Genomic DNA, 72,089 nt, shown 5'->3' with positions numbered 1-72,089 from the left:
CCTCGGTGTATGCTCGAGCGTCTAGTCACGTTTGTGAGAAATGTTTTAGAAAACGCGAGCAAGTAAATACGTTAGAAAACAGTTTGAAAGAAAGCAATATTATAAGCTAAAAGTGACAAGACAACAACGACTTTGATAGCATATAACCTAGGTAGGAAGAAGTGACAACTAGTCATATCTCTCTATAGTATATTTTGGAGTATTCTAGCGCTGGTGGGTGTAGACATGATTTTGGTGAACGACTATACACCTTATATTGACACAACATGAAATAATAAAAGTCTATCTAAGATGAAGGCATGTAAATGGAGTTTGGAACGAGCATGCGACCATGGATAACACGTTCTGGATAAGTATGACCGGGACATATGACATGCAGCCATAGACAACACGCTTTGGACAAACATGACCGTGACACATAAGAACTATCTTACACGTCTGGACAAGAAAGTAAATATCCTATAGAGAAAATTAAGCAAAAGTACGAAAGAACATCGAGATGAAGTCGTTAAATGAACCAATTCTAATTTGTCCAAGTCAAGAGAGTTGCTTTCTTTCACTATTTGATATATTTCCTTCCAAAATTTTGATATGAGTAAGGAGAGAAGCTTAGCCTACAAGACTACGAGTGGTCGAGATTGCTCCATGAGATAAATAATAATACTCTCAACTTACAAAAATTTATAAAAAGAAATTAAGTAATAACTCACGGGTCAGTAGTGTATGGATAAGTTTGGGGTCTTGTCTGGTAACATTATTCATACCACTTGTCACAATCGCTCTTTTTTTGGCAGCGGACTTGCGATTATGTGACACTCACTTCTTAGCAACAAGTGAGTTAAGCCAATTCGTTTGCGCGTCGCCTACGACCAAACGTATGCTCGAACCTCTTGCCTGATTTAAGAAGAAGGTTTTAGAAAACGGGGACAGAGAGATTTTCGAAAGAGAGTTTGAAAGCAAGATTTAGTTAGAGATTGAAAACGGTGTTATATAGCATGCAAGCACAGGCAACAACAACAGCTTAACAGTATATAACTATTCGGGTAAAGAGAAGTTGACTAGACTCACTTTGTAATTGTTACAAATGCTTTGATCGAATTCGTTCATGTTGAGATGTGAGTCGGGGTATTTTATACAATGAATTTGTGTAAGACTGAATTATAAAATATTTAATCTTTATTTATAAATCCGTTAATTGGGAAGATAAATATTTTACAAAATGATTATATGCGACTCAATCTTAATCCTGAATGAGTGAACTCTCGTTGTCTGTGAGGGCTTGACGTCAGTAGATGAATATTCTAAGTGCTGATATCGGGACTTAACAATATGCCCCATCCTTGTGGCTCCTACATGTGCAATGTTTTATGATTGTTTGACGTGTATTATGCTATGTCATGGAACTATGTTATGTTATCGTTGTTATTTGATGCATGAATCTCCATGTAACACGTAATGTAAATTATGTTAATACGTACGTCCTATGTCTATGAGATATTAGAAAATCATGAATAATGTGACGAGTATCATGTACGTCTCATAGGAAAGCTATGTTAGGAAAGGAAGGGAGATATGACTAACGTCGTGAATTATGCAATGTTTTAATGTTATGGGATCTCATGCATTTTGTTTGACACGTGCATCTAGATACATTCCTGTTATATTAAGTACGAATCAGTACCATAAAATATTTATGCTCGTCATGATATTATGCAAGCATTTTTCCTCCGTGGTGTCGAGCAACATGATCGTGTGTCAACCTGATGAGCTAGGCCCATGGAGTATGTATACGAGCCACCTAGTGGGCCCATGTGCACGTGTGTGGACCGTGTGTAGAGAAGGAGTACACATCTAACCGCGACTCATATCCTTATCTTTTTTATCGAGAAACTCTCGAGTCAACAACTTAATCCAAATTAATTTTTTTTTTTTTTAACTAAAACCATTTTGATGACTTGATTTAGATAGTCAAAATGAATGAATTCTCGAATTATATAAACATCCTAACCCGTCTCTAACCCGTCTCATGAGCATCTCTACGCCGATCATGACGTAAAGAAAATGAAGCCGGGTTGCGTGTTGAGTGGTTTTGTAATGAGAGATCTCAAACGGTCCGCATCCAATTGAAACCACACATATCCATAATTAAAAGCAGTGTGGTTACGTTCAACAAATTGTCCTATCCATTTCTTTTCAACCCTAATAAATAATAAATAATTATAATTATCAACTAATATTTAGTTGAATTTAATGTATTATTAATTATTATTATAACATAAACGGTGTATAATTATTATTATACTTTATGAAATGAGTTTTTATCTAATTTGGCGTTTTAAAATTTCAAAGCACCACGTTGAATTCACTTAGAAATAAAGGTAAAAAGGAGTGAGTATAAAATTATACTAAGTAAGAATAAAAATCAAAGGTATAAACTCAACGTAGAATTTTGGCGATTGTCGGAATTCTCACGTCCTCAATTGAGACCACGCTCCCTCATTTCTCACACCGCTCCCACCTGCCCCTTCAATCACAGACACCTGCAAGGAGAACGTCAAGAGAGAAATGCGAGCTAGAGAGAAACCCGAAACATTTTCTGGCGAGTTTGAACTCATGCACCTGACGCCTAGAACGACCCACCCACGTCGTGAAAGAGATCATCGATGAATGTACGTTCACCTAAGGTATGTTTTTGCGTCTCACCAACGTTCATTGTCGTCGGTAACAAGAGATGATTTTTTATTTCAAGAAATTTTGTAGATCTCACGAGAATTAGAGGGGTCCAATAAAGAGCTAGAGGAGAAAAACGACAAGGAAGAACATCGAAAATAGCCGCGGAGAGGAGAGAAGAAAATTGGAAATTCGCGTTGAGTCGGAAAAAGAAGACGAATTCATCGGATCCGGATCTAGGTCGGACTCGAACCCACAACCCACTACAAATCCACTGATTCGGTCCAACACAGGCTTAGCGGCCCATCCGACTTGCAACTCCTACAGCCTAGAACCTGACAGCACACACTGAAGCCCAATTACCCGAGGCCCAAACCGAATGTTTGGCCCAACACACACAGCTAGCCAAGGTGACTGGCAGCAATCGTGACCCGCGACCCATGACCGCAACCCGTACGCCCGTGCCTCGACCCAAAGTTGCCTGCACACATGTCGGCCTCCTATTTTTCCACATGGCACACCTATAGCGAGCGACTACTTCGGCTCAGTCAACTTAGACGGCTCAGCTCGGCACCACAACTTTAATTCTTGGCTATTCAGCTTGGTAATCCTATTTTAGCCCCATTTCCATCGTTCTGACCCTCCCAAAGCCAATTTTGACCATAACTAAGGTAATTAAGGTCAATACGATGCTTTATTTCAGAATTTCAAGTTGAATTCAATTTAGAATTGTGAAATATTAACAAAAGGAACGAGACCACTTAATAGGAAACGAACTCCTCGATACTTGAAGCAGCTTTCAAGGAATGGGACTAACATATTTAAATTAGGGAGAAGATCGGCTAAGGCCAACCAAGTAAGTGGCCTTACTATAGGATATGTTAGGTAATTGCTTGATGTATGACGACACATGCCCAGTGGCACAGGCACACGCCCTTTATGCTTTATGATTATGATGTATGATAACATGTATGAGTTATATGATGACATTTGATGATGTGTTATGGTGATTATGATATGTTATGATAACGTTGTATGATGATGATGATGCATGATGATATGATGACGTAGATGATGTTATTTCCTTAATTTGACGTTATTTTCCATATTAATGTGAGAAGCACGTTGTCAATGTCATACTGCAGTATGACGATAACTTTGCCTAGGACACAACCCTAGATAACGTTTAAGATGATGATAAGATGGAAAGTAATGCACATATATTACTTATTGTAATATAAGGATGGAACTAGGGTTGTGTCATAAAGATGTTTTAGAGATGAGAAACTATAGGAACCTCATGCATTTCTATATGTACATAAGCATTGGGATACTTCCCCTTTCATGATGATGAGTTTGGATGCGTACACTAGGATGATGAGTATGGACGCGTACGCTAGGATGATGATGGTGATCATGTCGAGCATGACACTCAGGGGTATGCTGCCCTTCGGACTCACTATGGACAGCTAGCTCAACTATGATGAGTCTAGGGGGGTGCGAACCGCTTGGAGATTCACGCTCGCACATGTGGGTCGTGTGTAGGGAAGTACTGCACATCCAATATAGTCCAGACTAGAGGCCACTCCTAGGATGTTTTAATGATAGGTCCCTAGAGCATCATTGCATGTGTTTGCATTTTTACGGCCCCTATAGTGGGGTCACTTACTGATTATTTTTTTAGACACTCAGGTCGTGTGCTACATCATTTTTCAGGTTAAGGCAATACGCCTCTATACGGTTGACGATGACATTGCAATCAGAGACCATGACATGTGCATAGGCTAGTAGCATATTTAATTTCCTAGACTTGCGTTAGAATATGTTGTTATGCATTTCACGTTTTAAATTAATTTTCATTATTGTTTTTAGTTTCATTTCTAAATTATGTTTTGAACATGTAAAACCATGGTGGTGTTTTCAATGATGAAGTTGTTTATTAGAAAATTATGATTTTAATGATGATGTTTTAAGAGTTATATTCCGCATATGAGCTTAGGCTAAGATGACGGTAGCAACTTTAGGTAGCTAAAATCTAGCTTCGTTACAATTAGCATCAAAGCTCTAGGTTATAGATCTTATAGACTAGCCTATGATGTAGGCTTGACACGTTCTATGGTCCCATCGTCGATGCCCCTCACCATTAGGTATTCCTTGTATAAGATAACAAAAAGAAACGCTTTTAAATTGCATACATTTTATTATGTGATATTACTGAATATGATATGATATTTTATGTGTTTAATTAATAATATGATGTTATTGTAGCATGGTGATTGAATTATTACCATGTGCTATGTTGGAATATTGTATAAATTTGTATTATGCATTATATTTCTATTCATATTAACGAGCCTTAGACTTAAAAAATATTATCTTGATTTCTATAATCATGCTACCCAGAGAACGCGAAAGAGGAAGACGAGGAAGGGGATGACCCTCTATTAGAGGTAAGAAAGAGGTGAGGCTGTAGAGAGGCCACCGCGAGAAGGATCAGTAACTAGGATGGATGCAACTCCATCACCACAAGTTGCACTGCTACCACAACTTGCACCACCCCACAAGCCGCACCACCACCTGAAGCTGCATCAACGGCTGGAGTAGGCCCCACTACTAGACTAAAGAGGGAGTCATTCCAGGCCATGATGGTCACCCAACAAGCCAATAGTTCGCAAATTACCAGAGGAGCAAATTGGTTAAGGGACTTAAAATGGTAAGATCCCCGCCCATACCCCAGTATTATGAGAGATCCAATAGAAGTTCATATGTGGATTTCTTCTATGGAGACCATATTTGAGTCTGGGGTTTCTGGATGACCAGAAAGTCTCATGTGTGGCATTTGTATTGCAAAAGGACGCAGAGGTATCGTGGATGGATAATAAGGATAGTATCACCTAGGAGGGGGAGCTATGGAATGAGATCGGTTTAAGGAGACTTCCCTCAAGTAGTACTATCCCAAAGCAGAACGACTTAGGAAAAAACAGGATTTTGCCCATCTGACTTAGGGTGGACACTCGGTGGAAAGATAAGATAGAGATTTCATGAGATTAAAGAGGTTTGAACAGAAAATGACCAAGAAATTTTTCTTGGGTCTGGACCCAGAGATTTGCCGCACGGTGGAAGCTATAGACCCAAAAACTTATGAGGAGGCTTTGAGAACTGCCAAAACCTTAGAGAAACCTAGAGATGAGGTATGGCGAGAGCAGCCAATTATTATTGGACGCAAGTGGTCCTATGATCGAGAGACTCAGATTGTCAGCCACCAGCGCGTAGGTGCCGCTATGTCGACCGACCTGCCCAGCAACAAGCTAAGAGACACCCTCCCTGACGTACTGATCGACACCCTAGGAACCAAGATGGGCCAAAGGAAGGGGGGAAATAGGGTGCAGGATTTGTGGGAAGCTGGACGGGGAAAGGTACATGGCTGAGACAATAGCCTATTTTTGATGTGGTCAAGAAGGTCATATCACCATCAACTGCATGGCCAAGGACACCAAAAACTAACCTAACCCACCTACAACTGATCATTAAAAAAGGTGCACATCACAAACTAACACCTTTTCAAATTCTAAAACTTGGAACAAGGATAGTTTTGTGAATAGAAATGAATCAATGTCACCAAAAGAAAAGTTTGTGATTGCTAAAAGGGTGGAGGCTGAGAGTTCCAATTGTAAAAAGAATGAAGCTTCAAAGACGGTACAGGGGAAGTCTAGTTCTATTCAATGTTGGAAGTGCAAAGGGTTTGGACACATGAGCAAAGAGTGTGTTAATAAAAAAGTTATGGTGATAAGGAATGGTATACTTGATTCAGATGATGAATGTGAGGATCATGATTCACAGCTTGTGGAAGAAATCGCAGCATAGGATGATGAGTATGTTGAAGAAGATAATTCCATATCTTTGATCACAATAAGGGTACTCAATGTTCAAATCAAGGAAGAGAAATTTGAAGATCAAAGGGAAAACTTATTCCACACAAGATGTTTGATCAAAGGAAACCCATGCAGCTTGGTGATTGATAGTGGAAGTTGCACAAATGTGGTAAGCAACTTCCTTGTAAAAAGACTTTAACTTTCTGTTCATCCACATCTAAAACCGTACAAACTTCAATGGTTGACAAACAATGAAGGAATTAAGGTGAACTCCCAAGCTCTGATTTCTTTTACTCTTGGAAGATATAAAGATGAAGTCCTTTGTGATGTACCAATGCATGCGGGGGACATCTTGTTCGGCCGACCTTTGCAATATGATAGAAAGGTAACATTTGATGGTTTGATGAATAAGTATACTTTTACTTTGTGTGGGAAGAAATTTACTTCTGTTGTCTCCCTATGAAGTGCATTGTGACCAATTGAAATTAGAGAAGAAAAGAAAAGAATATGAAGAACAACAGTGGAGAGAAGAAACTAAGGTAAAAGAGAGATAAGTGTGAAAAAAAAGAGAAAAGTGAGGGGCAAAGGATGAGTGAAAGCCAAGAAAGAAAAAAGAAGGTGAGAAAAAAGTGAGAAAAAAAAAATATTAGTAGAGAAAAAAAAACAATATTCAGTTCTTGTTCGGAAATAATGAAGAATTTGATTTGAGGACAAATCCTTTTAAAGAAAAGGGGGATTGATATGAATCCAACGACTAATCACTTCCATATACCCGAACGAGCAATTACAAGAAGCAATACAAAGAAGATTCAAGTATCAAATCAAGAAAATAATAGAGTGGCTGACATTGGAAAGTGATTAGAAGACTTACCATTGGTAGTTGAATTACCCATTAAGACAATTTATGAATGCCTTATTTTCTTCGATTTGTATTTAATATCATTTATTAGTGATTTGTAGTTGGTGGTTGAACTTTATTATGTTAGGGTTATCTTGTGGGCCTATTTAAAGACATGTAATATTCAATGTTTGGGGATGAGAAGAATTGTTGAATACAGACAAAATCTTTGTGTTTTCTTGATACTTTTTTTGGTTTTATTATTTTTCAAACCTTGCTTTAGGTTTGATGTTTAAACCGATTCATTGAATTAGTTTTGATCAAGCTAATTCTGGAGTGAATTGTCTTGGTATCTAAGAGTGACCATCATAGATTCCAAGTTCGATCTAAGAGTCATTCATCTTCTAACCAGCTCTTGGTTGGAATCAATCCATTAAGTTAACTTTTTCTGTGAACGTTTTGCAAGGATTCTAGAAGGACCTGTAGCTTTGCAAATTCCAGCATTGTAGACGCTCAGCATTGTAGGTCATATCACCATCAACTGCACGGCCAAGGACACAAAAAACTAACCTAACCCACCTAGAGTAGTGGAAGAGGCAGACAAACCGTTGCAAATTCGTGCTCAAGCTAGGGCATATGCGTCCACCAACAGAGACACTTGGAGCTTCGACACCGTGGTGACCGGTACACTACCCATTTTAGGTCATTATGCTTTACAATATTTTATTTGGGCTCTACACACTCTTTTATATGTGTTCCTTTTGTTACAAAAATAAGGTTCGAATTAGAACCTTTATTGCATGTATTGTTTGTAAGTACCCCTACGGGGGTAGACTTAGTAGTTAAGGATAGAGTAGAAGATGGCCAAGTAACTGTAGCCGATTGAACCCTAAGCGTAGACCTGATATTAGTTAGCATGAAAGAATTCGATGTAATACTAGGCATGAATTGGTTAGTTGAAAACCACACTAGTATAGACTGCCGTAAAAAGGAAGTTATATTCTCACCACTGTCAGGACCCAACTTTAAGTTTAAGGGTACATGCATCGGACCTACTCCAAAATTAGTCTCAATGATGAAAGATAAGAGGCTAGTTCAACAAGGGGGTTGAGCTATATTAGCATGTGTCATAGATGTAAGAGGAAAGGAAAAGATCCTAGATACTGTACCAGTAGTGAACGAATTTTCAGACCTCTTTCTGGAAGACCTACCAGGAATACCCTCTTCCCGAGCTATAGACTTTGCTATAGAACTAGAACCGGAAATTGAGCCTATTTCCATGGCACCAGTAGAGTTGAAAGAACTCAAGGCACAGTTAAAAGACATACTGAACAAAGGCTTCATTTGACCTAGCATATCCCCTTGGGGTGCACCAATGTTGTTTGTCAAAAAGAAGGATGGATCAATTATAGAGAACTAAATAAGAGGACGATAAAGAACAAGTACCTCCTCCCCCTCGCATAGAACCTATTTGACCAACTTAGGGAGGCGAAGGTATTCTCCAAGATAGATCTTTGGTTAGGGTACTACCAAATCAAGATTAAAGAAGGGGATGTACCAAAACTAGTGTTTAGGACAAGATAAGGTCAATTACAAGTTTGTAGTGATGTTGTTTGGGCTCAACAACGCCCCAACTGTGTTTATGAAATTAATTAACCAAGTGTTCAAGAACTATCTAGACACGTTCATTATCGTGTTCATAGAAGACATCCTAGTATACTAAAAAAAGGACCAAGAATACTTCCGAAAAGTCCTGACAACCCTAAGAGTGAACAAGTTGTACGTCAAGTTCTCCAAGTGCGAATTTTCGCTGCGACAAGTCTTGTTCTTTAGACACGTGGTATCAAAAGACGGAATATTCGTAGACCCCACCAACAATCAAAGCGCTTACCAAGTGGGAACGCCTAATTACAGTTATAGAGGTGTGAAGTTTTCTAGGATTAACGGGGTACTATCAAAGATTCGTGCAAGACTTGGCTAAGATAGCATTGCCACTTACATAGCTAACGAGGAAGGACGTACCATTTACATGGAGTGATGCATGTGAGGCAAGCTTCCAAGACCTAAAACAAAGATTGGTAACAACCCCAGTTCTCACAGTCCCAAAGAGTTCAGAGGGGTACGTGATCTATAACGATGTTTCTAAGAAAGGACTAGGATGTGTGTTGATGCAACATGACAAAGTCATTGCATACACATCTCATCAACTAAATTAATACAAGAAGAACTATCCTATACATGACCTAGAGTTGACCGCAGTAGTGTTCGCATTAAAAAATTTGGCGACACTACCTATATGGAGAAAAATCCCAAATCTATGCCAACCACAAGAGTTTGAAATATTTCTTCACCAAGAAAGAGCTAAACATGAGGCAACGAAAGAACTGGTGAAAGACTACAATATAGACATCCATTACCACCCTTGAAAGACAAATGTGGTTGTTGATGCCCTAAGTCGAATGATGGCCCACTCGTTGGCCCTCAATATTAGCGAGGTACGAGTACAAAGAGATTTTGAGCGAGCTAACATAGTTATAGTGTCTGAAGGAATCATAGCACAGATGGCTCGACTAACAATACAACCCACAATTAGACAAAGAATTATAGATTTCTAACGAGAGGACTCTAGCCTACATAAGATTACGAGCCAACTAGCAGAGGGTCCAATGGAAGGATTCTCAAAATCCTCAGATGACGGACTGATGTGTCAAGGACGCCTATGTGTCTTAGCAATAGAGAAGTTAAGAAAAGAGATATTGATGGATGCTCATAACTCGCCATTTTCTATGCATACAGGCAGTACTAAGATGTACGAAGATTAGCAACAACACTTCTGGTGGCGAAATATGAAGAAAGACGTAGCAGAGTATGTGAGCAAGTGCTTAGTATGTCAACAAGTAAAAGCTCCTAGACAAAAAAATGGTGGGGATGTTGCAACCCCTGAGCATACCAAAGTGGAAGTGGGAAAATATAGCCATGGACTTCATAGTAAGACTACCCAAAACGCTAAAAGGCTACATAGTAATCTGGGTAATTACCGATAGATTGACAAAATCGGCACACTTCCTATTAGGATAAACAACATATACAATTGACACCTGGGTTCAATTGTATGTGAAAGAGATAATAAGATTGCATGGAGTCCCAGTGTCAATAGTATCCGATCGAGACCCACACTTTACGTCGGTAGTTGGTGGGACCTTAAGAAAGCGTTGAGTACTCGCCTCGACTTCATCACTGCCTTCCACCCTCAAACGGATGAGCAAATGAAGCATTTAAAAATCAAATTCTAGAGGACATGCCATGCACTTGCATACTAGACTTCAAGGGAAGCTAGGATTCCAAACTACACCTGATAGAATTTTTGTACAACAAAAACTTCTAGGCAACCATCAGGATGACACCGTTCGAGGCCTCATATGAAAAACGATGTAAATCCCCATTATGCTGGGATGAAATAGGCGATAGAGAATTTTTTGGACCCAAATTAGTTCAAGTCACCAATGAGTCCGTTCAAATAATCAGACGGAGGATGCATACCACTCAAAGTAGACAGAAAAGTTACGCTGGCGTAAGACGTAGGAGCTTAGAGTTTGAAAATAGGAGACCTAGTATTCCTGAAAGTGGCACCAATGAAAGGTGTCTTGAGGTTCGGGTGTAAGGAAAAATTGAGCCATCGATTCATTAGACCCTTCAAAATTCTTGAGCAAATTGGTCCAGTGGCATATAGACTAGCCCTGCCGCCCTCCCTCTCAGGCGTACACAATGTATTTGACGTGTCAATGCTGAGGAAATACATGATGGACCCTATCCACATAATAGACTACAAACCCCTTCAGCTTAATAAAGACTTCAGTTATGAAGAAAAGCCCATAAGAATCCTAGCTCGCGAAGTAAAAGCCCTACGCAATTGAGATATTGTCTCCGTTGAGGTGCTATGACAAAACCATCACACTGAGGAAGCTACGTGGGAGTGTGTGAACGAAATAACAGAAAAATATCCTGAATTAGTGCAGGAGTAAAAGAAAACTCAGCGTAGTCGCTAGAAAATTCGAGAATTCTGGCGACCATTGAAATTCTCGCGTCCTCAACCGAGATCATGCTCCCTAACTCCCCATACCGCTCCCACTTACCCCTTCTGCCACAGACATCTGCAAGGGGAATGTCAAGAGAGAAAAATTAGAGAGAAACACGAGCTAGAGAGAAACTAAAAGCATTTTTCAACGAGTTTGAACCCACGCACTTAATGCTTAGAACAACTAACCCACGCCGCAAAAGAGATCTTTGACGATTGTACGTTCACCTAAGGTACGTTTTCTCATCTCACCAACGTTCATTGTCATTGGTAAAAAGAGATGAGTTTCCGTTTTAGAAATTCATAGATATGTTATTTTAGGCATTTACTGTTGTAAACACACAAACTAAAGCTTTTAAATGAATTGCATTGACAAATAGATCAATTTAGTTGGCTTTTATAGCCCTACACACTAAAACTTTAGAAAGCATAAAATTAGTCAACTTTAAAAATAGGAAAAACAACCAGCCACTAATTAATTTAGCGGTTCTACCCATCCCAGAGAAGTGGACATCAACCCTATAGAAAAGGTCTAGTATGACCATCTTTAACAATTTCTCCCCTAAACTGATTGCAGTGATGCTTTCAGTTTACTCGTAGTACTACACACATACCCATTGACTCACGTAGTTTTATGAATGCATCCAACTTCAGTGGCTTTGTCATAATATCTACAACTTGTTCTTGTGTGACACAATGCTTCAACTCAATAACTCCATCTCTTGTCAAATCAAGCAAGAAATGAAACCTCAGATCAATGTGTTTGCTACGTCCATGCATGACTGGATTCTTGGGTAGCTTAATAGTGGAACTGTTATCACATAACATAGAGATACACTTGTCTTGAACATGACCAAGTTTTTCCAAAACTCTCCTCATCCACACCCCTTGATAAGCACAAGAGCGGCTGTTAAATAAAAGCCATGCCTTATTTAGTTAGGTTTGTAAAACATCTGAATTCAGGCGAATGGAGGAGCGTGATTCTAGGGGCCATTGTTTTGGCAATTTGGGCGAAGTCTTGGTCCAGTTCTTCTATTTTTGTATAATTGGTTTTTCTATTTTTGTAATTAGATTTGTTATTTAAACCGTTCAACAGAAGTAAAATAAGATATCGAGTCTTCAGCAAATGTGAGTGAATCTCTCTCCCTCTCTCCTTTTACTTCGGCTAATTTTTTCTTTTGAAGAAACCTTCGGCCTATTTTTCGTCGACATTGTTCTCCGAATTGCCAGAGTCAACAAGTGGTATCAGAGCCTCGTTGAAGCGATCGGTAGTATACCATCACAGGAGAGCCAACCTATCAACAATCAAGTTGAATAGCTCAATTGGTTAGAGTGTCGACCTAACAACACACAGGTCTTAGGTTCGAGTAGAAGAAAATGCAGAGTGCGAAAATAAACACATCGTGGGGTCCATCCCGAGCAGGCTCGCTCACTCCTCCACGCCGTCGTCAAGTGCCGGCATCTCCATCACCACCACGAAGAGGCAGATGCCGTGATGATGGGCGTCGAGTTGTCGTTGAGCGAGTGATCAGGGAGACAACAACAATTGTCTTCGTTCAGTACTCGATGTTGACAAAGGTCCAACTACAACGAGTGGGCCTTGTTGATGCGCGTCAACCTACAGGCCCAAGGGTTATGGGGCACGCTGTCGAGCCAGAGGAAGGAGAAACAATTGAGTACCGGGAGGATCGGCTGGCGGCTGGCGTTCGCCGCCATATTACAATCTGTGCCCCCAGAGATGCTGGCGTCTCTTTCCACCAAGCGCACCGCACACAAATTGGCCTTGGAGGGAATCAAATCCCGTTGGGTCAGTGTACAGCGAGTGCGAGAATCCAACATCGAGCAGCTGCGGAAGGAGCTCTCGGAGATCTGCTTTAAGGACGACAAATCTGTCAATGATTTTTCAATGCGGATCACGGGGCTTGCCAACGGCATCACCACCCTCGGTGGTGAGACAGAAATCGTGAAGAAGATGTTGCAGGTACGCCTAAAGCACGGGGCTTGCCAACGGCATCACCACCCTCGGTGGTGAGACAGAAATCGTGAAGAAGATGTTGCAGGTACGCCTAAAGCTCCGCGACAACACCGGCGAGAGCAACGGGTCCTCCTCCAGTCGCAAAGGCGGTAAGACCAATGGCAGGCCGATCCAATGCTCGAACTGTGGGAAGAGAGAAAGGCGGTAAGACCAATGGCAGGCCGATCCAATGCTCGAACTGTGGGAAGAGAGGACACCTGAGTAGAAATTGCTGGAGCAAGCTCAGGAATAAGGAGAAGGCCTAAAAGGCCCATGTGGCTCAATCCGAGGAGGACGAGCCAGCTCTCTTCATGGTAACTGCATGCGTCTCCATTTCGATTCCAAATCCGACGACGATGTTGAACTCGAGAAAGAGCTCTAGCTGGGGAGCCAATTCAACTGGAGGAGGAGCGAGTGTTCGCTTAGATCGGCGAGAGGGACGAGCAACACGAGCACCGACGATGGATCCTTGACACAGGGGCAACAAACCATATGACCGGGGCTAGATCGAAGGGCGCGGCACCATCCTGTTCGTCAGTAAGGGAGGCGAGCATCGCAAGCTGACCGACGTCTACTTCATCACCGGCGATGGATCCTTGACACAGGGGCAACAAACCATATGACCGGGGCTAGATCGAAGGGCGCGGCACCATCCTGTTCGTCAGTAAGGGAGGCGAGCATCGCAAGCTGACCGACGTGTACTTCATCCCGAGGCTCAAGGCTAACCTTGTGAGCCTGGGTCAACTCGATGAGACAGGTTGCTTCATTTCCATCGAGCGCGGACTACTCAAAATCTGCGATAATCAACGACGGCTGCTCACGCAGGCAAGGCGCACGACAAACCGTCTTTACATCCTGGAGTTAGAGATAGACCAACCTGCCAGCCTCTCGGCCAAGACCGAAGAGGTATCTTGGAGGTGGCACGCAAGGTATGGGCACTTAAACTTTCCTGCCCTAGAAAAGCTACAGAAGGAGTTGGTGCACGGCTTGCCAGAAATCAAAGGCGTGAACAAGCTGTGCGACGGGTGCCTCATCGGCAAACAAAGGCGCACACTCTTTCCGTCTCGAACATCCTACTGAGCCGATGAGCCGTTGGAGCTTGTACACGGCGATATCTGCAGGCCCATCAAGCCGGCAACCCCAGGCGGTAAGAGTCTCTTCCTTCTGTTAGTCGATGACAAAAGATGCGAATGCTGCGCACAGACCGAGGCAGAGAATTCACCTCGGCAAGTTTCAGTAAGTACTGCGACGAGATCGGCATACAACGGCACCTAACGGCACCCTACTCCTCCCAACAGAATGTAGTGGTAGAGCGCCGAAATCAGACCATTGTCGAAACAGCGAGGTCATTGTTGGTGACGGCCGGGATGCCTGGGAGATTCTGGGGAGAGGCAGTAATGACGGCTGTCTATCTCCTCAATCGGTCACCAACCCGAAGCCTCGACGGGAAGTCGCCATATGAGGCCTGGTACAACAAAAAACCAATAGTACATCATTTCCGCGTGTTCGGCTGCGTCGCATACATGAAGGTAACACGTCCCCACCTCACCACGCTCGATCCCAGGGGGCTGAAGGTCGTCTTCATCGGCTACGAACCCGGGAGCAAGGCGTACAGACTCTATGATCCTGTAGGGGGCGAGCTCACGTGTCTCGCGACGTCGTCTTCGACGAAAGCACCTTCTGGCAGTGGAATGACGTGATCGAGGCAGACCGTAATCCAAATCAATTCACGGTGGAGTACCTCGTCACCGAGCCTGAAGAAGGAGGAGCCCAGCATCAGGAGACGTCACCGCCGCCAGCAGGTGCACCACCTGAACCAGTGGAATTCGCAACACCACGGACTGCGGATTCGACGTTGGATGCCGATCACGATACTGATCTGGAGGCTAGGTACCGGAGGATGGATGACCTAGTGGGAGGAGGTGAACCACCTGGACTGGCAGTGCGCGAGCTCAAAGAAGTGGCCGAACTACATGCCATCAGTGCAGATGAACCGAACACCTTCGCCGAAGCAGAAAAGAACCTGTGCTGGCGGAAGGCAATGCAGGAGGAGATGACATCCATCACCGAGAACCAGACGTGGAGTCTGGAGGATATGCCGCCGGGACACCGAGCCATAGGGCTCAAATGGGTCTTCAAACTGAAGCGCAACGAAAAAAGAGAAGTTGTGAAGCACAAGGCTCGTCTGGTGGCGAAGGGCTACGTCCAGAAGCAAGGAGTGGACTTCGAAGAGGTATTTGCGCCAGTAGCAAGGTTAGAATCCGTTCGTTTCTTGCTGGCAATTGCGGCACATTACTCTTGGGAGGTTCACCATATGGACGTAAAGTCTGCTTTCCTTAACGGAGAGTTGAAGGAGACCGTCTATGTTCGACAACCACCTGGCTTCCTGGACAACGACAACCCTAATAAGGTATTGCGCCTGCACAAAGCACTCTACGGGCTTCGACAAGCCCCACGAGCCTGGAACGCGAAGCTCGACAGTACCCTACTGTCACTAAAATTCAAACGTTGTGCCTCTGAGCATGGCATGTACACGTACGGCCACGACAAAAAGCGACTGATCGTGGGAGTGTACGTCGATGACCTCATAATCACTGAAGGCGACGTGGGAGTCCTCGGAAGGTTCAAGAAGGAGATGTCGAAAAACTTCGAGATGAGCGATCTCGGCGTGCTCAGCTACTACCTCGGCATCGAAGTGCAACAGAACTCTTCCGGCATCTCCATCTGCCAAAGTGCATACGCGAGGAAGCTGCTGGACACAACTGGGCTTGTGGACAGTAATCCTACCAGGACGCCAATGGAGGCCCGACTCCAACTTAGGAAGGCCGGCACTACGACGACAGTCGACTCCACCAATTACCGCAGCATTGTCGGGAGTCTGCGCTATCTGATAAACTCTCGTCCTGGTCTTGCTTATTCTGTTGGCTATGTGAGCAGGTTTATGGAAGCACCTAGGGAGGAGCATCTAGTGGCTGTCAAGCGCATCCTGCGCTATGTAGCCGGAACCAGAGGCTGGGGTGTAAGATATTGCGTAGGGAGCGGAAAGGAGAAACTCAAGCTGGTCGGCTACAGTGATAGTGACATGGCCGGTGACGTTGATGATCGTAAGAGCACAAGCGGAATGATCTACTTTCTCTCAGGCGGCGCGATCTGCTGGCAATCAACAAAATAGAAGGTAGTTGCGTTGTCTTCCTGCGAAGCAGAATACATCGCCGCTTCGATGGCAGCAACACAAGGGATCTGGCTTGCACGACTAATGGAAGAACTCATCGGGAGAGAAAGCAATCCACCAATGCTATACGTAGACAACAAAGCTACGATCTCCCTGATCAAAAATCCAGTTTTGCACGACCGGAGCAAGCATATAGAAATCAGATTCCACTACATTTGAGAATGTGCAGATCGAGGGCTCATCAAGATTGATTTCATCCGAACAGAGGAACAACTTGGAGACATTTTCACCAAGTCCCTGGCGCGGGTGAAATTCGAAGAACTACGCTCAAAGATCGGAGTTCAAATAATAAGGTACAGCTTTTAGGAGGAGATTGTTAAATAAAAGCCATGCCTTATTTAGTTAGGTTTGTAAAACATTTGAATTCATGCGAATGGAGGAGCGTGATTCTAGGGGCCATTGTTTTGGCAATTTGGGCGAAGTCTTCGTCCACTTCTTCTATTTTTGTATAATTGGTTTTTCTATTTTTGTAATTAGATTTGTTATTTAAACCGTTCAACTGAAGTAAAATAAGATATCGAGTCTTCAGCAAATGTGAGTGAATCTCTCTCCCTCTCTCCTTTTACTTCCGCTAATTTTTTCTTTCGAAGAAACCTTCGGCCTATTTTTCGTTGACATTATCCTCCGAATTGGCAGAGTCAACAGCGGCTGCCACAAATTTCTCTTCAGTGGTGGACAACGTAACTACAGGTTATTTTTTAGAGGACAAAGACACCGCTCCATCACTGAGTAAGAACACATAGCCAGAAGGGTTTTTCCTGTCATCTCTATCTCCTGCATAATCATTGTTAGTATATGCTATCAACTCTCCATTACCCCTTTTCCGATAAAGGATTCCCAAATCTATAGTACCTTTTAAGTATCTCAACACTCTTTTTGCAGCTTGCAAATGCAACTCTGTTGGACTTGCCATAAATCTACTCATTAGAGACACTACATACATTAAATCCGGCGTTGTTGCAGTTATACATAAGGCTTCCAATCAATTGTTTATACATGGTAGCATTGATCTTGGCTCCTTCATCCTCTGTTAGTCTAACCCAAGGAACAATAGGGTTTTTCACACAATTACTTTTTTCCATCCTAAACTTCTCCAAAACTTCTTTTGCATACTTTCTCTCACTAATATAAATGCCTTCATGATTTTGTAAAATCTCTACACCGAGAAAATATTTCATTTTTCCCAAATCAGTCATTTCAAATTAAGTTTTATAGAATTCTTGAACTTAACAAACATGCTCTCATCATTACCAGTAAAAATTAGATCGTCAACATATAGACTAATAATCAAAATTTTACCTCCATCTCCTCTTTGTATGAATAAAGTATGATCACAGTTGCACCTCTCAAATCCTTCTTTGACAAAATGTGACTCAATTCGACTGTACCATGCATGTGGGGCTTGCTTAAGACCATATAATGCCTTCTTCAATTTGTGTAACTTGTATTCTTGACATTTTTTCTCATAACCTTGTGGTTGCTCAACAAAAATAGTTTCTTTTAATTCTCCATATACAAAAGCACTTTTCACGTCAAGCTGATACACATTCCAACTATTCCGAGCTGCTAAAATAATTATTATTCGAATAGGTGCAAACACCTCGGTATAGTCTATACCATGTTGTTGTGCATAACCTTTTGCTACCAACCTAGCCTTATACTTGTCACCATTTTCATTGAGTTTTGTTTTGAAAACCCACTTTACTCCAATCTTCTGCATTCCTTTAGGCAAATCTGTCAACTCCCAAGTCTCATTTCGTTTGATGACTTCTATCTCCAAGTCCATTGCAGCTCTCCATTTTGAATTTTGAACAGCTTTTTCAAAGGTAGTCGGATCTGTAGTTGAGGTTAATAGAACTAAATTGTTGTGCTCAACTTCTCAGAAAATTCTCCCCCGCTCACATAATCTTTCATCCATAATGGTGCTCTTCTGTTCCTCACTTCGGGAGTGCTTTCTTCAGATGTTGAGGAATTTGATTCAGATGACTCACGGGAAGATATATTAACTTCCCCTTCTTCTTCTACTATCATCTCCTCTTCAAATTATTCCTCACTTTGGTCATGTTCGCTTCCTTCTATATTACTATCTTCCCATTTGAGGGTATCAAGTCTAGCTTCTTCATTAGTTTTTCCCCAATCCAGCATTTGTTTCTTAAAAAATCACATCTCTGCTTACAACTATCTTCTTGGACACTTGATCATAGAGTTTATATGCTTTAGACTCTTCATTCATCCCTTGATGCACACACTGAAAACTTTTATCATCTAACTTCTTTCTCTTACCATCTAATACATGAATATGCCCAATGCATCAAAAAACTCGAAAATAATCAACATTAGGTTTTACGCCACTCCAAGCCTCCTCAAGAGTCATATCTTTCATTACCACTATAAGACTTCTGTTAAGCACGTGCATTGTCTAGTTTACTACTTCTGGCCAGAAATTCTTTGGAACTTGCTTCTCTGATAATATACTTCTAACCATGTTCATAATTATTCTATTTTTGCGCTCAGCTACACCATTTTGTTGGGGAGTGTAGACTGCAGTAAGTTGTCTACTGATACCATTAATTTTGCAAAAATTGTTGAACTCATGAGAGGTGAACTCTCCACTCCTATCTGTGTTGTGCGTAGACAACGAATAAAATCTCCAGTCTCTTTCTCAACAAGTTTTTTGAAATTCTTGAAGATTGTAAAGGCTTCAAAATTTTCAGTAAGAAAATATATCCACACCTTGCGGCTGTAATCATTAATAAATTATAAAATACCTCTTCTTACTGTTGGAAAGAGGTTTGATGGGTCCACAAATGTCTGCATGTACCAGTTGCAGTCTTTGTGTTGCTCTCCATAAACTTCTCTTTGGAAATGCATCCCTATGTTGCTTTCCCACCATGCAATCAGTGCATATTTTAGATGATGCTTTCAATTCGGATAACCCTCTCACCATTTGCTTATATTGCAATGTTCTCAAATCTTTGAAGCCTAAGTGCCCATATCTTCGGCACCCTCTCACCATTGGCATGATTCTTGCAAGTAATATGAACATCCTATTTGCAGACATTATTGTTTGCATAATAAGCCTCTTCTTGGGATGATAGATTTTGCATTCTCCATGTTGTATTAAAATAGATACACCTCTTTCTTGCAATTGTCCAAGACTTGATTACCTGAGTGACTCCAGCAACTTGCAATCTAATGTTACCTTTTCCCAACACCGCCATCTTGAAATTATTTCCAAGCTTTACAGATTGTCGGCCTCGTCAAAATCTGAGAACCATTCCTTGTTTGCACACATATGGTTGCTACACCCCGAATCAAGGAACCAAACATCTTTCCTCCTTGATTGATTTAGCTCCACATATGACATCAACAAGATTTCTTCTTCATCCTCAAGCTCAGCATAATTTGCTTCCTTTTCTTATTGAGGACACTCATATCTAAAGTATCCTAACTGATGACACTTATAACATTCAATGGTAGTTTTTGTAGAATAGATGTCTACCTCTTCCTCTTCCTCTACCTCTTCCTCGAAAAACTTCACGAGCTCGATCAACTCCTCTTCCACCGAATCTGGTATCATATGTCACCTTTAGTACTTGTTCATCACTTACACGTCCATTCAGTCTTTGCTCATGTACCAATAAGTTGCTTTGCAATTCATCGATTGTTAAAGTGTCTAAGTTATTAGACTCTTCAATCGAACATATAACATAGTCAAATCTTGAGGTCATTGATCTCAATATTTTTTTTAATAATCACCACTTGTTTCATGTGTTCGCCATGAATTTTCATCTTTTTTTGCAATGGTGAGAGTTCGAGCAAAATATGCATTAACACTCTCACCTTCTTTCATCTGTAGGATTTCAAACTCTTTCCTAAGAGCTTGGAGTTGAGCTCTTTTGACTCTTGTGGAACCCTGGTACTTCTGCTTCATAGAGTCCCAAATTTGTTTTGCAGTATCTCTATTAAGGATCGTTTCCCTAATAGTTCGATTAATGGCTTGGAACAAATAATTCTTAACCTTCAAGTCTTTCAGCTTCTGGTCTGCAACTGTCTTTTGTTGTGCTTCGGTAATCTCTACTCCTTCTGCTGCGGCAGGAATTCCAGTCTCCACCAAAGACCAATATTCCTTTGAACAAAGAAAATTTTCCATAAGCATAGACCAATGATCATAATGACCTTCAAACTTAGGAATTGCCAGTTGAACGAAATTGATTTCAGCTGCTATATTTTGAATCTCTTTCAACTCACTCTTAAAGAAAAAAAAAAAAAAAAAAACTACGGTTTCTTATTCTCACAATGAGACCTTGCGATGTGGCTCTAATACCAAATGTTGTAAACACACAAACTAAAACTTTGAAATCAATTGCATTGACAAACAGATAAACTTGGTTCGCTTTTATAGCCTCATAGACTAACCACTCTAGAAAGCATAAAATTAGCCAACTCTAAAAATAGGAAAAACAACCACCCACTAATTAATTTAGTGGTTCTACCATTCCTAGAGAAGTGAACTGCCCTAGAGAAAAAGTCTAGTATGATCATCTTTAACATCTACAAGCCACAAGACTTCGTGGAAGAGAATCAGAGGGTCCAACAGAGAGTTAAAGGAGGAAAACGACAAGGAAGAACGCCAAAAACAATTGCGGAGAGGAGAGAAGAAAATTGAAAATTTGCGCTGAGTCAGGGGAAGAAGACGAATCCGTCGGATCTAGATCCAAGTCAGACTCAAACCCACAACTCACTGTAAATCCATTGATTCGGTCCAACACACGCTCAGTGACCTATCCAACCCGCAACACTTGCAACTCGAAACTTGACTGCGCACGCCAAAGCCCAATTACTCGAGGCACAACCCACACAGCCATCCCAAGCAACTTGCAGCAGTCGTGAACCGCGACCCATGACCGTGACCAGTACGCCTATGCGTGACCCGCACCTTGACCCAAAGTCGCCTGCACACGTGTTGGCCTCCTATTGTGTCACATGACACACCTGCAGCGAGCAAATCCTTCGATTCAATCGGCTTAGATAGCTTGGCACGGCTCTGCGGCTCAGATTCTTGGCTATTCAGCTCGGTAATCTTATTTTAGGCTACTTTCCACTATTTCGACCCTCCAGAAGCCAATTTTGACACTAATTAAGGTCACTATGATGCTCTATATCACAAGCTAATTTAGAATTGTGAAATACTAACAAAAGGAACGAGACCACCTAATAGGAAACGATCTCAGGCGACACTTGGAGAAGCTTTCGAGGAACGGGAGCTAACGTATTTAAATTAGGGAGAACTTTGGCTAAGGCCAACCAAGTAAGTGGCCTTATCATAGGGCTACACAATGCTTGATGTATGACGACACATGTCAGTGGTACCAGCACGTGCCCTTTATGCTTTATGATTATGAGGTATAATGTATGACATATGATGTAAGATGACATGTATGAGCTATATAATGATGTCTGATGATGTTTTATAATAATTATGATGTGTTATGATAACGTTGTATGATGATGATGATGCATGATGATACGATGACGTAGATGATGTTATTTCCTTACTATGATGTTATTTTCCATATTAAGTTTGAGAAGCATGTTGTGAATGTCATACTGCATTATTACAATAACTTTGCCTAGGACATGACCCTAGATAACGTTAAAGATGATGATAGGATGGAAAGTTAAAGCACATATATTACTTATAGTAATATAAGGATGAAACTAGGGTTTTGTCATAAAGATGTTTTAAAGACGAGAAACTATAGGGATCTCATGTATTTTTGTATGTACATAACATTGAGATACTTCCCCTTTTATGATGATAAGTATGGATGCGTACGCTTCGATGATGATGGTGATCATGTCGAGCATAACACTCAAGGGTTTTTTGACCTTCGGACGTTGCTACAGACAGATAAGGAAGTACTGCACATCCAATATAGTCCGGACTTGAGGCCACCCCTCGGATGTTTTAATGATAGGTCCCTAGAGCATCATTGCATGTGTTTGCATTTTTACGGCCCTTATAGTTGGATCACTTACTGAGTATTCTTTAAAATACTCAGGCTGTGTGATACGTCATTTTCAGGTAAAGGCAAGGCGCCCCTTTACGGTTGACGACGACATTGCAATCAGAGAGCATGACAAGTACATAGGCTAGTAGCATATTTAATTTCCTAGGCTTAGGTTAGAATAAGTTGTTATGCATTTCACATTTTAAATTAATTTCATTATTGGTTTTAGTTTCATTTCTGAATTATGTTTTGAACACGTAAGACCATGGCGGTATTTTCAATGATGAAGTTATGTTTATTCTGAAATTATGGTTTTAATGATGATGTTTTAAGAGTTATATTTCGCATATGAGCTTAGGCTAAGATGACGGTAGCGATTTTAGGTAGTTGAAATCTAGGATCGTTACAGTAACGAACCTACTTGTAAGCTCTCATCGCATCCTTGATCTAGCAAGTGACCATAGACTTCTCTTTGGGTTCTATATATACAACCCTTGCTATTCACAGACTTACGTAACTAGTTTTGCCTATGCAGCGGTTGTTCGGTGTCCTAGGTTGAGGTGCTACCTCAAAAGAAATCTCTAGTGGGAAGAATATAGTGTATGCTAGCCTGCTCGTCATCTATGGGAGATTAGCTGGCTAACTCTCCCACTGGACCATGTAGTCACCCTGGGTTAGGGGAGTGACTCAATGTACTTGCTAGCTACTAAGATTACCAGTGTGATTCTATGCCCCATTTCCTCCATTTCATTACATCCTCGTTTTCTCTTCTCCTTCCCATATAAACAATCTCCTAAATACATCATTTTTCATATTTTAATTCATTCTCCTCTCTTTACTTCTCCATCTCCATACCATCCTTTCTTTATCCCTAGCAAGCGTCAATTTGGAGTATAAGAAAGAAAGAAGATGGAAGAATCGAGTTTGAAGTTAGCTTTGGATCTAAACCTCGACGAGTAGAATCAAACAAATATCAACTCAAGAAATTTAGTGACGTCGATTTAGGCCAACCAAGTAGCTTACTATTGGCTAGATTGAATGACTTGTTTGTTGTATGAAAGATATGTGCCATGTTGCCTCTACACGTGTCATGTTTTATGATTGTATGATGTGTTTTATGCTATGTTTAAGCTATGAAATATGTTATGCCACATACAAGCTATGTTATGAAATCATATATACTATGCTATAACTGTTGTAAATTGTCATAAGTTTTGATTTGATTTCGAGATCTTATGACAAGGTGGAGATTACTATGCTATATCTGTTGTAAATTGTCATAAGTTTTGATTTGATTTTGAGATCTTATGAGAGATTGTTGTAAATTTTTATAAGTTTTGATTTGATTTGGTTAGGTTATTTGGATTAGATTTTATTGGGTTATTTGAATTAGATTTGATTGGGTTATTTGGATTAGATTTGATTTGATTGGTTATTTGGATTAGATTTGATTTGGTTATTTGAATTAGATTTAGTCTCAGTCATATCGTAGATTTGATTCTATAATGCTATATAATGAGAGAGTTCTCCCTCCATTCCGAATATCCATTCCTAACAAGTGGTATCGGGATTTGGGAAAGTTTTGGGTGTCACATCGTATTTGTTGAGTGACATATTGGTGAGAGTCTTTGTAGTGTGATAGTGAGGTATTCACATGTAACACTTGGTTTTTTAGTGACTGGTTGCTACCCGTGGATGTAGGGGAACTTCTTCTCTCCGAACCACGTAAATATGTTGGTGTCTCTTTGTGTAATTCAGTTCATTGGTGTTGTGAGTACATTTGTTCCGCTTCCTGCGCACAACAAGTGGTATCAGAGCTTGATTCTGGTATTTGAGGTATTGTGAAAGTTTTGGCCTCATCGACCACTAGACGTGCTCACAATCGTGCTTATGGCAGAATCTCTGGAATTAAATCACGGCGTGGATCGAAATTGTGGAGTTTCAATCTCGAAGTAGAGAAATTTGATGGAACCAATAATTTTGGTGTTTGGCGAGGTGAAGTTAGCGATTTGCTGGTCATGCAAGATCTTGATGCTTCTCTCCAAGACATGATGCCTGAAGACATGACAGAAGCAGAATGGACGAAATTAAATCTGCAAGCTTGCGGAATTATTCGATCTTGTCTTGGTAAGGATCAGAAATATCCATTTATGAAGGTGACCATGGCGAAAGAATTATGGGACAAGCTTGAGGCGAAATATATGCAAAAAAGCGTGGAAAATAAACTCTATTTGAAGAAGAAACTCTTCCGTTTTGACTACAAGGAAGGTATCTCAATGGCTGAGCATTTGGATGATTTTAACAAAATCATCCCTGATTTGCTCAATCTTGATGTTAAGATTGATGACGAAGACAAGGCATTGTTGTTATTAAATTCTTTGCCGGAGTCCTACGAGTTTTTAGTAACCACCCTACTGCATGGAGCCTATGATATTGATTTTGAAGATGTTTCGAATGCCTTGATGAATAATGAGGCACGAAAGAAGGAAAAGGAGGCATATCAAGGTTCTAGCTCAAATGTTCTCACTGCTCGTGAAAGAACTTCTACTTGGAAAAAGAGCGAATGTGGAGAGTCCCGATCAAAGTCGAGAGGTAAATATGGTAATTGGAGAAAACTTGATAAAAATGAGTGTGCATATTGTCGACAGAAAGGCCATTGGAAGAAAGATTGCCCGATCTTAAAAGAGAAAGGGTCGAAGTCCAATGTGGTTAGAGATGACGTCACTGATACAGATAATGCCTTGACGATCTCCTCATCAAGTCAACCAAACCAGTGAATGGATTCTTGATTCTGGGTGCTCCTATCATATGTGTTACAACAGAGAGATGTTTTTGGACTTCAAAGAGTTCAATGGTGGAGTTGTCATATGGGCAATGATAGTACTTGCAAGATGACGGGAATCGGCTCAGTACAAATCAAGATGTTTGACGGGGTTATACAAAAACTCAATGATGTGAGGTATGTCCCTGACTTGAAGAAAAAATTGATTTCCCTTGGCGTTTTGGATGCGAGTGGTTATCGCATAATTTTGGAAGGAGGGAATTTGAAAGTAGCTCGTGGAGCTCTGGTGGCAATTAAAGGAACTAGAAGAGGTAGCTTATACTACCTCAACGGAACCACAATAATTGGGCATGCTACTGTGTCTAGTTCAAAAGAACAAGACATATCGAAATTATGGCACATGAGACTTGGGCATGCTGGTGAGAAGGCGCTTCAGACATTGGTGAACCAAGGAGTTCTTAAGGGTGCCACAACTGGTAAAATTGATTTATGTGAACATTATATATTTGGTAAACAAAAAAAATGTGAAGTTTGGTACAACTATACACCAAACAAAGGGCATTTTGGATTATGTTCACACTGATGTATGGGGTCCCACGAAGAATGTCTCATTGGGAGGAAAGAGGTGGTTTGTCACCTTTATTGATGACTACTCGAGGAGAGTTTGGATATATCCCATGAGGCACAAAAACGAGGTTCTCCAAATCTTCCTAGAGTGGAAGAAAATGGTAGAGAATCAGACGAAAAGGAAAATCAAAAAGCTGAGATCAGACAACGGTGGAGAATATACTTATGATCCATTTCTTAAAGTATGCCGAGATGAAGGGATTGTTCGACACTTCACTGTTCCTGGGAAGCCACAACAAAATGGAGTTGCTGAGAGAATGAACCAGACATTAATAGAGAAGGTTCGATGCATATTGTCTCAAGCAGGATTGAGTAAGGCTTTTTAGGCTGAGGCTCTCAGTTATGCAGTTCACTTGGTGAATCGTTACCTGTTTCTGGAAATGGTGGGAAAACTCCGCTTGAGGTATGGTCAGGTATTCCTGTTAGTGATTATGATAAATTGCATGTGTTTGGGTGTCTTGTTTATTATCATGTGACAGACTCAAAGCTGGATCCTAGAGCAAAAAAGGCCAAGTTTATAGGCTTTAGCAAAGGCGTGAAGGGTTATAGGTTATGGTATCCAGAAACAAGTAAGATTGTTAATAGTCGAGATGTGACATTCGATGAGTCTGGAATATTTTTGCAGAAAATTGAAAATAATGACGAGGGATTGAAGCAGGTAGAGAAGGTGGTGTTCTCTCCTGATATAGTTGCTCCTACTGAAGAACCTATTGATCAGGTAGATAAGAACCTATTGATCAGGTAGATAATAAGTCTGATGTCTTAGAATTGGAGGAGCAAAACCTTGTAAATGAAAAAATGGAGGAGCTTGAGTCTATCGCCAAGAATAGACCACGAAGGGTAATTCGAAAACCTACAAGGTTTAATGATACAATAGCATATGCTTTCTCTATGATCGATGGAATTCCCAACATACGTATTGAGGCTTGAGGTGGTAGCAACCAACTCAGTTATCAACTTGGAGATCTTATGACAAGGTGGAGATCGTTGTAAATTGTCATAAGTTTTGATTTGATTTCGAGATCTTATGACAAGGTGGAGATTGTTGTAAATTGTCATAAGTTTTGATTTGATTTGGTTAGGTTATTTGGATTAGATTTGATTGGGTTATTTGGATTAGATTTGATTGGTTATTTGGATTAGATTTAGTCTCAGTCATATCGTAGATTTGATTCGCTATACAATGAGAGAATTCTCCCTCCATTCCGAATATCCATTCCTAACAAGTGGTATCGGGATTTGGGGGAGTTTTGGGTGTCACATCGTATTTGTTGAGTGACATATTGGTGAGAGTCTTTGTAGTGTGATAGTAAGGTATTCACATGTAACACTTGGTTTTTTAGTGATCGGTTGCTACCCGTGGATGTAGGGGAACTTCTTCTCTCCTAACCACGTAAATATCTTCATGTCTCTTTGTGTAATTCAGTTCATTGGTGTTGTGAGTACATTTGTTCCGCTTCTGGCACACAAAAATATCATGGAACTATGTTATATTATCGTTGTTATTTGGTGCATGAACCTCCATGTACCACACCATATACACTCTGTTAATACATATGCATTATGCCTATGAGATACTAGAAAACCATGTATGTTGATCATGAATAATATGACAAGTATCATATATGTCTCATAGAAAAGCTATGTCAAGCAAAGAAGGAAGTATGACTAACGTCATCAATTATGCAATGTTTTAATGTTATGGGTTCTCATGCATTTTGTATAACACATGCATCTAGATACTTCCATGTTATGTTAAGTACAAACGAGTACCTCAAAACATCTATATCCACCATGATATTATGCAAGCCCTTTCCCTATGTGACGTCCAACAGCATGAGCGTGCGTTAGCCCAATGAGCCAGGTCCAAGGGATACGTATATGAGCTCATCCAGTGGACCCATGAGCACGTGTGTGAGCCATGTGCAGAGAAGTACTACACATCTAACCATGTCCGCACTAGAAGGTAGAGCCAAAAGCCATGCCATGATGTTTCTATAAAAAGATAAGTTTAACCATGTTGCTTGTGTTTGCATTTCTCGACCTCAATAATAAGAACACTTACTGATTATTTAAAATACTCAAACCACGTCGTATAAGTAACGGGTCGTTTGATTTTTTTCACTAAAAAACAATCTTTAAGACTGATTTTTCCACTAAGAAACAGTGAAAGAATTGATAGAATTGGTTTATTGTGGGGCTTGGATTTAAGAGAAGAAGAAGAAGTCCAGAAAAGGACACTTCCTCAGGCTCTATCCTTATCTTCTTATAATCAAACTCCCTCCCAACTCCTTCCATTATCTAAGCTTAGCCTTGAGAAATGGAGGAGGCGACGATATCTGCAAAAACGCTGCCGTTTCTGGCTTTCTTCTTCCTTCTTGGACTTCATAACTCCTTCTCCTACACAGACCCAAACGATGGTAATTCCTTTTCTTTTTCCCTTTTCTTTTCATTAAAATAAAATTATAAAAATTATTTGAAAATAATATATTTTTTTATTGAATTGAAAATAGTACTCTTATATATTTTAATTATTAATATAATTGAAAACTGATTAAATTATTAAAAACAATTAAAATTAAGAAATTGTTTGGGAGAGTTTATTTATTTATTTATTTATTTGAAATCTATTTTTGTGTTAAAAATTTGATTAAAAATTAATATTAAACAAAATGTTACTATTTTATTAATTTTAAATTTTTTTTTAAACATCTTTCTTAAAATAAAGTAATTTTTTGTCCAAAATTATTAAAAATAAAATAAATTTAAGTGTGATTGAAACTTAAAAAAGTTAATTATTTTTAAATAAAATACAAAAGTTAAGGGTTTTCTTAAAAAAAAAAAAAAAAAAAAAAAAAAAAAAAAAGTAAACTAATATATTCATATTTACTATTTTAATTATTCAAATCCCATAAAATATTCTAATATGTTTTTTTTAATATATATATATTAATCGATATAATCATTTATAATAATTATTAAATGGGTCAAATTGATAGTAATAGGAGGATTAAACAAAAAAAACCTTACTTATAAATCATTTATTTGTGATTATTTATAAATTATTTATATACTTATATTAAGAAATTTAAGGTATATTATTATTTTATTAATAAAATATTATAATGACATAAAATTTATAAGTATATCTTATTTAATATAATATTTTATTTGATTTTGAATATAAGTTAGACGAAATATTTATAATTTAAAGTATATATAATTCTATTAAATGAATAATTATTTAAATTTATTACAAAATAAACTAAAAATCAAGATTCCAATAAAAATTATTTTCATAATTAGATTATTGAAAATAATTTATTTATAAAAGAATTTGATAACATTTATCATGCACCAATAAATACATGCTTCCTCGAATACTACCATGGTTTAGGTTTGTGATTTCACGTTTTGAATCAATGATTATGATTTGGGAAGAATACCGTGTTAGACGAACACGACTCTCTACAATGGTATGATATTTTCCATTTTGAACATAAGTGTTCGTGATTTTGTTTGGGATTCCCCAAAAGGCCTCGTACCAATGGAGATAGTATTCTCACTTATAAACCCATATTGCCCACTTTGAGCATAAGTGCTCATGGCTTTGTTTGTAAATTAGCCGATGTGGGACTTCAATCATCCAACACCTCCCCTCGAACAAAGTGCGCCTCCCCTTAATCGAGGCTCGACTCCTTTGGAGTCTTAGTCATATTTAATACCTTCCAGGAGGCTTGGCTCCTTTTCTTTTGGAGTTCTTTGTTTGATATTTGAGATTTACCATTCTATTGGCACAACTAAGTTTAGGGCATGATTCTGATACCATGTTAGACAAACACGACTCTCCACGATGGTATGATATTGTCTTTGACCATAAGCTCTCATGGCTTTGCTTTGTGCTTCCCAAAAGCCTGGTACGAATGAAGATAGTATTCCTCACTTATAAACCCACGATCATTCCATAAATTAGCGGAGGTGGGATTTCTATCCAACTTAGAATGTTGAATGAGGTTTGAGAAAATTTTGATGTGCAGTTCAAGTCCTGCTATCGTTGAAAGAGGAATGGAAGAACACACCACCAACATGGAAGACATCAGTTGATCCATGTGGAGATCTCTGGGAAGGAGTTACTTGCGATGGTTCTAGAGTCACTGAACTGTGAGTTTGTATTCCTCGATTTTGTTTCTAATGTCGTTCAATCTGTTGAATACCATTGAATTCTTGGTCGTAACTTCTTCTAGAAAATTGCCGTCTATCGGCCTTGAAGGTCATCTTAGTGGCGCCATTGGAGACCTTACTGAACTAACAACATTGTGAGTTACATCTATATATATCAGCTCTTTCGTTTTACCAAATGAATTCGATTTTGATGATTCGTTTGATTACAGGGACCTGTCATTTAACGAAAATCTCACTGGTCCGCTCTCTCCTCGGTTGGGGGATTTGCGAAATTTGCGGTCCTTGTAAGTTTTCGATCTTTGATCCAATGGAACATTAGATATCTCTGTTCTTCAATCATGTCGCTGAAGTTGAAATTTAATCGTTCAGAATCCTAGCAGCATGTGGCTTCAGTGGGAATATTCCCGAACATTTGGGCAACCTTACTCAGTTGATGTCCTTGTAAGATTTTGCTGTTAATCTGACCTAACGAGTAGAGTTCATATATATTTTAAATCGACTTAAATTCGAACTCTCATTTAGGGCTTTGAATTCGAACAAACTCATTGGCCCTATACCGCCTATGCTTGGAAAACTCTCCAAACTTGTTTTGCTAGATTTGATGGAGAATAAGTTGAATGGACCTCTCCCTGTATCAACTTCTGATTCCCCTGGTCTGGACCTTCTTCACCAAGCACAACACTTGTGAGCATCCTTTTCTATCTCTGATTTACAAGTTTCTGATCCAATTCCTTTTTAGTATTAAAGGCCTTTGAATTTTTTAATTTTAGTCACTTGAGTAAGAACAAGCTATCAGGCTCTATACCACCTAAGCTTTTTAGCGCTGATATGAAGTTAATACACATGTAAGTAACCATCGATGATTCACATTCTATTCTCTTGTTTTTCTTATCCTAAAACTTTACCAATGTTTTCATTATAGAGTGTTTGATCAAAATCAGTTTTCTGGGAGTATTCCACAAACCTTGGGACTTGTTAGCACCCTTGAAGTTCTGTAAGTCTAGTACAACACATACCACTTGACTCTTTCTCATGCAATATCCTCTCCATGATGGTTCGAATATGTTGCAGCCGACTTGATCGGAACTCTCTAAAAGGAATGGTCCCATCAAATCTCACCAAATTAAGACAGATCATGCACTTGTGGGTATTTCTCTTTGCGAAGATTATGAAAGTGTTTTTTTTTTTTCATGGATAAGTAATCAAATTTCTCTTTCTACCTATGTTGTTGGATTCTCTTTTAGGAATTTAGCACACAATAATCTAACAGGTCCGTTGCCAAATTTAACTCAAATGACTTCACTATGTGTTTTGTAAGTATATGGACGAGAAACTTTCATCTTAACTGAAACATTCCTGTTCTAGTTCATTAATTTAATCGGTCAAATTCTCGTTATTACTTGATTTTTACAGGGACCTGAGTAACAACTCATTTGATACATCAGCAGCCCCGGATTGGTTCTCAAGCTTACCATCTCTCACCACTTTGTAGGTCCCTGATATAGTTCACTACTAAACACTATACCACATTTTCCAATGAATACTATAAATGACAAATTTGAGAAACAAAATGAGAAATGTCGATACAAACCATGTTTCCAGGATCGTTGAATTTGGACAACTGAAAGGATCAGTCCCAGAAACCATTTTCAGCTTGCCACAAATACAACAAATGTAAGAATATCTGATAGTTAGTGTGTTATTATCTCCAAGTCATATAAAAAAATGTGGAACTAATATATTCAGATTGTTACAGAAAACTGAAGTACAATTTATTTGATGGGACATTGAACATGGGTGGCAACATCAATGAGCATCTGGAGCTTGTTGATTTGGAAAATAATCGCATTACCGAACTTGCGAAATCTGGATACAATAAAACTTTGATGTGCGAGGGGCTTTCACAACATTTTCCAACCTTAGATTTCATGATATCATTCATATTTATTAGTTTATTGTCATGATTTTGTAGGCTTGGAGGAAATCCTGCGTGTAATGTTGTTCATATCTTAGAAGAAAATGCTTGTCAAAATTCACAACTGGCTCCAAAGCCGAATTTTCCCAGTCATGTCAACTGTGAAACTAGACCGTGCTCCACTGGCGAGAAGAATAACCCTCAAAGCTGTGAGTGTCAGTGTCCCTATGTAGGGTCTTTGCACTTCAGAGGACCCTCGATCAGGGAATTGTCAAATGATACCTTGTTTCTGTTACTCAAAGACAAACTCTCGGAGAAACTACATCTTCCTATTGGTTCCATTGTTATTCAAAACGCTGAGTTCGATAGTGATGATTACCTTCAGATACAACTTGAACTTTATCCACCCTTTGGAAAGGTTTTCAATTACTCAGAAATTTTGAGGATTGCGTCTGCATTGAGTCATCAAACTTTCCTTCTTCCGGCAGAGTTTGGATCATTTTATTTCATTCCACCTCAGTACCCATTTTCTGGCAAGTTATATACCCATTGAAAATAAGAATGTCAGTACTCAATTCCTATGAGTTAGCATCGGCCATCATGAACTAATGTTAAAAACATGATATCCTGCAGCTTCAGATGAGAGAAATCTTGGTAGCAATAGGTGGCTTATTGGGATTGCAATTGGTTGTTCCTTACTGGTCCTAAGCCTCATTGGACTTGGAATATATGCAATTAAGCAGAAGAAACGAGTATCAAAAGCGATTTCATTGAGCAGGCCATTTAGTAAGCCTCTATTTATCCTCAAGTTGATTTTCTTTCTAGACATCTATCTAAATCTATCTAAATGTTTCTATTTTATCAATTGTCTCAAATTTACTCTAGGTTCTTGGTCATCGACTGAACAAGCAAGTGGAGACGCACCACAATTGAAGGGAGCAATATATTTTTCTTATGATGAGCTTAGAAAGATGACAAATAATTTCTCCATAAGTAATGAGATAGGAGTTGGAGGGTATGGAAAGGTAACGTCTAAGTTTTTCCTTGTTTTTGAAGTTTTAATTGTTAGAGTTGCATTAAAAGCTATTTTCTCTAGGTTTATAGAGGAATGACTGGGTATGGACAAATGTTCGCAATCAAAAGAGCTAGGCAAGGATCAAAGCAGGGTGCATTTGAGTTCAAGACTGAGATTGAATTACTTTCACGAGTTCATCACAAGAATCTAGTAGCCCTTGTAGGATTTTGTTGTGAACAGGGAGAACAGATGCTTGTTTATGAATTCATGCCTAATGGATCACTTCAAGACATCCTTGGTAAGTTTATTGGTTTAAATTTCTTTGTAATTCTGAGATTAAAGAGTTTTTATTATTTGGAGTTTTGCAAATGTGGGGGATCCTTCAACCTGTAAGGGAAGACTGATGTTCATAAACTACTAAGCTACTAAGGTAGTATAGTTTGGTTTAGGTTTTGAGACCCCCGTAGTTTCTCACTAGTAGTACTAGAGGTTAGATTATGGAGCTTACTACTTATTTATTGGTTAGTCAACGTTTATACGTAGTAAAGTTATATATGATAAATGTCATATAAAGTAAATTGTCATAAAAATATATAAGGTAAATAGTTATATATAGTAAATGGTTTTATCTGGTAAAGCTATATAAAAAGTAAATTGAACCATATATAAAACCTTTAGCCAATATTTCTCCTTGTATTTTCTCTCTTCTATTTCTTTGTGTTCATCTAGATCAAGTGTGTGAGTTGTGCGATCCTAACACTAGAGTTTTGGGATTGTGTTTTTAGATCCTAATGTAATTCAAATCCAGGAATTCATCCATATTTTTTATTTGAAATCAAATGGTAATTAATAGGCATGTCTTTTATTTAGGGACTTCTTATATTCATCTTGATTGGAAAAGAAGACTCATGATAGCACTCGACTCTGCAAGAGGAATAGCTTACCTTCACGAGTTTGCAAATCCTCCTGCAATCCATAGAGATATCAAGTCTTCCAATATTCTGTTGGATGAATATTTAAATGCGAAGGTTGCAGATTTTGGCCTGTCTAAGCCTGTATTTGACGATGGAAAGGCACAATTATCTACCGGAGTTAAAGGCACATGGGTAAGTGCTTCTCATCACCCAATGCATTTTTTCTGCATTTCAATTAAGCATGTTCTAACAAAATCTATTTTGCAAATCTATGGAAATAAGTAAATCGTAGCAATCTATACGGAATACCTTAGTTGTTCGATATGTACGTTTCTCAAACAACATTCATTTGCAGGGTTATTTAGATCCAGAATACTACACAACCCAACAGTTAACTGAGAAGAGTGACGTGTATAGCTTTGGAGTTGTTATGCTCGAATTGATCACTGCTAAACCGGCAATTGAGAAAGGGATATGTTTAGTCGGTGAAGTGATTCGACTAGCAAACAAGAGTGACAAAGCGTATTACGGATTGATGAAGATAATAGATGCAACCATTAGAAATGAGATCCCAAATGTAAGGGAGTTTGGAAGGTTCTTGGAGTTGGCCATAAAATGTGTGGAAGAATCAACTGTAAATCGCCCCACGATGAGTGAAGTGGTGAAAGAAATTGAAAGTATGTTACAAAATATATGTTTGGGAGGCCTTCCTTAAGTATGGCAATGAGGGTTATATGGTTAACCCAGTTGGTCCTTTAAGTTGAGGGTTTATCTTCTATTTTAGTTTGTAGCATTACTATGCTTGGTAGTTACTTGGAAGCTGGATAAGCTTCTTACAGATTTTATCTTTAAAACATAGAAATTTGGGAGTATAGATGATTTTTAGTTTGGATATCATATTTGTATAGAACATTTGACCCCAAAAGATCAGTTTTACAGATTTGTAATAACTGGTAAGTTTAGTTACACCAAATTGTTATCCAAGCTCCAACAATTTTGATGGTTTAAGTTGTGAGAGTTTAGGGTTTAGGGTTCGAAAAAATGACAAAAAATGGTCGGAGAAAGAAACGTTTGGACCAAACTATAAATTCATAAAAAACATGGTCTTAGAGAAGATTTCCATCCAAACATGGTCGAACCAATGGAAGACTATAAATTCACAAAAAACGAGAGTCAAAACCCAAACTATGGCGTCTTCCATTTCCGCCTCCACCTCCATCGCACCACAACACTCTCACAAGCCGGTTCAAAATTAGATTAAAAAAAACTTCTGTTAAGACCAACCAAGTAAGTGACCTTATGTCACGACCCGATTTTCGAGGCTTCGAAGAATCGAAATCGTGACTAAAAGGACGAAATCGAAAACAAACAAAAAGAAATAAAAGAAAAGAAAAGCAAAGTAAAAGGATAGAAATACCCTTCAATTAAAACGAAAGAGAAAGAAGATTTGTTTCGAAAATATTACAAAGGAAATTGCAAATGTAAAAATGAAATACAAAATTGAAATCATAACGAAAGAGAAAGAAGATTTGTTTCGAAAATATTACAAAGGAAATTGCAAATGTAAAAATGAAATACAAAATTGAAATCATATATTTCAAATGGAAAATACAATTATGAAGAAAAATACAAAAGACTCTAAATATGAAAACGGACAAAGGACTCTAAAAGACCGACCAGGGACTGACGCTCTGGAACGACACCCCTCTATGACCGCACAGCTCTCGAACACCTCCCCGTATCGACTGGTACCTGAAAAAAAAAAAAGGGGAGAAAGGGGTGAGTATAAAAATATACTCAGTAAGCAGCGTACTTGTAGGCTCTTTTCGCATCCTTATCTTGGTAGGTAACCACGGTCTTTCTCGGGTTTCTAAGGAGAGTGATCTAAGCTGCAACTCTCTTTTCTGTATCATGAAAGGCTTGCCCTTCTTATGCAGTGAAATGATCAGTGTCCTGAGGTGAGGCGCGACCTCATAAGCAAATCTGAGGGGATCGTATGGCTGGATCTGAATACGTGACTCTCTCTCTGAACATCATCCGTGGAGGTTAACTGACGACCCTCACACGGGACCATACATCCACAAAACGGGGTGCGACCCCCTATGTGCCGGTCAGCTACTGAGTCATCCTAAGTGGCTCCACGTCCCCCGCTCAGGGACGGGTTTCTACGGCCCAGGAGTCCTGTTCAGAAGATCCCTTAGCTATCACCACTAGGTCTGGGCACCTGTCACACTTCCCTATCCGGATCTGCAAAGCTCAACGATCACCGTAGCGGAGCCCTGTCTCAACGGTATGGTATCGGAGGAGAGAGGGAAGTGGAGGTTCTGATGACACTATCTTCACTGCTCAACTCTAGCGGGCTACCTACAGTTACCGTGGTGACCTATTATTCTTTCTAGGGTGGAACTTGGTGCCTTAGACTTAGATTCGTGTTTCTCTAGGATTCTCGTGCCTGGTGTCACAAACCTATCGGGTTTGGAATTCTGGATTCTGGTTCCGCCGGTAATCATTTCGCGGGTCTAATTGCACGGTATTCTAGAGGTCCCCCAATCTAGGGCCTTGTCTAGCTTATTTAGCCATAAGCATCCTAATCAAAGCTCATAATTTCCTCCTATTCATCAAGAAAGATAATGCAAGCAATCATCATACAATAGAGTTTACACGCAGCAGTTCATGCAAATTATCAAACATGCTCAACGGGAAGATAACGTCCATCTTTAACCGGAGCGCAGATTTCACAAGTTTCCCAACCTCCTCATGCATACATACATTATCAGAGTCTCAACCAAAACAGATTTAATACACATTTTGTATCTAGCTTTCCATAATCATCTTATATTCGCAGTTTCTATAATAACACGCTAAGTCAGGCTAGCTAATTTCATAGGTGGTAGCATGCATGCTTGTTCCTAGCGGTTCCTACAAGTACTGCTCGTGGAAATCCAAATGGCTACTTACTTGGTCGACGCGTGCCTTCCCGAGTTCGAGTTTTCTTGACGGAATGGATTCCAACAATTCTGGAATTTTCTTCACAGGTCCTAATTCACATAATAATAGGGTCAGCATCAAAATCGGGTCGGAAAACAAGCAAACAGAGACCGAACGGGAAGAAAAACGGTGCCTCATGCGCGATGCACGCGCCCTGGAAGGTCACTATGCGCGCTTCCTACGCGCGCGTGCCCTACGCGCTTCTTCCCCGCGCAGGCGTGGGTCAGAGGCGCCGGGTCGGGCGCTTCGCTTGCGGCGCTGCCGGGTGAGGACGCACCTCACCAGCCGGTGATCGACACGTGTCGATCACCGGTTCTGCCGCTCTCCTCCGCACGCCGACCGACGCGTGGCGGCCTTCACCCTCTCTCCTGCCTTCATTTTCCAGGTCTCTTCCCCGTTTCGATCTATTTTCTTCCGATTTTTTTACCTTCCAATCCGTAATCCGTAATCCGATTCGTTAAATTTTCTTCACGAAACTTGTAGACCTCATATTCTACTCCTTCGAAAGAATTTCCTTAAATTTTTCTGATGATCACAGATCTTATTATTTGAGTTCAAATTCGGAGAAAAACACGAGTTCTTACCGAAAATCACGTTATCTTTAAACTCCGATTCGAACGCCGATCTTGGCCGTCTTCACTCCAGAACTTAACCAGATAGCGCTGTTGAGGGTAAGAGTCCAAGGATCAACACAAAACGTTGCTAGCACACGAAAATCTTGATGACTTATCAATGTAGATACTCGTGGACTAACCTGAAGTTCTTGAACGTTTTGTCGAAATAGGAAGGTGCGATTCGTGAGAGCACCTTGCCTCGAGCTATTTGATGGTTTAGATTGGGGACTCGGTTCTCCGGCGTCGGTTCTGATCCGATCTCCTATGGCGATTTGTCATCTCTGTTCTTCCTCTCTCCCAAACCCTAACTTCTTCTCCTTTCTCCATTCTCTCTCTTTTTCTTTTCTTTTCTCTCTCTTTCTTCTTGGAGCCCAAACAACTAGACCCCTTGGATAAGAGTAGGGGCAAAATGACCATTTTGCCCCTATGTTGTTATTTTTATTTTATTTATTTATTCATCTAAAAATTTGGGTATTACACCTTACTTTCGGCATAGTCAGAAATTGTTGTATGATGCCATGTGCCTCGTGGTTCTCATATGCTTGATATATGTGAAATGTTTATGAAATGATGTGATGCTTTTGACAATATATTTGAGATATGATATGTGAATGATACAATATATGTTATAATATGATATGTGAATGATATGGTATATGTTATGGTACGATGTTTGAAATATGATATGTGAATGATCCGATATATGTTGTGATATGATATGTGAGTGATATAAAATATGTTATGGTACGATGTTTGAAATATGATATGTGAATGATACGATATATGTTGTGATATGATATGTGAGTGATATGATATATGTTATGGTACGATGCGTTTAACGATATGTTTGAGATATGATATATGAATGATATATATATGTTGTGATATGATATGTGAATGATATGATATATGTTATGATATGTGAATGATCAGATATATGTTACGATACGATGCGTTTGACGATATGTTTGAAATATGATACAAGAATGATATATCTATATATATTATGATATGATATGTGAATGATCAGATATGTGTTATGGTATGATGCGTTTGGTGATATGTTTGAGATATGATACGTGAATGATATATATGTTATGTGGATGATATGATATATGTTAAGATATGATGCGTTTGACAATACGACGCATATTGTGATATCCTTTATGGTATGATACATGTATGGTATGACATGATATTCTTATGATATGATACACGTGACATGATAAGATCTATGATATTTATGACATGCAATAAGATGTTTTGACATGATACACAATCCCGAAATTACATGAAAAGTTATGATAATGATATAATATGAAGAAAAACACTAGATGGGTTGTCATACATGATAATGAAAAAGGAAAAATGTTGGGACCTCATGCATCATTGTTTGTACGGTAGAGGAGTTCTTGTTTTCCGTCTCTGAAATCGATGCTCCATTGCATTGAGTCATCTTTCTTCTTGACACTAAACGTTGACACATCCCAAGGAAGTATGTAAGGACGGATAAAGCCTTTGCCCAGTAAGTCTAGTAGTTGAGCCTTAAGTTCCTTTAATTCTACTGGTGCCCTACGATAAGGGTTTTGGAAATGGGTCCAATTCCCGATTCAGGAATGAGATATTCTTGGTAGGTGTTTCGAAAAGGCTTTTGAAGGTTCTCTTTCCATACATATCGTGCCTAAGATCTTTTTTTTTTTTTCCTCTTACATTTACAACACTTATTAATATGGCCCGATCCCCTTGATGGACCAGTCTCTTCGTTTTCATATTTTAGAACATACTTGACAGTGACAGAGCATCGACGGTGGGACCATAGAACATGCAAGCCTACATCGTAGGCTAGTCTACAAAATCTACAATCTAGAGCTCTGATATCAACTGTAACGACCCTAAATTTCTACTTACCTAGAGTCGTTATCATATCATCATCTATACTCATATGCGGAATTAAACGTTTAAAACTTCATTTTAAAACATTAACATGGACTTACGTGTTCGAAAACATCTTAAACAACACAACAAAATAACTAAATAAAATAAATAACGTTCAAATTAAAAAGACCCTATTCTAACCTAAGTCTAAGAAAACAATACCTATGCATGTGCTATGATCTCGAATTGTGATGTCATCTTTAGCCATATAGGGATGTCTTGCCTTTACCTGTCATTTACGCTTTATACATGGCGTCATCAGCCCTAAGGCCAACCAAGTAAGTAGCCCCTGGGTGTCATGCAAGACATGATCATCATCATAGCATACACGTCCGTACTCATTATCATAAATGGGAAGGTATCCCGATGTATATGTACACACAAAATGCATGAAGTCCCTATAGTTTTCCTCTTCAAATTACCTTCATGACACAACCTTATACATTGTTCATATGTTACATTAAGCAATATGTAGGTGTTGGTCTTCATACGCTCATCATCATTAACTTCAATTAGGGTTGTCCTTAGAAAATTAATAATCGTCACAATGTATCATGGCATTCAATAGATGCACGTCATCTTGATATGGAATAACATCGTACTAATTCATCTCATCATCATATAGTTTTTCGTCATCATATTAACATACATCATCATTATTATATCATCATCATCCTAACATCATCATGTACGTCATCATAGCATCATACATCACCATCATTATGTCATCGTCATTACATCATCATCAAGTAATGTCATCATAACATCATACATCTTTGGGACTATATCATCATCATCATATCATCATCAAACAACGTTATCATAATATCACACATCATCATATAACGTCGTCATCGTCATCGTAACATCATACATCATTATCATTATATCATCTTCATTCTATCATTATCAGTTAACATTATCATACCATCATACATCATCATTGTCACATCATCGTCATTACATCATCATTCAAATAATGTCATCATAACATCATACATCATCATCTATCATCCTCATTATCATAACATCATACATTATCGTTGTCATTATTATAACTAAGCTCAAATACGTCGCAACATATAAAGTGTAAATGACACATGCAAGCATCACTAGGCACGTGTCGTCATACATATGACAAGTCTTCCGACCGAGCCGATAGTAAGACCACTTTCTTGGTTGGTCTTAGCCGGCGTTCACCCTAATTTAACTGCTTGAGTTCGTCCTTTTTGCCTTAAATAAGGTCGAAAATGGCTTCAAGAGGGTTGTAAATATAGGAAACGATCTATTATATGTATATCAAGCCATCTAAGCCAAGAAGCCCGGCCACCGAGACGAACCCATTGAATCATCAAGCCGAGCCGATGATGCCGCGTGAGCCGAAGGAGACGGTGACTGCATGTGCAACAGTCACTTTAGGGAGAAGACATGTGCACGGGTTATTTCTTGGGTCGAGGTGCGGACTTCAGGTAGCTGACTCGGGTGCGCGGGTCGTGAGGCTGGGTCGCGAGTTACAGATGTTTGGGCCTACGTATTGGGCTTTTGCATGGAACGTGGACTCAGTGGGTTAGATCGTTGCTCGTGTGGTTTTTGGGTTGGATCGCACGTCAATCGTCGGTTGTCTCCCATGCTAGGCGACTTGAAACCGACCCAATTCGATTTTGTAGAGTGTCTTGTAATTTTCTATAGGGTATCTTGTAATCTCTTCTCGATTGGTGTTAATAAAGAGTGTGAGTGTTTCCCATAAAGAGTTGTGTTCAACATATGACTTTTCATATTCCTCTCTTCTTCGTCTCTCACACTCTTAGATGGCATTTGGTGGTCAGACAATGCATTGTGGCATTTCTTGCAAAGAATGGGAGGGGCGTGGGACGCACTTATGCAGGCACTGCCCGAGATTTTCGGCTCCTCGTTGGAATCCTCAGGGCTTCCAATTTTATTTTTTAGATCCTTATATCAAGAGCAACATAAGTCCCAAAATCTCGATCTATGGGCATTTTAATCATTTCTGATATCATTCATAGCTTAATCAACCAAATTACACTGCTTGAGTTCTAATATGCATAATTCCTTTCTAGCTTAATTTTCTAAAAATACTTGCATACTTATCACAAAACGCCTTTATAAAGTCCTAAACATGCATATTCTAACCTGATAAGGTAAGAAATGTTCGCATAATCCACCATGTTAGACGAACACGACTCTCCACAATGGTATGATATTGTCCACTTTGAGCATAAGCTTTCATGGCTTTGCTTTGGGCTTACCCAAAAGGCCTCATTCCAATGGAGTTAGTATTTCCCACTTGTAAACCCATGATCATTCCCTAAATTAGTCGATGTGGACTTCCATCATCCAACACAAAACACCTAAATAGTGTGAAAATTATCTATTTATAATCAAATAAATTACAAGGATATGGTAAGAGTAATAAATGGAAATATATATAGCGTAAGAAGGCAATATCTAGATATTTGTTTTATAATAAAATATCAAATATAATATATATATATGGTAAACTATAATTTATTAATGAATATCCTTAATGAGTATTACTTGAAAAAGTTTGAGTGGTTACTTACATGGATGATGCCTGTCTTTTGGAGCTAGCTTTTCAGCGCGTTACGAGTTCTAAAATTTCAAAAATTTCTCTAATAGATCCTAATTTAAGAAAAAGTTAGGGTTATTATCAAAATTGGAGTGAACAACACTCAAACGAAGGTCGAATTGTGCTTTAAGGCTGCCCACGTACGAGTATAGACTCGTGCTCCACCTCTCGCTACCTCACGTGTCTCTTCCCTATATGTCTCTTTCACTTGTACAAACAAAAACCCAAAATTCATGGATTCTTCTTATTTTAATTTCTATATTTTCTCTTTGTAACTCAAATCAACTTGGTTCCTTCGTACAGTTGTAGATTTTTAATCCTACTTTACAAAGATATTTTTCTCGTAATTAATCGTCAACTACAAAAGAAAATAAACACGTTTAAAATTGGCCCAAAACTGTAAATCTTACCGTTCTTGACGTTATCGGAACTTTGATTTTCGGCCTGATTCTCCTCCGACTTCCTTCATGAATCTTGTGCGAAATTTTTCTTAGAACAACATAATAAAATATCGTAACCTAATTCTAAAACAATCTCTCGGATCTAGAAAAATCGAAACCAAAAACCCAAAATCCTTACCTTTCATCCTTCTTCGATTCTTGATGGATTCGAGCGATTCAAATCACTAAGTCTTTCTTATGTAGAATCTTCGGCAAATATTTGACTAAAAACTAATGTTTTAAGCATTTTTCATTTTTACTTATCTTGAAATTCCGTGTTTAAGATTCTCAATAAAAATATTGAATGTTTAAATTTTGTAAGAAAATCGAATATTTAATTTCTGGTCGGAATTCGAGTGCTACATTTAGTCAAGATTTACTTCTCCAATCATGCATTGTCCAGACACTTCAGTTAAATATATTATTCGTGTTTTTTACTTCAGTTAAATATATTATTCGTGTTTTTTTTTTTTTTTAATTTTCTTTTGATTACATCAATATACACAAAATACACTATTAGACCTTGGGGTTACGATAATGGCTTTCACCTAGTGGGTAACGTGCATGTACACCATGTATAGAAAAGTACTATGTCCGACAATAGAGCTCAAGGACAAACTAACTGAAATATTGTTTTTACAGGTATATAAAATTAGTTTTCTATTTTTAAGAGTTAATTTTTACTCTATTAATAAAAACACACATAACATAAACACACATAACATAATGACTCGATTAATAAAAACACACATAACATAATGACGCACTAAAATTAATTTCTATATAATGTTAACTAATAACATTTTTTCCAAATCGTTTGAGTTAAACTCAATATGTATTTCTTTTTCTTTTTCGATACATAATTTTTTTAATATTCAAAACTCTCAACTTTTAATCAAGATCACAAAGTCAGCAAGATAAGTACCAAATGTTTAGAAATTGAACAGTACGCTCATAGAAAGAATCTCGAAGACCCACCAAAATACGAAAGCCAGAATCTTTTAGAAATAGATTTCAATAAATACTTTAATTCTCATAGAACGAGAAACTTCGATGAGAAATGAACTACCCAAAATTGATGTTCATGTCATAGGACAACCACAAAACAGACAAAACTGAAAGGGCGCCAAGAAAAACCAATTTCCTTGACCCACGAAATGATATGCCAATACCCCAAACAACATCACCTGCATGAGGTTCACCATTCCATGGGTCAGGAAAACATGGAGGCACCATATTTCATCCACAATAAACCCCACAATCTTGCCTATTCCAGCTTTTTCCTCCGAGCTGCCTCCTCTTTTTGTCTTTGAATCAATTCGAGCTCACGATATCGTTCTTCTTCCTTCCGCTGCAGCTCCAGAGCTTCTCTTCGTTGAGCTTCCTCTACCCTTCTCCTATTCTCTTCCAGCATTTTATCTAGCTCTTCTCTCTCTTTCCGAGCTTGTTCCTGAAATTGTTGCATTCATAAGATCATAGGTAAATTTGACAAAAAAAGGAGAAAAAAATTTCACAAAAGAGCCTGCATATAAGCATTTGTATTCAGATTCCAATCGAGACATAAACCACGAGCTCGTGAGAGAAACACAGACTGTCCAAGAACTGGACTTTTCCTTCAGAAGTATTGCTGCTTGCACAATAGTACATCATGTTTTAAAATGATATAATTAACTACTCAAGATTCAACCAAACCTAACTAAAACTATTCAACAGGCCTTTTCTTTCCAATAAAGTAGTGTTCATAATCACTTTCTAAGATTCAGTGATTCCCATTCCACTCCACCACACAAAGACGGCATAAGTACATGTGCCAACGTACAGACAGCAGGCCACGTACAGACAGCAGGCCCACTGAGAATGGCCACAAATAGTTTAACAGCTCAAGCCCACCGCTAGCAGATATGGTTCTCTTTGAGTTTTCCCTTTCGAGTTTCCTCTCAAGGATTTTAAAACGCGTCTGCTAGGAAAAGGTTTCCACACTCTTATAAAGAATGCGGGAGAGGTTTCCACACCCTTATAAAGAATGCTTCATTCCCCTCTCCAACTAACGTGGGATCTCACACTTTCATATCAAATAATTTTAAGTAAAGCGTCTTTAAAGCAGCATAAGCATAGAGTACTGAAGAACTCAAAGATTCGGAGATAAATCCTCAAAAGAACTTGTATTTTAAAATTTTCAATGAATCCAATATTCCTGGAGAATTTCAAATTGGATTTTGTGTGATCGCAAAATCAATGAATCCAATTTTTCAAACTTTTTTATGCAAAGCAAACGCTCTACTGATATATGTGATTACTATCAACGTGCATTTGGAGCTGTTATAACCACAAAATGTAACAAAAAGAATAGGAAACAAAATGCTTACTTCTTTCTGTCTTGCAGCAGTAAGAGCAGCTTCTTTCTCTTTCTCAAGCTGCACATCAACGTCATCAAACAACTTCTTGCGACCTTCCTCTATTCGCCTCTGTATTTCTAATTTAGTTTCTTCGGAGTTTAGCCTTTCTTCAACATTCTTCTGAATTAGTTCTTCCATCCTCTTAGCGGCATCTTCTTCTAACTTCTTCAACTCTGCTTCACGCCTGAATGAAGGAGTGGTAAATGTCAATCATAGAGCCAACATCTCATTCAGGAGGTCAGAAACAACAAAATAAAAAGACTAAATTCGACGTTTGTCACTTCTACCTATCTTCAACCATATCCCATTCGTATGCAAGTGTTTTGTACTTGTTCAATGTAAAAAATTGCACTAAACTGTTATAGCTCAAAAAGTTGGAATGTTTAACACTGCATCAGTCAAAGCTTACAGCCAAGATGTTGAGAAATAAATAATCAAATACACAAGGAATTATCGTGCTTCGGAAGTGTGCTTACATCCTCTTTGATCGAGCAGCTTGGAGTTTTTATTAGTGAAGGAGGGTTACAAGATGATCAGCTAAATCATAACCAAGAACTAAAAGAAAGAAAGCGTCAGAATTGATCTCTAACTGCGCCAACTTCCTGTTTGTATACAGCTCTTAGCCGCTGAGCGAACTGCCAAAAGTTAACTCACACTTAGGTTAATTTAATTGATGATCTTCTGGCCATTTGTTGAACGGTTAGGAATCATGACCCTCCACAATGGTATGATATTGTCTACTTTGAGCATAAACTCTCATGAGTTTACTTTTGGTTTCCCCAAGAGGCCTCATACCCATGCAAATAGTATTCCTTACTTATAAACCCATGAGTTTTCTCTTAATTAGCCAACGTGGAACTACTTCTCTCAATAATCCTCAACAATCATCCCCTCAAACAAAGTACACCCTAGAGTCTCCCATAAGGCCTCCTTCTCTGGAGCTCTCGAACAGTCTCTCCTTAATCGAAGCTCGACTCCTTCTCTGGAGCCCTTGAACAAAGTACACCCATTGTTCGACACTTGAGTCACCTTTGATTACACCTTCGAGGCTCACGACTTCTTTGTTTGACACTTGAGAATTCTATTGACCAAGCTAAGTTAAGGGCATGGTTCTTACGCCATGTTAGGAATTACACCCCTCTCCAATGGTATGATATTGTCCACTTTGAGCATAAGCTCCCATGACTTTGGTTTTGGTTTCCCAAAAACCCTTAATTAGCTGACGTGACTACTTCTCTCAATAATCCTCAATATCAATGGCTTACATAAACCATATTCAGTCACATTCAGGATATTTTTCATGTTTCAATATGTAAACGCCAATGGTGGAAATCTAAGGAGCAAGAACAATTTAGATTTACGACAGCGTATCTGGAATGTGAACTGAATTGTCGGCAGAAACATCCAAGTTAAGAAAGTACCGTTTCTTCTCTTCTTCCTCTTTCTTAAGCTTCTCTGTGGAATGTTTCCGATCCGTGGATGCACGACTAGGACTGGAACTAGACGATTTGGGGGAAGGAGATAACGAGGAAGACCTACTTCTACGTCGGCGGCGTCTCCGTGTGGGAGAGCGACTTCTTCGACGACGGTACGACGGCGAACGACTTCGACGGCGGCGGAGGGAACTTGAACGGCTCCTTCTCCTGTAAGAAGATGGAGAAATAGATTATTCAAAAGCGTAGAGAATCAGGAAAGTGGAAGGAGAAGGATTCGCGGCGGCGGAAACAGGATGAACAGATGGGAAAAAGAAGAAAACCTGGAACGGGTATTGGAATGATAGGGGGAAGGACTCGTGTCCCTTCTGCTTCTCCGACTATGGCGATAGGAATTGGAGCGAGGAGTGTACGACGGAGACCTTGAAACACTTCTCCCCATGAGTTTCAATTCAATTCTGCAATGGTCAAGGAATCGAGGGAGGAGAAGAACGAACCCTAGGGAGGTTCGCTCAAATCAAAATCTTAAACGTTTTTTTTTTTGTTCGTATCACTTCAAGGGAAGGAAAAGGAAGAGAAGAAAGAGTTTTGATCAGAAAAGTAGCACATAGCCACATACTCAACGGTTGCTACAATTTTGCTAAGTAATAGATTATGACCCTTATATAGGGTACATATTTTAGGGTAGTGACAATTTATTAACAACACGTCCTCTACCAAGTAATAAAATAATGTACAGGGCTCTATCGTCCGTCTGTGACCCTTGGATATCGAAGGTGTCTTTGGAGTCATCTCGTAGTTCCTATGCAGCACATACTTGAGGGTAGTGACAAATTATTAAGAGTGGAGTCTCCTCTGAGTAATAAAATGATGTATAGGGTTCCACGGTCAGTCTGTGACCCTTGGATGTCGAAGGCATCCTTGGAGTGTTTTCGTAGTTTCTATGTAGTACATATTTGGGGTAATGACAATTTATTAAGAGCACGATCTCTACTGAGTAATAGAATGATGTACAGGGCTCTACGGTCCGCCTGTGACCCCTGGATATTGAAGGCGTAGTGATCTCGTAGGTAACATGATGTACAAGGTTCTACAGTCAATCTATGACCCTTGGATATTTAAGGTGCCTTTGGAGTGATCTCGTAGTTCCTATGTAGCACATACTTGAGAGTAGCAACAATTTATTAATATCACAGACTCCGCTGAGTAATAACGTGATGTATAGGGTTTCTATGGTCAGTCTGTGACCCCTGTATATCAAAGGCGTCCTTGGAGTGATCTCGTAGGTAACGTGATGTACAAGGTTCTATAGTCAGTCTATGACCCTTGGATATCAAAGGTGCCCTTGGATATCAAAGGTGCCCTTGGAGTGATCTCGTAGTTCCTACGTACTACATACTTGAGCATAGCGACAATTTATTAAGAACATAGACTTCGCTGAGTAATAATGTGACGTACAGGGTACTTTCGTCAGTCTGTAACCCCTAAATATCGGAGGTGTTTTTGAGTGACGCTTCTCTTCGTATCATTATCGAAGTATAACTTAAATTAAGACACCTCATTCATATAAAAACAAAGTACTATATGTATAGAATGCTACTTTTAGCAGTCTCAAAAGCTCACCATATCTATATATTGTTTCCTAAAGTTCTTGCTATCACAATTCACAACGACATGTCCATCTGCTCAATGTTTTTCCAGACACACATGCAGCCAACAGTGAGACAACACAGAGCTACTCTGTCCTAGGTTTCCAGCTCCCCGACCAATAACCTTATATACTGATCACCTTTTCAAAAATGGAGAATGTCAATGGCTTCTTTCCCTTTCTATCTGGCTTTAGATAACTGTATGGCTTCTTGATCATGACTTGACTCTTCTCCCCAAACAAATTGGTGACACAAAAGGGACACCTCCTGATCTCTTACCTCTTCAAGCTGCATCCACTCTGCCCACCTATCTGCTAGCCCTTCTCCATGTAGAAGGTTCACAACTTCCGCCATTGTCGGCCGGTCCTCGGGCGAGCCTTGAGTGCAAAGCAACGCCACCTGAACTATGTTTTCGACTTCTTTCTCGTCGTAGCTTGTTAAATTCTTGTCCACAACATCTTCAAGCCTGTTCTCCCTCTGTAACTTCTTTATCTGTTCATGTTTCACATTCTATTTCAGCATATCACAAATGAACTTCTCAAGTACATGATCAAGATGAAGAACGTCTTACATGATCGAGTAGAAGAACGTCTTCCTCCTCTTCGAGACGGGAGAAATCTATTGCGCGCTGACCGGTGACAAGCTCAAGAAGGGTGATACCATATCCAAAAACATCAGTCTTTTCAGATGACTTACCAGTGGACAAGTATTCCGGGGCGATATGACCCATTGTACCGCGCACTTGAGTGGTAATATGAGTTACTTTAGTATCGACTAGCTTGGCTAATCCGAAATCTCCAAGAACAGCTTCGAAGTCGTCGTCTAATAATATGTTTGCAGCCTTTAGATCACGATGGATGATCTTAGGATTACAGTGTTCATGCAAATACTCCAAACCATGAGCTGCACCAAAAGCTATCTGTTTCCTCGTGGCCCAGTCCAAGCTTCTTTCTCCTGGTTTTAAATCTGCAGCATTTTTAAATGGTCGTGTTAATCTGTAAAGCTTGGTTAGCCTATGAAACAAATAGGGGTTAATGTTCAGTCAGCATAAGCTATATGACTTCTTTCTTGTTGATGGAACTAAACCTCTCCCTAGTTGACGCGTTTTAAAAACCTTGAGAGGAAGCCTGAAAGGAGAAACACAAAGAGGACAATATCTGCTAGCGGTGGGCTTAGGCTTTTACAAATGGTATCAGAGCCAAACACCGAAAGATGTGCTAGCGAGGAAGCTGAACTCCAAAGTGGGGTGGACATGAGGCGGTGTGCCAGCAAGGACGCTGGTCCCCAAAGAGGGATGGATTGTGAGATCCCCACATCGGTTGGAGAGGAGAACGAAACATTCTTTATAAAGGTTTGGAAACCTCTCCCTAACAGACGCGTTTTACAACCTTGAAGAGAAGCCCGAAAGGGGAAGCCCAAATAGAACAATATCTGCTAGCGGTGAGCTTGGGCAGTTATAAATGGTATCAGATCCAAACATCAGGCAATGTGTCAGTGAGGAGGCTGAGCCTCGCCTTTGGATTGGGGGTTCCACATCGATTGGAGAAGGGAATGAGTGCTAGCGAGGACGCTAGGTCTTGAAGGGGGGTGACTTGTGAGATCCCATATCGATTAGGGAGGAGAACGAAGCATTCTATATAAGGGTGTGGAAACTTCTCTCTAGTAGACGCGTTTTAAAAACTTTGAGGGGAAGTCGGAAAGGGAAAGCCTAAAGAGGGAGTAAAGTTATTACCTCTCAAGCGATGAGCCACGCTAAGATTCTGCATGAATGGATAAACAAGGATTCTCTCAGACGTAGTCGTGCAGAAACCAATCAACCGGAGGAGATTTCTATGCACTGCAACGCTTATTAGTTGAACTTCTCTGAGGAATGCAGCCTCCCCACCAGGACTATTGTAGTCTGTTAACCGTTTCACAGCCACCTTGGAGGCATCTGAAAGGATGCCTTTATACACTTTTCCAAACCCTCCTTGGCCAATGATGTTCGTCTCGTTAAAGTTATCGGTCGCAAGCTGGATTTCCCGCAACGAAAATCTTCTGATTTGCCCAAAGCAAAGTTTACATTCATCTTCACCTAATATAAAACAGAGTTGTTAGCTTCACAACAATGCAACCCAAATATACCTCCCTATCATTCTTGATCGGGATGCAAACGTCTGTTTTTCAAGTCGTTGGTATAATATCTTAATTAGTTGAGCTATGCTAAGGTTGACCTGACCCGAAGGATTGAAAAGTTAAAAGCGAAACTTTACCAGCAACATCAACAAACATGGAATCCTTGAGCCTGTGCATGTAGAAGCATCTATAAGCAAAGAAGGCACCAATTGACAGAAGAATGAATCCCCCACAGCTTGCAGTACTTGCCACTACCCCAACCTTAGAATTCTTTACGGAAGCTGTCAACATACAAAGATGAGGCTATCACTTAATAGTTCACACAATACCAATATCGGTGCAAGAACACGATATATATAATACCAACCTCGATGGGGAGAGGTCGAAACACAAGGTTTATCCAACCTAAAGCCACAGTTTAAACCAGTTCTTGAAAAGCTGAAAGAATGTTTCCAAATAAGTATATGACCAATTCCAACATATTGGATTGAGTATATATGGGTTGTAAGTTCTTCAACAGGATATGTAAAAGAGATGTTGAATGAGTATACTTACTTGAACATTGGAATTGAAAAGAATAGAGCTGGGACTTCTCCTGTTAAGTTGTTATCTGAGAGATCCCTGCCACCAGCATTTGGGGGAAGAGTGCAAGAAAGTAAAAGGTTAGGCAAGTGACTAAGTAATTATAATAATAGTGGAAAAAGGTTGACTGTTGAATGTTCATGGATTGATTTGGGATGACTAATGACATTGTAACGGTCCAAGCCCACCGCTAGCCGATATTGTCATTTTGGGTTTTCCCTTCCGGGGCTTCCCCTCAAGGTTTTTACGACGTGTTTTCTAGGGAGAGGTCTCCACACCCTTATAATCACAATCCATCCCCCTTAGGGACCAGCGTCCTCCTGGCACACTGCCCGGCGTCTGGCTTTGATATCATTTGTAACTATAAGGTGTGGAAACCTCTCTCTAGAAGATGCGTTTTAAAAACCTTGAGGGGAAAGCCTAAAGAAGACAATACCTACTAGCACTCCCGAATCTTTGATAATATCCCCCCTCAACGTACTAAACCCAAAAAACAGGGACAGTATGCATAATATGTGAACAACCAAGGGGAAAAAATAGCCTTACAGATGCTTTAGACCAGCAAGTTGACCCCAAGCTGCAGGGATGGGGCCATTGAAGTTATTATGAGCAAGATTCAAATTCTGTAGGTGGGTCATGTTAGCTAGATAATCTGGTAGAACACCAGCTATATTATTGTTCTGCAAATCCCTGCATGAAGTAGTGCAAAACATCAGATTAACAACCCAAGTTTGTAGACTAACAGCACTACGTGGACGGATAAGGGTAACGACGATGACTCCTTACGCAACGCAACGTTTAACTCGATTCATCAAAACAGTAAAAGAAGTTTATAGATAAGTTCATCTTTCTATAGTTTTGCAACACAATTTGAAATTAACCAGCAACATAATTTCAAGTTCATAATTTAAGATAGGGCCAGTAAGATTGTTAGCAGTAACAGAATCGGACGAACAAACGGATTGCTTATCGATATCTCCAACCATATTCACCAACAATGAAGTTCAGAGAAATAGTACCATTCCAAGAAGAAAAAGTAGTTAAGTTTCTCTACCAAATGTTCCTTTTTTCTTTTTTTTTGTTTCACAGAACTTTCCCATTAGAATATTGAAGTGGAAGAATAGATTCCAAAATAAGATGGAATAAGCAAAAGAGAGAACAAATGAAAGATTAGATTCTATGCTAGAAAACTCAATCAGCTTCTTGACAGAAGTTTTAATTGAGCTAAACAAAAAGAATAAGAATTCTATTCGAGATTCGAGTACATAACTGTAATAGTCCAAGTCCACTGTTAGCAGATATTGTCCTCTTTAGGTTTTTGTAATAGTCCAAGTCCACTGTTAGCAGATATTGTCCTCTTTAGGTTTTTCCTTTTGGGCTTCTCCTCAAGGTTTTTAAAACGCGTCTGCTAGGGAGAGGTTTCTACACCCTTATAAAGAATGTTTTGTTCTCCTCCTCAACCGATGTGGGATCTCACAATCCACCCCCATTCGGGGCCCAGTGTACTCGCTGGCACTCGTTCCCTTCTCCAATCTAAGTGGGACCCCCCAAACCCACCCCCTTCAGGTCCCAACGTCCTTGCTAGCACATCGCCTCGTGTCCACCCCCCTTCAGGGCTTAGCCTCCTCCTTAGCATATCGTCCGATGTCTAGCTTTGATACTATTACCCCATTCGCAGATATTGTCCTCTTTGTGTTTTCACTTTCGGACTTCCCCTCAAGGTTTTTAAAACACGTCTGCTAGGGAGAGGTTTCCACACCCTCATAAATAATGCTTTGTTGTCCTCCCCAACCGATGTGGGATCTCACAATCTACCCCCTTTCGGGGCCAGCATCCTCGTTGACACTTGTTCCCTTCTCCAATCGATGTGGGACCCTCCAAATCCACCCCCTACAGAGTCCAGCGTCCTTGCTGGCACAACGCCTCATGTTCACCCCCTTCGGAACTCAGCCTCCTCCCTGGCACATCGTCCGGTGTCTGGCTCTAATACTATTACCCCGTTCGAATGTCCTCTTTGGGTTTTCTCTTCCGGACTTCCCCTCAAGGTTTTTAAAACGCGTCTGCTAGAGAGAGGTTTCTACACTCTTATAAAGAATGTTTCGTTCTCCTCCCCAACTGATGTGGATCTCACAATAACATTTCTACCATAAGAATCTAAAAAGAGAAGTAAGGCAGCTTACAGACTGGCCAAATATTTGAGTTTTGTAATTGAAGGAGAGAGTGATCCTGAAAATCCTGCTGAACCCAAGCTCCTGCAATTAGTACAAATTTAAAAACTAAATCCGTACTGCAAAACTGAACTCAATAAATCAAAGGCAAAGTCAACAGAAAAAGGAGTAAATTCTCTCAAAAGCAAAAGGACTTACAGTGATATAACGTTTCCATTTCGGCAGGTAATATGCGACCAACTAAAGCAAGGGCTTACAAAGTGATAGTTCCAATCAGTTATTTGATGATTGGAATCATTCAGTGCAACTAACAAATCAACCAAAGCTTCTCCTACACATTTAGAAAGTAATATCAGAGCAAGTGGTATAAACCAAAAGCATAAGAAACTTTGCAACATATGTAACCGCTCAAGCCCACGACTAGCAGATGTTGTCGGCTTTGGCCCGTTACATATCGATGTTAGTCTCACGGTTTTAAAACGCGTCTGCTAGGGAGAGGTTTCCACACTCTTATAAGAAATGCTTCGTTCCTCTCCCACAACTGATGTGGGATCTCACAATCCACCCCCTTCGGGGCCCAATGTCCTCGCTGACACACCGTCTGGTGTCTAGCTCTAATACCATTTGTAACAGCCCAAACTCACCGCTAGCAAATATTGTTCATTTTTGCCCATTACGTGTCGTTGTCAGCCTCACAATTTTATAACACGTTTGCTAGGGAGAGGTTTCCACACCCTTATAAGGAATGCTTCGTTTCCCTCTCCAACCGATGTTTGATCTCACAAGATCAGTTCTTTTCCACCGAACATAATCTTGTGATATTAATATTACTAATGTTTTCCAAACGAAGAGCAAGTTCCATCTGGCTAACTCGAGTTTGAGTATACCTTCCACATCAGGATCCGTGGATGCATAATTCAACCTCAACAATGAGAACAGCAACAGCCCCTGAATGATGAGTCTTAAGGGATTCCTTCTACGGAACATTGAAGACATGGAAGTATCTCCTTCTTCACACAATAATTGACAAAAGAAACATGTCAACAGTGTAAAGAACATTAAAATTAACAGAACAGATGAGTATTGGGTTCATATATCTAAGGAATTACATAGTGATCAATCATTAAAGAACAACTCTGGTTTTCAAATGATTAAACAATCGAGTCCGATACTTAGGGGATGGATTGGTGTGGTTTCTCTACGCCTAGGACACCAGAACATCGAACCATGAACGAGGAAATCTTCTCAATACAAAGGAGATGTCACAGTTCAAATTATCATATGGATACAAACGTATAAGCAAAAGATCATCAAGTAAAAGTTATGATCAAACAGCCCACAAAGTTTCTTGTTGGTTTTATGTGTTCCCTCCATTGTGAAAGGAATAACATGAAGAACAGAAAAATGGAGAGGTTGAAGAAGGTTTACTCACTAGTATCAGCCATGGCTTCAGAGGCTGCAAAAGCTTCAAAGCAAAGAAGAATGGATCATGCTAGAGAAAGAGAAGCAGCAGACATTGTTAAATAAACTAATCAAATCATGGGGGAATTCAATGAAATCAGGAAAAGAAAAAACTGTATAAGGGCCCCACAAAGCATTCAAAATGAAAATGCAAGATGAAAATGAGGCTGAGCTGCTGCTGCTGCTTGCTTGTTATGCCAGTTGATGGTGGAATCCGAATGCGAATGAGCATTAGAATCTCTGTTCCCATCGCACCTTTGGGCCTCTGCTTTTAATATCATTGATCGATCTGTATCATTCAGAAATGAATACACAATTAGCACCACATCCACCTCCACCTTTGCTTTGCTTTACTTTTCCAAAACCCCTTTTGTTAAATGAAAGAGAAAAAGTTGAAATGCGCTTTAAAAGAGTCAAAGAAGCTTCCACTCCTCCACTGGACATTAATGCACTATCCATATTCCCTCTTTGGATGACAACAAATCTTAGATTTTTCTGAAAAGAAGGCTAATGAAAAGGACCATTGTTGGGAAAAGGATGCCGCCATGATAACGATAACCCTTTCTCCTTCCCTACTTCAAAGCTACTTTACATGGACAGCTTCTTTTCCACTCGCTCTCCAAAGAACCCTAATCCCAATGGTCTTTGAAAGTAGAGATGTTAAACAACAATCAATTCATCTAATGGGGATAATGGATGCTACACCAAATATTTTAGGATTTAAAATAATGGGTATTTGTAATCATTGAAAAATTAATGGGGGAAATGCAGAAAATCGATGATGACCAAATGGAATAGTGGGTTTTGTTCGTGGAAAATCCCATATCGGTTGGGGGAGAAGAACGAAGTAATAGGGTGTGGAAACCTCCCCTAGACGTGTTTTAAAAACTTTGAGGGGAAGCCCGAATGGAAAGCCTATAGAAGACAATATCTCGTAGCGTTAGGCTTGGGCTGTTACAAATGGTATCAAAGTTAAGCATTCGGCGATTTGCCAGCGAGGAGGCTGAGCCCTGAAGGGGGGTTGACACGAGGTGGTGTGCCAGCAAGGACGTTGGGCGCTGAATGGGGTGGATTGGAGTGTCCCATATCGATTGGAGAAGTGAACGAGTGCCAGCAAGAACACGGGGCCCCGAAGGAGGATGGATTGTGAGATCTCACATCGGTTGGGGAGGAGAACGAAACATTTTTTATAAGGGCTTGGGCCGTTGGCGATGTGCTAGCGAGGAAGTTGAGCTCCGAAGGGGGTTGACACAAGGCGGTGTGTCAGCAAAGACGTTGGACCCTGAACATGGGTGGATTGGAGGGTCCCACATCGATTGGGGAATAACGAAACGTTTTTTACAAGGGTGTGGAAGCCTCCCTCTCAACTTTGAGGAGAAGCCCAAAAGGGAAAGAAGAACGAAACATTGTTTATAAGGGTTTGGAAGTCCCTCAACCTTAAAGAGAAGCCCAAGAGGAAAATTTTAAAGAGAACAATATCTCGATGGCTTCAGCAAGCCGTTATTTCTCAAATCCTGTCAAGGTTTTAGATATGGTGTCAAACATATGTTGGAAGTTAATGGAAATATCAAAAAAAATTAATTGACAAACAAACATTTCACCATTTTTAAATGGGTATAAATATTTTTCTTATTAATATATTTGGTTGATATTTTTGTTATAATACGTACTATTTTTTTGGAAAGACTTTGCATCGTAAATTCGGATTTCTTTTCCGTTTCTATTCTCAAATGAAAGATTAGGTCGTAGACTTATAGATTCCAATACTTTGTTTATGTGAGATCTCACATTGATTGGAGAGAGGAACGAGTGTCAACAAGGACGTTAACTCTAAAGAGAGGTGGATTGTGAGATCCCACATCAGTTGAAGAGGGGAACGTGTCAACGAGAACGCTGGGCCTCGAAGGGGTTGAATTATGATATCCCACATCGGTTGGAGAGGGAACGAAACATTCTTTATAAGGGTGTGAAAACCTCTTCCTAGCAAACACATTTTAAAATCTTGAGGGGAAGCCCGAAACAAAAAAATTCAAATAGGACAATGTCTGCTAGCAGTGAGCTCGAATTGTTATAGTTTATTAGTTTTTTCCGTATCAAGAAGGTTAGAGAAACGAACTAATAAAGAAGTAAACTATTGAACCAGTCATGTTTCGAGGAGTTATCTTGAGATAAAAGAATCACGTGTCCATATTGGACACAGACTTCCAACAATCTCAAGAACGATTCTTTCTTGTCATTAAGGCAGTACATCAATAATATTCTTAAAAGCTTCTCCGACAAGTATCGTTGAGAATTATTGAGAGGAGTAATCTCACATTCACTAATTAAGAGGAAGATCGTGGATTTATAAGTATATGGAACATCTATCATAATCGGTATGAAACCTTTTGAAAAAAACATTCGCTTATGCTCAAAGAGGATAATATCATACCATTGTGAAGGTTCGTGATTTCTAACATGATATCAAGAAGTTGTGAGTCTCGAAGTTGTAATCAAAGGTGACACTGGTGTTGAACAAAGGGTGTGCTATGTTCGAGGGCTCTAGAGAAGGAGTTGAGCCTCGATTAAGGGGAGGCTACGAGAGTTCTAGAGGAGGCCTCAGCGGAGGCTCTATGGTGTACTTTGTTCGAGGGGAGGATTCTTGAGAGGAGTAGTCATACACAGGCTAATTAAGAGGAATGTCACGGGTTTATAAGTACGGAACACCTATTAGTGATTATGATTATAGCGGACAACATCATACAATTCCTAACACTTTTGACCCTTTCAAATGATAGCTCTCATCCCTGCTTTATTATCGATCATAGTCACATATCAATATGTACGGGGACGAATTTATAGTAGGTGGTTTCCATTGATCACGTCCATTAGAACTTCAAACCCATTATGTGGTGTAATGAAAATTGCGTCGATTATGGATCACCTCTCACTTGACGCGTATATTTTTTTTTTTACCCAAATGGGCTTAACCAAAGCTCGACTCAAACATTTATGTACTTCGACGTAAATTTTTCTTCATGAAAAATTGCATCATTTGATTTCAAGATCACGATAATTTTATAAGTTATACTATTAACTACATATCTGAGAAAAAAATCGATGATAGCTTTTGTCTCTAATTTAGGTCACGTAGAATAATGTTAGCCTTACAAAAGCTATATATCCTCGAAACCGTTCCCCTTGCAAGTCCTTATGAAACTCTATTAATCCCTTAATAGTTAAGGGATCCTTCGGGTAGCAGAGGGGAAGAAGCACTACACCTCTCAAGGTCATGATAGAGTCGCATATGATTATTGTATGCAATATTAATTTTCTCAATTAATGAATTTATAAATTTTTTGTAGTCAAGTCGAGTACAAACTTATTGTATCCAACAAATGCATCCCTTCTAGAAGTCACTAAAACTAATTTAATAAGACATTCGCAGTTTCACCGTTTGAGTTAGTTCATACTTACACATGCATTACTTAATCTTTAAGACAAGCATATGATTACTGGCAGGATCAACCAAGTAGCACTCCAACACGACGTTGCTGTCCACTTGCCCTCACAATTTGTCGTCTCCTCCTCTCAAGAGAGTGTGAGAGAAGCAACGTGGGAGCAAGCATCATTCATTCATCTTTCATTTAGTAATATATAGACAACATGTTCGAGGGGTTTCTCAAGAACATCATGTCGCCAAATGCACGACATTTGAGAGTATAACGAGCTGGGATGCGTTTCAATACAAATGCACATCATGCCACCAAATGCACGGATACATAAGCATTTTGTTCAATGAAGCTAATGAACAAATTGGGTAAATTTGAAAGTGGAAAGTAAAAACGTTGAAAGAATTATAAAATCCAAAGGGAGAAAAAAAATGAAGATATGGGGAAAGTGGGATGACGTCATATTGAGAGGATGAAAGTGGGAATGGATAAAAAGCATAAACGGAGAGGAGAGAGTGTTTTGCGTGTCGTCTTGCTGTTCCCATTGCCACCCGACACCCACCGTTGTCCCCAATTTCAACTACCAAACCAACCACTTCCTCATCATCATCATGTTTGGTCTTTAAATTTTTAACTATGTATTTATTAGATATGGACATGTTTAAAATTTTAGAAATTAATTCATCTATTAAATGTAAATTTAATGGTATATTTAATATAAAAATTTAAAAATATCAAAGAGGTAAAAAAATTTATGAACCTATGGTTAGGTTATGGAAGTAATTAGTGAACATAACGTACTCGTATTTTTAGTCATGCATAAAGTTCGATAGTGCTAGTCGTGTCATCTATAAATTAGATGATATTGTGAGAAACCCACGTTATCACATTAAGCACTCAACTGAGAATTGAACTGAACTTGGGTCTACATCATAGCAGGGTACTATTCTTCCACAAGACCACTAGTGCTTCTACCTTTAGACATATCCTTAACTTACTCGTATTTTGGTCATGCAGTTCTTTCGATGTCCTTAGCTTTTATTTTCACCTCTCGATTTAAAAAAAAAAAAAAAAAGAGTTTGGTAGTTCTACTTGTGTTATCTACAAATTAGGTGATATTGTGAGAAATCCAAGTTTTCGCATTATGCACTAATTTCATCATTGCTAATCTTCAAGATGCACCAGCAGAGAATCAAACTCGGGGTCTATAATGTGGCAAGTTACTATTCTACCACTAGACCACTTGTGCTTCAACCTTTAGGCACATCGATAACGTTCTTGTATTTTGGTCATGCATTTCTTCCGAAGTCCTTAACTTTCAGTTTCACCTCTCAATTTTTTTTTTTTTTTTTTTAAAAAAAAGCTCGATAGTTGCTACTCGTGCCATCTATAAATTTAAAATGACATTGTGACAAACCCAAGTTTTTACATTATGCACTAGTTGAGAATCAAACTCGGGTTTGTACCGTGGTAGGGTACTATTCTACCACTAGACCACTAGTGCTTCGACCTTAGGCATATCCATAACATACTCATATTTTAGTCATGCAGTTATTCTGAAGTTCTTAAATTTTAGTTTCACCTCTCAATTAAAAAAAAAAAAAAAAATTGTTAGTGCTACTCGTGTCATCTACAACAAATTAGATGATATTGTGAGTGAATAAGTCATTTCACATTATGCACTAATTACTGTGCTATAAACGCACTCATAAGAGGGAAGATGGGACCACGTCGGATAGCCTAATAGCTGGTCGGGGATCACATCCTCCAAGCTTACGTGTCTCTATGGTACTAAGGGATACACCAACAACCTCCCTTAGATCATGTTTAAACTAGAAATCACCCTATTGTCTCATTTAGAATTTTATGTGGTTGCGCCACAACCTAGGTCACTGATCATTCACTACATATATCAAGTTCTCAAAGTCAAAAAATAGAAAGGTTGTAGGACCTTTACAGACTCCAATGGGGTAAGACTTAGAACAAAAACATGCTCAAAGCTTTGAGGAACCCTAGATGCTCAGATAGCACAAGAGACCAAGCCCGGACTTCCTAGAGTCTAGATAAAAGCTCGTGGATATCTACTATGTTAAGGAAACAATTAGAGCCTACAAGTCGATTGCTTATTGAGTATATTTTTATACTCACCCTTTTTCCGTTTCTTTTTTAAGTGTTTTTAAGTTGCAGATCGGGGTGGAGCGTCAGTTTGTCTTTGTTTTTTAGTCTTTTGTGATTTATAATTGTATTCCACACCTATTTCCCCCTGTTATGATAAACTTGAGCAACACGTCTTATCAAGAATCAACTCATGCAAAGTCTCTAATGTCGGCATGAAGTCTAATCTAAGGTTCATTGTAAAATGTGGAGAAATAGTTTTGGAGAAGTTTGAACTTCAAATTGAAGTAATGGGCTCACATAGGTTGACTTGGATTTTAAAGGACAAAATCGAACTTTGATGAAGGATAAATTGGTGACACAAACTTGTAATTAGGTGAGGGGCCTTTTGTAGTTAGATAATTGAATAATGTTTGATGGTGCATACTCCATTGACCATGCATGCACCATATTATTTATGCTATGTGTATGTGTTCTATGTAATGACATATGATGTTAGGCTATATATGCATGTGATATCCATTACGCCATATTGTGAATGAAATGAAATACTATGTATGTCATGTTATGTCTTGACATGTAAAGATATTTGATGGATTATGTGACGACTGCCATGTATACATGATGCATGTATGTACTATGTCATGGATGAAAGGAGAAATGAAATGATGTTAATGCTATGAATGTAAATCATGGGGACTTCATGCATGTATGTATGTCATGTACCGGGATACTTCCCCATTATGCTATGTTAGTACGAATGCGTACCTTTGATATTTATATTCGCCATGATATTATGCGAGACTTTCCTTTTTAGTGGCATCGAACGACGCGTTAGCGCATTGTGCTCGACCAAGAAAGGCCCAAGGGGTGCATATATGAGCCCGTCTAGTGGGTCTATGTGTGTGAGCTGTGTGGGGAAATACAACACATCAAACCCGGCCCGAAATTGGAAAGAGCTCAAGACCATGTGATAGTTTTTAAATGATAAGTCTCATCATTATATGCGTGTGATTGCATCACTAACCCTAACAGTGGGGTGACTTACTGAGTATTTCTTAAAATACTCAAGCCACGTGCTACTCTTATTTTTCAGGTAAAGGTAAAACGTCTCTATACGGATGACGGTGAATGCTGGAATGTAACGCCCCTAATTTTCTTTAACCTAATTAGTGACGTCACCCATGCATACTTATCTCATTAGGCGGAAGCTCATCATAAATAACCTTGAAATAGTCTTTCATAAAAATTCATGAATCCAAAACAAAACCTAAACTCCGAAAATAAACCTTCAATACTGAATTCAAAATAAATCCAAATAAAACGATACTCAATCCTATAACTTAAAACAGTCTAATAAAAGTAAACTCCTAAAAATATCCCGTCTCCAACTTCCATGGTGGCCTCAGCTCCGCCGTCAACCGTACATTGGCGCCTTGCCTTTACCTGAAAAATGTAGGTAGCACGTGGCTTGAGTATTTTATGAAATACTCAGTAAGTCACCCCACTGTTGGGGTTAGGAATGCAAACACATGCAACATATGAGCGGGACCTAACTTTTCATAAACTTTTCATAGCCTTGGGCGCTTTTCTATTCCGGGTAGGGTTGGATGTGTGGTACTCCTTCACACATGGCCCATGTACGTGTACATGAACCCACCAGGCGAGCTCTTATACGTACCCCCTGGGCCTGACTTGGTCGGGCACAACGTGTTACACGTAGCCGGACACCACAGAACAGAAAAGGGCCTGCATGATATCATGGCAAACATAAATATCGTATTTCATTCTTTCGTATCATAAAGGGGAAGAATCCCGATGCACGTGACATACATATATGCATGAGGTCCCTTAACATATTTAACATGGCATATTACATAAACATCTCATGACATGACTCGATAATTCTACGTGTATCTATGGCATCAACCAACATATTCATGGCATACAATACTAACATCTCATTCATGACATAACATAAACAGTCAACAGTCAACACAAGTTCATCATACATCACATAACATACACAATCTACGGTCAACACAATCTATACATAACATAATCATATCACATAAAATATGGTGCATGCAGGGGCCACAGGGCACGCACCATCATACAACACGTAGTAAGCTAACTCCAACAGTAAGGTCACTTACCTCGATGGTCTTGGTTGAAGTCACTCACAACGAGCTAATCCCCGCGGTTAAATATGTCCTATGATAACCACATAAAAATTTAGAACCTTTCATAAGGTACCCTAGCTAAACCTCATGCTATTTATCAAAATAAACCCTCGACCTAATCTGTCTTTAATGTTTAGGAGCCATACTGACCTCGGATGGTAAAACTAAGGGCAGAAACGGCTTCGGAAGGACCAAAAACCTTGGAATCGATATATTATAGTGATACCGATTCACCAAGCCGAGCTGCCGAGCCGACCAATTAAGCCGCCAAGCTGAGCTGCGGGATTTGACGGAGCCGAGCTGCGGGTTTTGACGGAGCCGAGCCGCGTACACGTCAAGCCGAGTCGAGAGCACGCGTGCGGAGCCGAGACCAAGGCTGCAGCGCGCGTCCGCGTTGGGCCGAAACGCACAGGGCCCGCGTTCGTTCCGTGGGCTGGTTCAGAGGCCAAACGTGAACCCAACCCGTTTTCCTTCGTCTTCCTTACCCGAAATCTCGTAAAAACCCTAATCGTCGCTGCGCCGCCAACGACGTCGTCACAACCCCGATTCCGACGACGCGACGACACCCCTTGCCTATTCCGACCGACGCGCAACGATATTCAACACCGATAGCCTCGGTCGCTTCTCCCTCCGGCCACTCACCGAAGAAAATCCAGCGAACCACCTCACATGTTTTTCCTGGCTAACCCTCTCGATTTTTCCGTACTCTTAGACACCCTCGAAAATCCTAAACGTTTGGAGAGCAAAAGTTGTTTTCAATGAAGAGGAGAGTTGTATATGGGAATATAAAAGTCTTTATGACTTTTCCATTAAGGCAGTAATTTTCCTTGCTAGAAATCATTCCTTTTCCAGCGACAATAAATGCAACATAATATCTTTTCATTTTGGCAGCAAAAATAAAGATCTTAGCATAAAATCTAAAATAAATAAAACAAAAATTCGAATCCTTACATGGAATGACCATAGAAGTCAAGATAGTGTAGTAGTATACATTGGCTTTTCATTTAGTAGTTGATAGGTGGCTTTTCATTTTCGTATTCAAATATTAAGTTATTTATATTTTATGCTTTTAAATTAACCGTGTACATCCATGACTTTGTTTAAAATATTTTATTTTAAATTTTCGCATATGTTATTAATAGCATGCATGTGGTGACGTCTCTAATTAAACATGAAAATTAGGAGTATTACAGTGGTTCTATTCAATCAGCCGGTTTAGCAACTTCTAGTCACTCGCACCTCTACTCAGTCAAATCATCCTCCAACATGCAACTTCTCTCGGCTTCTACTCGACTTATGCCACTCGAACTTGACTTTGAGGCATAAATTACTATGTTTTCAATTTCTTACCACGTTGTTACCACTTTTTTTTTAATCTTTTTGAAGCAATTGTTGATATAAGTGAAAACATTTGAGATTAGTAATATTTTTTTAATTAATTATGGGAATGGGTTGAAGTTAGTTTCTTCAATATGTTCTAAGTTCAATGTTGTCATCCCTAGAACTAGGCCATGACAATTAGGATTAGGTTACAACTAATTAAGGAAATTTAGTGTTATTTGCTTAAGCCAACACTATAATTTTATTGTTGAAACGCCTACGAACTAGGTTGGATGAATTGAATGAAACATGAATCTCATGTAATCTAAGTCGTTTTGAATGAGTTTATTCTCTTCATAGTTAATGAAATTGTATGAAAATAATTTTTACAGGAAAGATGATTAAGTAGATTCGGAGTGATGTATAAGAAAATATAAAAATTTAAAGACAATAGAAAAGTTTGTAAAATTGTGAGGAAAACAAAAAAGTGATAAGAGAAAAAGAATCGTAGAATGACATTTATCAGGTGAAGGGAGGCGTAGTGCAGAGGACACGTGCCACTCAATAAGAGGAGACACACATTGAACAGATGTGCATTGAAGCCAAGCTTGAGCATAAGCAAGACCGAGGCAACAATGTTGATACGAGAGACAAAGATAGGCTAGATAAAGGCCAGGTAGCACCCCCAACCTTAATCTTGAAAGTCAATCTCGAAAGTCGGGTTTCCTAAAGAAGTTTGTGCGTGCAACTTTAGAGTGAAGTCTGTTCATACGAAATATGAAAGCTTGCCAAATTTGGTGTCAATCTGACACCGGACTGATGTTCCACGAGACTGCATAATACCTAAGGTAGGTAACTTCACAAGAGTTGTCGAGACCAGCATTCACGCAAGAAGAGAGTACCAACTGGAGTTATGTGGTTCTAAACAAAAAAAGACTCCTAAAACTTAGCTACTACTAGAAAGAAAGTAGTAGCCGCTATGCAAAGCTAATCGATTTTATTTTCATACTTGTAAAGTACGAGCTAGGGCTAATAGCAAAAACAAAGTGACTAGCGAGCCACTACTATCTGTTCCTATATAGGTTAGTTTCCTATTTTCTTAGGCCTGGTCACCTTCCTCGTATCCCTTATGCTTAGGAGTGGGATCCATGGTGACCCAGAGAAACCTCTCATCTCAAATGCTACAAAAGGTGTTAAATATTGATTTCGTGAGCTTGTGTCGAAATGACTTTATAGGAGTAATGACTATAGTGACTTTGGGTCTTTGAAAAATTTCATGAGCCCAATGAGAGTTCGAGAATGTTTGGGGTGAAGCTGCTCGACTCTTTCTTCTTTCACGGTAAAGTGGCTTTGCTACTTCTCTTTCTCTAAAGAAATGTTTTTGATGAGAAGAGAATTTTACTTAACCGTGTAAAATTATTACTGGTTCATTATTCTTTCATTTTCCCAAGAAAAAAAAGGAAGGTTTCGCGGAAGGTTGGGACCTATTTTGAAGTAATCATAAAGAAATCAGCACACATGAATGAGTTAAATTTAATATGTCCCCAAGAAACACTACAATAAATGAAGCGGCATGAAGACCAAAAAAGTGTTAAAGAATTGATTGTCATATGAAGATGGTCAGTGAGAAGTTGATTGTAGTGTAGTGCTAACATGGAAATGCGTTACAACCTTCTAGACCTTACTGCCATATGGGTTCATGCCATGGGTTACAACCTTCTAGACCTTACTGCCATATGGGTTCATGGTTGGGTTAGGGTTCATGGTTGGCTTGTGAGCCTCCCCCAAGGGTGCACCGTTATGAGTGACTAAAAGAATATGAGTGTTGAGGCAAAGGTGACCATATCTAGGGTGCCATCCTAGCGTAGGTAAGGATATACCAACATTAACTAGTTTTATCATTGTTTTTCTTGTAAGTCCTTGTTAGAGTTCGAGAAAAGGGTGAGGGAGGCCATGGTGGGATAGTCCACAACCATTAGACAATTGTTTTGTCGTACTTATGTTGTAAGACTCGGAGACCAAAAATAGATCCGTCAGTGGGATAGTTCATAAGTAGTCCATAGTTCCATATTCATTCTGAAGCATGTTATTTCCAACGGGTTCGTTGGCAGGCAGTCCACATCGTTTTTCTGAAAGTTATTAGAAAGGAAATTTGGAACCACATTGTTTTTCTGAAAAATTGAACGTGGATGAAGAGGCAGTGGGCACGCGTTGGTAGGTGGTGGCGATAGTGCGTTTGAAGTAGAGTGGAACACATGGCAACACATTGAGTGGAGATATTCATTCGGCTCCTTGTGGTGACACATGTGCGGGTTGACCCAATCCGACAACTCGTGTTTAACTCGAGACTTGCACGCCCGCAACTCGTGAACCTTTAACCAAAATTGGAAGTGCGACATGAACCCAATCCAGTGATTTGACTACTGACTCATATTTGCAGCAACCCTCTGCATGTGATAGTTTTGCGTAAAATCGCACATGAAAAGCCTTTCCCGGTGTGTTTAAGACTATGTGAGTCTCTTCTTGCCCCGTTTGACCTCTATTTAACAATTTTTTGTTTCAATTGTAATACTGACCATGATAATGCTTGAAATAGAACCTATTGGAGAAATTTCTAAAATTTTGGAGCTTCTAACATGCGAAAAAGCTAGCTCAAGCAAACATATATCATCCAGATAAGTAACCACAAGAACTTTAGGCAAGTAATACTTGTAGGGATTGCTAGGATGTGCTAGTATGGGAGCATTACTTACGTTTGGTGGTTAGAAAATGCATGTTAAGGACTTCAGAAAGTTGTATTTGGATAAGTATGTACTATATGTATGTGATGGTAAAATTTCTGTTATGTCCTTGGTTGAGATTTCTGAGAAACACGTTGTTTTATGCATTATATAAAGGTAGATAGGGGATATGCATGACTAGAATATCAATTGAGCAATGAGGACGAGTATGTTATGCACGATGTAAGAAATTACAAAAATGTCTCTACAATGAGATGTTTTTTAATGTTGTTTTAAATGCTTTCCATTGTGTTAGCAAAGAGGATGGACTATTATGATCTATGTTCTGGGTGATCAATGGATGTTGTCTCGGTGTTGAATTTTTTGCTTGTATATATGTACAATACAGTATGTCTTAACTCCAGGTGTTTGACGGTGTGTTTTCCTTGTAAAGCGTGCTTATCTGCACAGAGCTGGATGTTAGAGTTAAGTGTTAGAATAATTTGATTGTGTGGAATCCCGTTAAATAAACATGATTTCTTTTTGGAAAGATAGGATATCTTTAGCTATTTAGTTTAACTACTCTGCCATTTTGTGTTAGTTTCTATTTCTCTTAGTCATTTGTAACGCTATAAAAGCTAAGTTAAGTATTCAATAATATCATCAAACTCCAATTGTTTATATTTCTTGCGTAGTCATTCTTCGGTGAAAATTGGACTGGGAAAAATATTGAAATGGATGAGAACACAGCCGAAGAAGGAGAAATCACAGAGGAAACGACTAAACCGATTGCTGAAACAATTGAACCAGTTGTTGAAAACGAAGAGGGAGAAATCATGGAGGAAACAACTGAACTAGTTTCTGAAACGGTTGAACTAGTTGTTGAAAACAATTTTTCAATAGTTATTGCACAAAATCTGTCAATAAGGGTGGGGAGAAATCGACATCCACCGGTTATGCAGATTATAATTTCGGTGAAGGATTATCTGAAGAGGATGAAGAAAAGGAATTTTAATGATTTTCTGATCCGGTGCATTTTGAGGAAGTTTTCAAAAGCCCAAAATGGAGATTGACTACGAATGAAGAAATCAAATCCATTGAAAAAAATCAGACACAGAACTTGGTGGTTCTATCAGCTGGAGCAAAGCAAATAAGAGTGAAATGAATTTATAAGAGCAAGCTAAATGAGTTTGGAGAAGTTGATAATTGATGGTAAAAGGTTTCACACAAGAGTAATGAATTGATTACACGGAAGTGTATGCACCTATGACCAGAATGGATATTGTGAGAATGATATATGCTTTTTGAGCCTAAAAAGGTTGGAAACTCTATCAATTATATGTCAAATCAACCTTTTGGCGAGTTAAAAGAAGATATTTTTGTTGAACAACCAAAATGCTAATTCCAAATGGGAAGAGAGGAGATGGTGTACAAACTCCAAAAGGCTATCTCGGGATTAAAACAAGCACCTAAAACATCGTTTAGTCGAAAAGAATCATACTTCATCAAGAAAGGATTCAAAAGCAATTCAATGAGCCGACAATCTTCATCAAGAGGAAGGGAGGTAAAATTATTGATGATCATTTATTTATTGGAGATAATGAAAAATTATTGGAGTTTAAATGTTTCATGAAGAAAGAGTTTGATATGACTTACTTAGATCAGATCAGATTTTTCTTTGGAATAGAGGTAATACAAAGATTAGATGATATTTTTATGTAACTTTGTATAAACAAATAGTGGGAAGTCTGGTGTATCTCAGGTACTCGTCTTGATCTCATGTTTGTTGTAAGTTTGATTAGTCGTTTTATGGCATATCCAACACAACAACATTTTGCAGTAGCTAAAAGTGTTTTAAGGTACTTCAAAGGTACGATAGATTATGCGGTATTTTATAGAAAGGGAGGAGTTAGTGATTTAAACGGATCTACTGATAGTGACTATGCCAGAGACATGGAAGATAACAAGAGTACTTTAGGTTATGTGTTTATGATGAGTGGAGGAGCAGTAGCTTTGTCTTCTCATAAGTATCTTATAGTCATCTTATCAACTACAGACGCTAAATTTGTTACTGTTAGTGTCTGTGCATGTCAAGCTGTTTGGATGAGGAAGATACTCAAAGAGATTGGCCACTCTCAAATAGAAGGAACAAAGCTAATATGCGATAATACTTGAAACTCAAGCTAATATGTCTTTTATTATTTTTAAGGCTATAAAAGTCAAATTCAGTATTCAATAGTATCATCATTTGAAACTCCAATTGATTATATTTCTGACTTGGTAATTCTTTGGTCAAAACCTTACATTAGAGTGGCTAGACAAAGATCTAGGTCAGGAAGCCTCTAGCAGGTGAAGGAGCTTAGATTTGTGAGCGACAGTCAGAAGGTCTAGACTCTAATACTCTTAGACTAAGAACGACTCTTGGAGTCAAAATAGAGCAGCCAGAAGCATGAAGTCTATCATATGTAACGTAGTTGCCTTAGGAATCTAGTAGACCTCATCAGCTCTGAGATATGACTAAGGTGAAATTAAAAATTATGGGTTACGTGCTTAGGTGATCGATATGCATATCTCCCTAGCAAAGTCTGCATGAGAGTCAAGCTTAGGGTGCTACAATTAGTACGGTTTACATGTTGGCCCTAGTTAGTACATTTTCAGTAGTCCTTGCACCCCAGGACTGTGAGTGATCTGAGTTTTAGATTTGTATAAACCTAGAGTTTGGTTTAGCTAGAGAAGCTAACCCCGAACGTCCTAGAAACAATAGAAGGGATTCAACTGCCTAGATACCCCTAAGAACCTAGTACACCTCCACAACATTTAAATACGATTAAGTTATATTAAAGAACTTCGAAGCCACTTGGGTTACTATTGAGTGTAGAGTTAGGACAAGGTTGACGTCGTGATCCCGTTAAACCAGTCTCAGAGAGTGACTAGAGACCACACGAGTAGTTAACTCAAGACACAACTCTTGTTGAATGTAGAAACGAGTCAAGACTTGTTGACTTTTTGGTCCTTAATTTCAAATTAATTAATTTTAATTAATTAATTAATTAATTAATGTTTTGATGATAACAAACCAACACTTAATTATTAACAATTATCAGTATTTTGAATGGTCTACCGTGTGAAGTTGGAAGTAACGATTTCAACGTATTTTTTTAATCACTCAAATTAGAGCTAAAACGAAGAAGTAACAGTCGAAACAAAATGTCTAACGTGATGATGTGGCGGAAAAATTTGGGGACCACGTAACAAATTGAGAAATTTTTTAATTACTTCTAATAAATAGAACTAAAAACAATATCAGTTTTAATTTGGTATAAAACATCTTATATATTTGAATTATAAAAATTAAAAAATAGTTACTCAAATTATTTTTATTAATTTTATATTATATTATTATATTTAATATATATATATAATTTGAAAAAAAATTTGGTCCATTTAAACTCATCTTCTCCTCCATATTCTAACACAACTTTCATAATTTCTTTTATCTCAAATTTTCTAAGTGGAAATAATTGAGTGATCAAATTTTAGATTGTTGTGGAGTGTTCCTACAAAATTCAGATACTTTACTGGTTTGATCCTGAGGAGTGGAAGGATTGAGTTTGCTCTTGAACTCTAAAAAAAGCGGTGTAGCGGTTGGACTCTGATCCGAGGAAAGAGTCGAGAAAGGTCTATTCAAATTCTCAGGCGCTTGGGGAGTAGAGTAGGTCGAATTTGACCGAACCAATATAAAACTACGGCGTTATATTTTCTAACTCTTCCCTGTTTAATCTCGAAATTGTTATTGTGATTTATTGCATGTTCTAAAGTTTTCCATAATTGTTTGTTATTTCTTGAACTATTTTATTGTATTAATTATCATCTTCTACTCATTTTCAAAAAAAGTTTCATAATCTAAAAAATTAATCACGCTTAAATACTTTTATTGTTAAAACTCTATTCAACCCTCTAGACCTCCTTATTTAAATGGAACAAATTATACTTATTATAAAGCTAGAATGAAAATTTGTTTGCAATGTTGATTATCAAATATGGTTAAATGTTAGTAAATACCCCTTACATTCCAATAAAAATTGTTAATCATCCGATGAGCATGAGAGGAAGAAGTGTTCTTTTAGTGCTAATGTTACAAATGTCTTTATTGTCCTCTAAGTAAGGATGTTGTATGTCTTTATTGTCCTCTAAGTAAGGAAATAGAGTATCTATGTGTTCTTTGGCAATATAAAATTTGAAAAATTCTTGAAGTAACTCATGAGGGAACAAATCAAGCTAAAGAAACAAAGATTAGCATGTTAGTTAATAATTACGAACTATATAAAGTGGTTGCTTAAGACACATGACCGGAAATCGAAATCAATCAAGTTTGTGAATTTTTCCAAGAAAGATGGTGGCTTAGTAACCTTTGGTGATAGCAAGAAGAGTAAAATAATTAATGAGGGTACTGTAGCTAATGACACTTGTGACTTAATAACCTTCGATGATAACAAGAATGGTAAAATAATTGATGAGGATACTATAGCTAATGACACTTGTGACTTAGTAACCTTTGGTGATAACAAGAATGGTAAAATAATTGATAAGGATATTGTAGCTAATGACACTTGTACTCTTATTGAAAATGTACTTTTAAACCGTTACTGAGCATTAGTCAATTATGTGATAAAAGGTTTTAGAGTTATATTTCATAAAAATAATTGCATAATTGAAAATATTAGTGATTGCATAATTGAAAATGTTAGTGATAGAAAATGTTTTAGCGGTGACCAAAAAAATGAAATTTTCGTCACCTGAGAGATTCAAACTCTCGCGGGAAAACCCCATGTACTTAACAGGCACACACCTTACCCAATCAACCAAAGCGACTTTTTTGTTTTAGGAACGAATCTCGAAGAGACACTAGGCACAACAAAGGTAGATGATTAATGAGGAATCAATTACAACTTTGGGACATACACGGTAGCTTAGAGAGGAGTAAAGGGTAAGCCCAACGTCCTATAGACCAAAGGAAAGTTGTGGAAACCTAGTAGAAGAAGGAAGCGATGAGGGCCTACAAGTAGGTTGGTTACCAAGTATATTTTTATATTTACACCTTTCTCCTTTTCTAGTGTACAGGTCAAGGTGGGGAGATGCTCGGGAGCTCTACTATCATAGAGGGGTGTCGACCCGGAGTGTTGTTAGTTGTATTCGACCTGGGCCATGAATTAATTGTATAATTTTTTGGGTTTATTTTGAATTCTTTTGTATCCCAGACCCTTTTTCCTGTTTGTATATAACTTGAAATTTTTTACACAGGTGTTGTATGTCTTTTAAAGTTTAAAAAATTTGTCTTTTCATCGCTTCCATCCTAGATCCAACATCGGTTTGAGAGGGGAACAAAACATTCCATATATAAGGGTGTGAATACCTCTATGAGATCGCGAGGTAAAAAATATTCCATATATAAGAGTGTGAATACCTCTATGAGATCGTGAGGTAACGGGCCAAAGTGGACAACGTGTTTTAGCGGTGGCCTTTGGCTAGTACAAAAAAATGAACTTTTCGTCGCCTGAGAGATTCAAACTCTCGCGGGAAAACCCCATGTACTTAGCAGGCACACGCCTTAACCACTCGGTCAAAGCGACTTTTTTGTTTTAGGAACGAATCTCGAAGAGGCACTAGGGACAACAAAGGTAGATGCTTAATGAGGAATCAATTACAACTTCAGGACCTACACGGTAGCTTAGAGCACAGTAAAGGGTAAGCTCGAACTTCCTATAAACCAAAAGAAAGTCG

The 72,089-nt window shown here is 39.0% G+C and overlaps 3 protein-coding genes, 2 long non-coding RNA genes and 1 other non-coding gene across 9 annotated transcripts; 1 reads left to right on the top strand and 5 right to left on the bottom strand.

Moving 5' to 3' along the window:
• The first annotated feature begins 28,384 nt into the window (after positions 1–28,384).
• On the top strand, positions 28,385–35,042 carry LOC111777342 (leucine-rich repeat receptor protein kinase HPCA1). The gene is made up of 19 exons (XM_023656889.2): positions 28,385–28,544; positions 30,162–30,285; positions 30,369–30,440; positions 30,516–30,590; positions 30,676–30,747; positions 30,829–30,990; positions 31,077–31,151; positions 31,229–31,300; positions 31,378–31,449; positions 31,551–31,619; positions 31,720–31,794; positions 31,909–31,980; positions 32,063–32,194; positions 32,279–32,754; positions 32,855–33,007; positions 33,107–33,246; positions 33,318–33,534; positions 34,107–34,342; positions 34,506–35,042. The coding sequence occupies exons 1-19, from the start codon at positions 28,445–28,447 to the stop codon at positions 34,863–34,865; spliced, it is 2,754 nt and encodes a 917-aa protein (XP_023512657.2). The 5' UTR covers positions 28,385–28,444; the 3' UTR covers positions 34,866–35,042.
• A 590-nt stretch (positions 35,043–35,632) lies between these two features.
• LOC111777354 (uncharacterized) lies at positions 35,633–38,156 on the bottom strand. Of its 2 annotated transcripts, XR_015412190.1 has the most exons (4): positions 37,893–38,156; positions 37,723–37,800; positions 37,109–37,188; positions 35,633–35,902 (listed from the first exon to the last, which is right to left on the bottom strand). It is a non-coding gene; the product is annotated as an uncharacterized LOC111777354 (long non-coding RNA). The 2 variants fall into 2 exon arrangements; XR_015412189.1 differs by having other exon boundaries at positions 35,633–37,188.
• A 5,562-nt stretch (positions 38,157–43,718) lies between these two features.
• On the bottom strand, positions 43,719–47,201 carry LOC111777352 (uncharacterized). Its single transcript, XM_023656903.2, has 4 exons — positions 46,888–47,201; positions 46,553–46,774; positions 45,102–45,315; positions 43,719–44,185 (listed from the first exon to the last, which is right to left on the bottom strand). Exons 1-4 carry the CDS (start codon positions 47,004–47,006, stop codon positions 44,003–44,005), a joined length of 738 nt encoding a protein of 245 aa, XP_023512671.1. The 5' UTR covers positions 47,007–47,201; the 3' UTR covers positions 43,719–44,002.
• Positions 47,202–48,099: 898 nt separating this feature from the next.
• LOC111777345 (Leucine-rich repeat protein kinase family protein) lies at positions 48,100–54,738 on the bottom strand. 3 transcript variants are annotated; one of them, XM_023656891.2, is made up of 12 exons: positions 54,670–54,738; positions 54,511–54,570; positions 53,966–54,088; positions 53,277–53,409; positions 53,091–53,162; positions 51,457–51,600; positions 50,884–50,949; positions 50,696–50,766; positions 50,466–50,609; positions 49,946–50,287; positions 48,785–49,179; positions 48,100–48,705 (listed from the first exon to the last, which is right to left on the bottom strand). In XM_023656891.2, the coding sequence occupies exons 2-12, from the start codon at positions 54,521–54,523 to the stop codon at positions 48,394–48,396; spliced, it is 1,815 nt and encodes a 604-aa protein (XP_023512659.2). In that variant the 5' UTR covers positions 54,524–54,570; positions 54,670–54,738; the 3' UTR covers positions 48,100–48,393. The 3 variants fall into 3 exon arrangements, with proteins under 3 accessions (XP_023512659.2, XP_086974852.1, XP_023512660.2); XM_087118726.1 differs by having other exon boundaries at positions 53,966–54,085; positions 54,670–54,730; XM_023656892.2 differs by having other exon boundaries at positions 54,659–54,709.
• A 6,578-nt stretch (positions 54,739–61,316) lies between these two features.
• LOC147787901 (uncharacterized) lies at positions 61,317–62,587 on the bottom strand. The gene is made up of 3 exons (XR_015412199.1): positions 62,419–62,587; positions 62,242–62,299; positions 61,317–61,834 (listed from the first exon to the last, which is right to left on the bottom strand). It is a non-coding gene; the product is annotated as an uncharacterized LOC147787901 (long non-coding RNA).
• A 9,269-nt stretch (positions 62,588–71,856) lies between these two features.
• Positions 71,857–71,938, bottom strand: TRNAS-GCU (transfer RNA serine (anticodon GCU)). The gene has a single exon. It is a non-coding gene; the product is annotated as a tRNA-Ser (tRNA).
• Positions 71,939–72,089: the final 151 nt, after the last annotated feature.

Source organism: Cucurbita pepo, chromosome 16, assembly GCF_057944985.1.
Source record: "Cucurbita pepo subsp. pepo isolate OVF chromosome 16, ASM5794498v1, whole genome shotgun sequence".
NCBI classification, from domain to species: domain Eukaryota; kingdom Viridiplantae; phylum Streptophyta; class Magnoliopsida; order Cucurbitales; family Cucurbitaceae; genus Cucurbita; species Cucurbita pepo.
This window is presented reverse-complemented; position numbering and strand designations above follow the sequence as displayed.

Bases quoted from the DNA above. Each gene is read 5' to 3' on its own strand.
- LOC111777345 (XM_023656891.2), bottom strand. The intron at 53,410-53,965 runs GTATACTCAAAC...CTAAATGTGTAG, and splicing joins CACGGATCCTGATGTGGAAG to GAGAAGCTTTGGTTGATTTG. The intron at 51,601-53,090 runs GTAAGCTGCCTT...TACTTCATGCAG, and splicing joins CTCAAATATTTGGCCAGTCT to GGATTTGCAGAACAATAATA.
- LOC111777342 (XM_023656889.2), top strand. From the start codon at position 28,445: ATGGAGGAGGCGACGATATCTGCAAAAACGCTGCCGTTTCTGGCTTTC. The intron at 28,545-30,161 runs GTAATTCCTTTT...TTTGATGTGCAG, and splicing joins CTACACAGACCCAAACGATG to TTCAAGTCCTGCTATCGTTG. The intron at 31,450-31,550 runs GTGGGTATTTCT...ATTCTCTTTTAG, and splicing joins TTAAGACAGATCATGCACTT to GAATTTAGCACACAATAATC.
- LOC111777352 (XM_023656903.2), bottom strand. From the start codon at position 47,006: ATGGGGAGAAGTGTTTCAAGGTCTCCGTCGTACACTCCTCGCTCCAAT. The intron at 45,316-46,552 runs GTACTTTCTTAA...TCCTTCATTCAG, and splicing joins GAGGAAGAAGAGAAGAAACG to GCGTGAAGCAGAGTTGAAGA. The intron at 44,186-45,101 runs GTAAGCATTTTG...CAACAATTTCAG, and splicing joins CTGCTGCAAGACAGAAAGAA to GAACAAGCTCGGAAAGAGAG.